General features: G+C 39.7%; 4 protein-coding genes and 1 long non-coding RNA gene across 9 annotated transcripts in view; 4 read left to right on the top strand and 1 right to left on the bottom strand.

The window, feature by feature from the left end:
- The first annotated feature begins 1,178 nt into the window (after window positions 1-1,178).
- Window positions 1,179-41,105, top strand: LOC124050583. 3 transcript variants are annotated; one of them, XR_006841656.1, is made up of 4 exons: window positions 1,179-1,304; window positions 1,832-1,975; window positions 21,797-21,859; window positions 38,055-41,105. It is a non-coding gene; the product is annotated as an uncharacterized LOC124050583 (long non-coding RNA). The 3 variants fall into 3 exon arrangements; XR_006841654.1 differs by lacking the exon at window positions 21,797-21,859; XR_006841655.1 differs by lacking the exons at window positions 21,797-21,859; window positions 38,055-41,105 and adding an exon at window positions 2,221-3,037.
- Window positions 24,391-30,083, top strand: LOC124050582. Of its 2 annotated transcripts, XM_046373276.1 has the most exons (3): window positions 24,391-25,176; window positions 25,725-28,486; window positions 28,537-30,083. In XM_046373276.1, exon 3 carries the CDS (start codon window positions 28,552-28,554, stop codon window positions 29,329-29,331), a length of 780 nt encoding a protein of 259 aa, XP_046229232.1. In that variant the 5' UTR covers window positions 24,391-25,176; window positions 25,725-28,486; window positions 28,537-28,551; the 3' UTR covers window positions 29,332-30,083. The 2 variants fall into 2 exon arrangements, with proteins under 2 accessions (XP_046229232.1, XP_046229231.1); XM_046373275.1 differs by having other exon boundaries at window positions 25,725-30,083.
- Window positions 41,106-41,205: 100 nt separating the features above from the next.
- Window positions 41,206-47,462, bottom strand: slc25a47a (solute carrier family 25 member 47a). Its single transcript, XM_046373208.1, has 6 exons — window positions 47,240-47,462; window positions 45,460-45,503; window positions 45,302-45,373; window positions 43,570-43,749; window positions 43,114-43,378; window positions 41,206-42,443 (listed from the first exon to the last, which is right to left on the bottom strand). The coding sequence occupies exons 1-6, from the start codon at window positions 47,274-47,276 to the stop codon at window positions 42,130-42,132; spliced, it is 912 nt and encodes a 303-aa protein (XP_046229164.1). The 5' UTR covers window positions 47,277-47,462; the 3' UTR covers window positions 41,206-42,129.
- A 410-nt stretch (window positions 47,463-47,872) lies between these two features.
- On the top strand, window positions 47,873-52,856 carry slc25a29 (solute carrier family 25 member 29). Its single transcript, XM_046373206.1, has 4 exons — window positions 47,873-48,336; window positions 50,415-50,458; window positions 50,758-50,841; window positions 51,241-52,856. The coding sequence occupies exons 1-4, from the start codon at window positions 48,309-48,311 to the stop codon at window positions 52,009-52,011; spliced, it is 927 nt and encodes a 308-aa protein (XP_046229162.1). The 5' UTR covers window positions 47,873-48,308; the 3' UTR covers window positions 52,012-52,856.
- Window positions 52,857-58,967: 6,111 nt separating this feature from the next.
- Window positions 58,968-59,447, top strand: part of vrtn (vertebrae development associated) — a 4,785-nt gene continuing 4,305 nt past the window's right edge. For both annotated transcript variants that reach the window (XM_046373876.1, XM_046373875.1), the window contains exon 1: window positions 58,968-59,177. The gene's annotated coding sequence lies outside the window, so the exon portion shown is untranslated. The remainder of the gene's footprint in view (window positions 59,178-59,447) is intronic.

The following is a 59,447-nucleotide window of genomic DNA, read 5'->3' as shown; positions in this document are numbered from 1 at the left end:
CGGCTGCTTTTACGCAAACATCTGCAAGTGCGAAGTTGTTTTGTTTAGTAAAGTAGTGGAAAGGGATGCCAGACGCCATCCACTTCAAATTCATAACTTAATGATATAAGGTCTGAAAATAAAGACTTTGCGCCTGAGCTTGTATAAAATGTTTTCTGTCACGTCTGACATGCATCTCGTTGTCCAAATCCAAAATCATACGTGCTTAGTTCTGAAACATAACGCATTTTTCCATTGAAACTGATGTGACTCAGATACTGATGTGCAAAGGGGCAGTCTGTGGGCACCAAAAAGCCCAGACAAATGATGACACATGGTTTTGTCTCATGAAGCCTATCATTCTTACCCTGACATGCAAACTCCAAAGTCCCACTGTAACCTGCAGACTCCTTGTCCTAACAAGACCTGACAAGATAACAAGATCATTGTGGACAGAAGTTTTGCATGTAACAACAGTAAGATAGAGGTTTGATTAGTTTAAAAATTAGTTAAACAAAATTTCAACACAGAAAGAACGTGATGATCTAATGGATCCTCAACCGATTGTCAGTCTTGTGTTGGTCTATGACCTCTGAATAGACTGATAATGTACAGTAAATATGAGTATTCTATAAGATAAGGCAGGATATGGATGTTTAAGTTTAAACATAAAGTTGCAAAATACTGACAAAAATATAAAGCTATGGTTTAATATCAGATGTAATGTCAAACTGACGATGTAGTTTGTCTTGAAGGTGATTGGAATGCTGCCAAACAACATGTTTGGTATGAGAGTAAGAAATGTCATCCATCAAGTGCAAAGAGTGTCTGTGTCTAGTCTGTAAATAGTGAAAGCGTTGCATCAACACTCAGCACTGTAATCAGGAGTTCCTGAGGTTGGTCTCTCCACGCCAGTCTGTGTAATAGCTGCTGTGATCTGGATTAGACCACTGGGGTCTTTTGGTTGTTTACACCCAGGCTAAAGGAAGAATAGAGCATATGCGCTGGCTTACGCAGAACTGCTGGCCAGTGTCGCCTTCTCGAGAATGTGATTTTCCTAGAATCATTAGGACTTCTAAGATCAGCTCGGGTACTGCCTCACGTGACCCAATGGCCCGAGAGGTCATCACAGAAATACTCCTAAACTCATTAACTGCAGCATTGTCAGCATACTAACACTCAGACATGGGTCCCTCAAATCACGTGCCTCGCACATGTTTGCAAATGCAATAGGATGAATTCATAACTTCACTTTCATTTTCTTGATCACGCTGCCACTCTTGGGTTCTTCGCTCTCCACTGTCAGACCAGTCTTGCCAAGTCACGTAAGTTTGGTCTTACATATAAATTAGACACTACTATATATTAGACTAGGTATTTAGACAGTGTCATTGTGTGTAATAGTACTATATAAATTCATCATAGCAAATAGAACAAATAAACCATACAAGATGTAAGAGGAACAAACATCCATCATGTAGGTGCACAGGTGGCACGCTCAGATGATCATATCTAAAGAACTATACGTAGCTGTTTATTTTAATTAGCGGTAATTGTAAATTTTTTATCTGGTCTGAACCTTATGGTGGGCTCTAAGCAGCACTGTATTAGAGTTTTTCTGATCATTGTTAGAACATTTTTTCCTAGAATAATATGGAAAGTCTGTTTTTCTTTATAAAAAACAAACAGACCTAAAATCCTCTTTCATTGAGTAAATACCTCTCTCTCTTCTAAACCTCCCAGACTACTTTTCACATTCTCAACTGTTGGTTTGACAAGTATGGCTTAACACTGAGCCTTGATTCTTTTTTTTTTTTTCTAAAATAAACTGCTGGAACCCTACTTTCATTAGACACAGCCTGGATCTTGGCATGGCAGTGCGGGTCATTCAAGGACAGCCCAGAATAGGAAAAACAGCCTGGACAGAGCCTGCAGCAAAGTACTAAAAGTGGCAGGGATCCAGCATACAGAGAGTCATGGAATACACACACCTCAGGTAGGATACACACACACACACACACACACACACTGCAGCACTATCTATGAGGTTGTCAGGTGACAGTCATAACACGTATATCGTGTGTGCCACCTAACGTGTTATACATGGTCCAAGGTTAGCTAAGGCTGCAATAAAAAGCACTTTTGACTATTCATTGTCAAAATACAGTCCAGTCCCTTATGTTCGTCAAGCATTTGAGTAGGTTTGTAGTTACTAAGCAACCGTCATGTATTCCCTCTCAGGCTAATCCATCCAGGCCGCTGTGGCTGCATGGAGCCTTCGATGCACACTGATACATCACCTTGGATCACCAGTGTCCTTTGTCCACAAGAGCTGATACACCACACTGCCTATCTTTAGAGATTGTGGCTTGTTTTTGTCACATCACACAGCCTGATCATTTAGCCCAGAATAATAACTAATCTGTTGTATTGATAAAGAGTCTGTGTTCAGGAAGATAGGCGAGTTTTTCACTGTGATCCTTCCTGTGGTTTATCACTCTGCCCATAAATGACACGTGCTGCCTCTTTTAACTTTTCAGCCAGAGGCACAGTCAAAATGATATGATACCATTGTGAAAATGAGAGGGTAATTTGAAATCTTACTATCCAGAAGAGATTCCCAGTAAAGCTACTAACATAATTTTGATTTGGACAGGAATTCTACTCATGTTCCATTCTTTTCCAACCCAATTCTCCAAGACAGTATTTGATGTGTTTTAAAAATGCTTGTCAGTAGGGTGGTGATGACATAGGCTCTCCTGGGACGGGTCTTCCTGGAAATGATTGTTTATTTTAAGCACTTAGAAAGTCAAAACTATTAATTTAAACAGACAGTCAACAGTTTTCACCAAAATCAAACCCCGTGTGCCATGCAGGTTTGTATTTTATGTATATAACAGGTCTGTAGAGAGTCACAGTATGGCCCACTTCTCTACAGGCTCCATCACCATGTAATGCAGATTGCAGTTTGTAGGTATATATAACTTCAAAGGTGCAACATGTAAGAATTTGCCATCTGTTGAATTCATTCCCCAAATATAAATGTGTAAATAAATGAATAAATAAATAAATGAATAAATATCACCTGACTCATTGCTAACTGCTGCTAACTGTAGCTGCCATTGGTTACTTAGTTCAGCTAGTTGTGCAGCTAGCTGGCCCCTTACCATGCCGCTCCTTTATCATACTAGACACACAGACACACTGGAAGCACATCATTTGTTTTTTCCTCAACATTTTGGAAACCACATGTAATCTGTGGGTGAGAAAAAAAGAAATGAAAAATGTCAAATTGTGGTTTTAATGCAACTCTTGTCATCACTGTGAGGCTGACAGCCAGTAGAAAGTCCAGCAACTAACTGCTCTCAGAGAGAAATAAAGAGTAAAACATAAAAACACAACATAAAACCACAACTTCAAGTTTTCATGCTACAATTTGTGACCTTTGGACAAAGCCAAGCTGACTGTGCTCCACTGTTTCTTTTTTTATGCTAATCTAATTGGCTGCTGGAGGCAGATTTATCCTGGGACAAGTGGCATGGGTGTTTTGGTCTAATTTTTGACAAGAAAGGAAATTAATGTGTTTCCCAAAATGTCCAATTATTGACTTTGCAATTGTATGAATTTTTTCTAAAAATATGCTCAAAAGAACTAAAAATAAGTTACCTGGACAAAATGAGAAATTCTCTTTGTAGTTTCCCTTCTATTGGCTTAGCCTGTAAAGTGACCTGATTCATAGGACAGTCTTGATTATTTCCACAGCTTCTTAGACTACACGAGAAACAGTAAGAGCGCAGTAATTCACACACGTCGGTTTAACACATCGGTATATTTTGGGGATTTGTCAGCTTTAGGAGCATCACTTATCTAAACAGCAGATATCTATAGTAGGAAACTATATTTCTGTGCAGTCGGGTCATATAGTTTTTTTCAAAAGTAAGTGAAGAATGGCCTCTGCATATTTTCTTAATGCAACATTATTTTGTATTGTCAGTGCACCCAGCAACAATTCGCTCACTTTTACTCTGGCACAACCTTCGACCTTATGCAGTCACTGACTTTATCTAAGCATAACTCTGCCAAACTTTTAAGCTGTATTTTCTTCTTTTTTTCCAGTTTGAGCTGCTGCTCAAAATATCTGAGGAAATCCAGCCCATCCAGTAGTATCAAAATAACTGCAGTGCTGTTATTTGTAATTTACAGTAACTAGAACAGACCATGTGAAAACCCTAACCTGTCAATTAGCAACAAATATCACGTGCTCCCAGAAACCTTTGCACTTTACACAGCTGATATGAATTTCTTTAAGCGGTGGAGCTGAGCAAAGTTTTGCATAATTTATACACCACTTTCCTGTTCCCTCATGAGTTGTTTTTGTTGCCAGTTGTTTTCGCATTCACTTTCACTGTTTTTTTTTTTTTTTTTTTTTTTTTTTTTTTTTTTTTACCAGAGATGGTATTAAGACTTGACTAAGTCTTGTTTAAGGCTAATTAGAACTAGACTACTTTGGGACTTTCCCTCCAAATAATAGTCTTAAATGCTCTTAAAACCTAAGACACCAAAGCATGGGGTTTTCCACCGACTCAGACAAGACTGCAAGGATATTATGGCATTTTTACAATAAACAGAACTTACATTGAGTCATTTCGCTTCGGGGAATTTAAATATTAAAGTTATAAAGGACGACAGGCAACAGAGGAAAGGCTGTATGGTAACTATGGACAGGGCTATGACCATGCTGATGTTAAGACCACTGGAAGTGCTGCAAGGGAGAGCAAATGGTAGACACCTCATGAGACACTCAAGGTAAAGTATGCACAGGAAGAAGGTTCTTTTTCCATGAACCGTAACAGCCATCTCAAAGGAAAACCAAAACTTAATCTTGAGTCAGTGTTGAGTAACAGTTGCTATAAATTACAAATCCCAGCTCTTTTAGGACATTATTTAGGCCTTTTGAAAAAGAAAATATAAACTTCTGAAGTGTTTTTAAAGATCTGCGTGTTCAGGGTTGAGAGCCACAGACAGGCTGGGGACTTTTGGAAGTTCTGATAAACTGTTTAATGCACTGTTGATTTTTGCCATTTTGTTGATAGTACAAAAAATTAGAATGCCGCCAACCTTACTCTTTAAGCAGTGGTTGGACCAGTCAGTAAGCCAGTTTGCATAGCCAGTAAACAGCACATGCAGGAGAAGAGTTGTTTGACTCAGCAAGACTCTGGGGAAGTTTGAGGCAAAGAAAAGCAGAGCTGTCCTTGTTCAAACCCCAGACACACCGCTGTCACTGAAGCGTATATAATCAGCGGATTTGCTCGCAGTGAAGTAAATAAAGTCAATATACAGCAATTTTACATATAAAGTTCAACTTTGGTAAACTCTGTCATGCTAATCTTTACTAGTGACTTTTATTTAACTCTCCTCAATATAAACTGCTTCAAGAATGACTGAACACAGGAGCTGACGGTACTAGGCACTAGTTCCTACAGCAGTTTGTGCAACAGTGACGAGAGTTAATCTTTAATATTCCTGTACATGTTTTTTTTTAATGACAGCATGAGTTAAAATGGAAAAGTCCATTTAGTATTTCAGTATTTCACATTAGTATTTCACCATTCGTCAAGTATAGAATGTGTGCTTTTATGTCCCAGTGACCACTGAAAGTGAAAGTATAGCTCTCTCCCCTTTCATTTAGTCTTTTGGTCTTGTTGGTCTGAAATAACTTAGCCTTGCATTGCTAAATTGGCTACTGAGAGGTGAGATTTACCTCTAAGGATGTTGATGCAGTGGTACAAATGCAGACATGTTAAGTCATTTGTCTTAACATGACACCAGCACATGAGAAAGATCCATGCACACACCTGCTTCACTGAATGATTGCTATGCTTCACATAGTTGGAAGGCAGTAATACCTGACCTACAGGTTACATTTTGTGCTGTGACTTGTAGTCTATAAGTCACAGGATGTTCATTCTGCTAAGCCCCGTGGCCTCTGTTATTATAGAGCTGTAGCCACCACATTTAATATTTAACAGGATGATTTTCTGGTTTGGAATAGCTGTCTGAAAGTAAGATGAGATTCTTCATCTGCTGCTTAATAGCCTGAGTTGCTGAAGTTCATTGCTAATAAATGGGGTCCTCAGAGTACCAGTTAGCTACCTGGAGACACATTGCTGGCAGCCCTGGGTGCAGCGAATATCTTTTATTGCTAATGTGTTAATGTTGTCAGAGCTTGTTTGTCACATGCTCATATAATATGAACAGTAAAATGCAAGGCAACATACAGACATACTGTTGAGGCTGTGTTAAACAGGCTAGTGATTACACTGATATAAAGATAAAATCAGAAAAAAACCCAAAACTGGTAATATTTTATAGGTGTTGTTCCATGCTATCACTGACAGGATGGGTCGCAGTATTGTTATAATGATGAAATTGCACCCGTCACAAAACAGTTGACAGTTGATTCAGCTGCTTAAAATGACAAAATGACCTTTTGAACATATTGTTCTTGAACTTGAACTATTTATTAATAGTCTTTTTGTACCACTTCAAAATGTCTTCATTGATCTTATCGTTGACCTACAACTGGGATATGAGTTTATGTAATATATTTTTTAACCTTTAATATCCATTACTTAAGCCCTTTCTCCTTTTGTTGTATTAATTTTTTGGTTCTGCAAAAAATTGAATTTCACTGCTAGTAAAACTGCTGTTCTCTGCTTTTAAGGGCATGTTTCAGAAACGCTGAAGTTAAAACTTTCTGAGCTTTCTTTTCTTTTTGAAGTTGGGATTGATTTCTGCAGTGCAACCATACCTACACACATACATCTATATACATACAAATATATTTCTTTCTTCTTCTTTCCTCTTTGCTTTGCTTTCAGACCATCCCCTTTGCTTTACTTATTCAGCAGTTAGCTCTCACTGTGCTTCAAAGAACATGCCGTACCTACAGTGGAACATGTTATGCTCAAGCAAAGGTCACTTAAGGTATCCTCTCTCTTTGATTGCATCAGAAAATCTTTGACTCAACTGTCATATGCATTTCTTATGATCACACTGTGTTTTGGACCCTCTTGGGGCATCCCTGACAGACTGCTGCATCTTCAGATGTTCAGAGCATTTATGAAATGAGAGGGGGAGAGCTGAATACTGAACAGCTTCAGTTACCACAACATGGAGCCAGGGGGTGTTTATGCTGCTGTTGCTATGGAGATATGCTTTTCCACTCTGTTATGTAATAAAGTTTTAAAATTCATTTATCTGAGGATGAAAGAACAGAGAGCTTCAACCCCTTGGAGAGAGAAAAGATTCAGAATGTTAACAAAAGTGTTCTCGTAAACTTTGAGGTTGTTTAGGATCCTAACACCCTTGAGGATTCTATTAACTTGCTTTCAAGTTCATTATCTCAGTATTTGCACATCTCAATTGAATTTCACTGGCTGGTTTTTCGCTGTTCATTGATGTTTCTAGAAAATATATGCAGCCATGTTCACTATCCATCCTTGGGTCATAAAAACCTGCAGCACTGCGAAAAACAATGTGCAGTACATATGATCAAAGCTAGTATATCTGATAAGGCAAGGACTAAAAATTCTGTAGCTGCAAACAAATTAGCCAGTCCTGTTCCCTTCTAGTTGGAGGATTATCCTCTCAAATATTTCACCACTGAATAAAACGTGTAAATACTCGCCATGCCTGCAGCAAAATGCATATGGGAGTTGGGACCTACATTTTTATCTTTACAGCAGAGAAGCAGACAAAAAATTAAGGGAAGCCAGAGAGAGTGAGGATGATGTCCAACAAAAGTCCCAGTAAGATTTGAGCCGGGGACGTCACAATCATGATCACAATCGTGATATGCATCTTAGCACTATGATCATCATCTTTCTTTCTAAACTTTTATTTAGATCTATTGTTCAACAGCAAAGCAGCTGGAATCATATATGTTAAATAATGTGGCTAGTGAATTAATTTAATGTAGTTTTACTGTGTAGTTCACCTTGAAAATACTGAAGCATCTTGTAGAGCATAACAATGCTTAAGTTTTTTTCATCTTGTTCATAAAGAAACAAAGCAAAGCCATTTTTTAACTATTTTGCTGAACCAATTTTGTGATTGTTTTGAAATGTGCAAATTCTGCAGGCGCATTGCTTCTTTTCTTACTTCTTTATAAGACATTCATTTCATATTCATTAGACGGAAATTACGAAATGGGAAAAGGCTTTTCATAGCAGAGCTCCACAAGACACTTATAAAGCAGTCAAATGCTCTTGTAATATCAGAGTAATGTACTCAACATGTGATTTCTGTTTTTTCTTTCCACATCGGGCTGAAAAAATGCAGGTTATCTAGTCAAACTAATGCAACCTCACTGCTGCAGTCTGAATTACTAATTAATTGTGTCAAACAGTGGGCCCTGTGTTTTCACACGTTGGCTGCTGAGTGGAAGATGTCATTCAAAAGCTGCTGAATAAAATCTGTTGCACAAGGGAAAGGGTTAAAGAGGGATTACTCAGCGGCGTTCTACGGATGTAATGGTTGATTCATGTTCCCTTTAGTGGACAACTAAAAGTGCAATGAAATTAACGTAAAGACATAAAAATATATTTAAAAAAAGGCCTAAAGATAAAAAAAAGAAAAAGATTTCTCCAGTTTCTCCATCTTTGTTTTCCTTACTACATCACTCAGGGTTTCATCCCAACTGCACAGCGAGAAATGCGTTCAACAGAGGTGGTTCTACCAGGAGAGAGCTTTTTTTTTTTTTTTTTTAGTTTTTTCTTTTTCTTTTTTTATCTAACAGCGGGGTCTCACTTTTAGAGGGAAGAGACATGAAAGTATGGATAGGAGAACTGAGGTCAAATGAGACCAATGTGTCTTCAAGGAACAGTGAACAGGATACAGGGCACTGCCCGGGAGCGTGAACCGGTGGGTGATATGCTTTTGATGATAAAATGAGTTTAGGAAAGGGAAGCAGGCGGGACAACATGACTCACAGAACAGGTTACTTGTGTGACATGGGACAAAGCTGTAACGGAACATCTTATATCTTACCTGGGGGAAAGTTCCCAACCCAGCCTGGCACCTCCGGTGATGTATTTCAAGTGCCCCTAGAGGGTGTCAAGCTCGGGATCGTGAGGACTGCACACACACATTCACTTTAAATGCATAGCAGGCATGAGGCAACACAGGAAACATGCTTGAGGTGTTGTGGTCATTTATGAGCACTGACAAAACTGACATTACACAACACCGGTGTCACATTATCACAGATAGCACTAACTGAATTGATACAAGAGAGACGAGAGGGATAGGAATAAATGGAGCACGGCTGCAATACTTGGGCAGGGCACTGTCAGCGACACAAAAGCACAAGTCATGTACTGGTAAAGATTATGAAAGAGGCATTAGTGATTAGTGGTTTGAGGAAGAGAGATACTGTAGTATCACCAGCTTCTTGGCCTTCTTGACAAGCTTGTATCTGACAAGGGCTATTTTATTATAAGATTGCAATGCTGTACAAACTGTTTACATACTTTAGTTGACTATAAAATCTGGATGAGAGCCATGGTAAGTGGGTCAAAAACAACTTTATGATACATTTTGTTTATCAGTAAACCACACATCCACAGGGGAAATTATGGCTAATTTCTGTGTAATGATGATTCATAATGCAGGTGCATGTGTGACCTGGGGTGATTATTCTAATAAATGTTATAAGCATTTATTATGTTGATTTGTTTCACTTCTTTCTATCTATCTATCTATCTATCTATCTATCTATCTATCTATCTATCTATCTATCTATCTATCTATCTATCTATCTATCTATCTATCTATCTATCTATCTATCTATCTATCTATCTATCTATCTATCTATCTATCTATCTATCTATCTATCTATCTATCTATAGTAATATGTGAGCCATGCAATATCTTATGAGCGCCTTAACAATAATAGACCTTCTCCTCTTGTGTAAATATTCACATTGTCTAGCTGTTAATATGTAACTGCAAGACAGAAAATATCACAGAACTAGGACACAAGTGGACCATCTATACAAGAAAACAAACAACAGTGACACTTAAAGCAAAAGCAAAGCCAAGAATAATTGGTTTTGTTGCTTGATACTAGTGTGGAGCTAAATACATATTATACAATCTGAAACTAGGCCAGTATAAATAGATATTGGGAGTGGCATTGTCAAAGATTTTAAGTCTCAGAGTGCAATGCAAACTGTTCCATACAGTCAAGCAAAAGTTATCCAGCACTATAGGGAAATGTGAACCAAGTGTTCTTGGAGATTATCATGCTGAATTCTTATTGTGTTAAATCCTTCCTCAAGTAATTTAAACAAATTGGATTAAGGAAAGCAAGGTAAAGATACCTCCAAGTTGGAAGGTCGCCGGTTCGATTCCCCCACTGGACAGGCAGGTAATTTGGTGTGTGGTGGAGTGATTAATGGCAAAATGTTTGCCACTTTTATTGCTTTTATACATGGAATCATAGCCAATGTAATTTGATTGTTTTTTATTGACAAAAAATTGCAAAAAAAAATCCTAAGTGAAAAGAGATTTCTACAAAGTAATGTCAATTGATTCATATATATACATATAATGTAAAATAAGTGAGTGCATAATTCACAACATTCAAGTCATTATTTAGCAGATACACCTTTGGCTGAAATCACACTCTTGAGTCTGTGGGGATAGGTCTCAATCAGGCTTGTGTATCTGGACAGTGTAATTTTATTCCATTCTCCTTTGCAAAACTGCTTAAGCCCTGTTGGCTTGCACAGGGATCAGCTGTGAATAGCTCTTTTCAAGTCCAGCCACAAATTCTCTATTGGATGAAGGTCTGCGGTTTAACTCGGCCACTCCAGAACATTCACCTTGTTGTCTTTACACCATTTCTGTGTAGCTTTCACTGTATGCTTCGGGTCATTGTCTTACTGGAAAATAAATCCTCTCCCTAGTCGTAGTTCTTTGCATCCTGAATCAGATTGTCCTCTAGGACTTCCCTATATTGCTGCTGCATTCATTTTTCCCTTACAAGCTTTCCAGGGCCATGTTCTCTGAAATTAAAGCATAGAACAAATAAGCAATTGAAGTTATAAAAGAAATCATGGAATCAGGTTATAAACCACCTTTGGCAGATATAACAATTGGACACACTTGTGGCATTCTTTCTACAGTGGAAATCACATATTCTTCAGAAAGTTCTTCCCAACTCATTGCAGACGTCCCCATAAATGTGTGGCACTTGTAGGTTGCTTTGCGTTCAGGGTGCCTCTCACTCTTTACAAGTCACCGACCCTAGATCCAGCAAAACAGCCCCAGACCATCACGCGTCCTCCTCCATGTTTGACACTTGATGTCACACACTGAGGAACCATCATTTCGCCTACTCGACGGCATACAAAAATCCTGCGTGATGAACCGAAGATTTCAAATTTTGATTCAGTCAAATCCTTTCATACATTTATATGTATGTCAGTTAGAATGTGAAACACAATGAAAAAACAGATGTTTGGATTTCAGAGAATGAGGTAGCATCTAGTTCATCTGAGGAGGTGTTTACATCAAAGACATTATATAAACAGTATGACCAACAGTGCACTGGGTTTCCCTTTTGAAACACTGCCAACCTATCAGGTTTGAAAGTGTGTCATGATATACAGCACAACCTGGAATAACTGTGTGTGTTTGTGTCTGTGTGTGTACTCACTCGCTGTGAATACAAACAACTACTAGTGTGTGCGTGTGTGTGTGAGCATGTTTGTGCCTGTGCTGTGTTTGCCTACTCTGAACATCCCCCTTGTGTTTCAAAAACACCAGCGAGTACATTTTGTGTTGATGTGTGTTATGCAACCTTTATCAACCTGTAATTCAAAGTCATCTGAAGTACCTCCTTTCACTATCTGCACAACATGTCAGCTGAGCCTTTGGTGCTGTCATGGAACTTAATGTCCTGAAAGATGACTGGAAATGCTGTCTGACAGGAAGAGTAAAAACTTATCTCAAGTTTCCCAATGTTTGAGTCATCAGTCTAACTGGGAACTGAGACAATCTGAGAAAAAACACTGAGGTAATCAGAGGCCAGGCACAGCACCAGGATTTACATTTTGGATGAGTCAAAGTCATTTTAGCTAGGCCTTTCAATTGCAGTTAATACTGTTTTAAAGGTTTCATTTTCAAATCTTTACTTGTCACAGTTTGTATTTAGATGCAGGTATAATGCTAAAATTGTAAATAAATTATACTATCCTGTCTATCATGTTTATGTTTTGCTGCGGATTGCGTAGACCAGGGTTGCTCAAACACCTCGGAGGACCAGCACTCAATGTTCGGATACAAAATAGTACTATAATCCCAAGTCACCCAGAGTCACTGTGGCAGTATGACTCTACCTGTCATGTATTTTTTAATTAAAAATTTTTTCAGGCTTGACAGTCCTGGGGTAACTTAAAATGGGCTGTTGTGATTGATCCACTCTAAGAAATGTGGTTTTCTTTTTTTTCTTCAATTTAAATATCTACATTTGTTCCTGCATATTTCATAAATGGAAATCTAGATATCTAAAATTCAGTTCTGACTAGTCAACATTAAACTATTGATACTGTAATTGTAACTAATTTCAGATATCTGAAATATAATTGTTAGTAGTAAAAATTATATGTGTACTCAGTACAATCATATTTCAGTTGTCTGTGATTCCAGATAGCCAGATATTCCAGATATCTATAATTAAATTAAAGATATCTGTAAATCAATTTTGACTAGTTGAAATGTAATCTTTACATATGAAAATCTATTTGTAATATTCCAAAATTGTTTTACAGATATCTTGAATTTACATTTTAACTAGTCAAAAATCACATTTTGACAGGTCAAAATATAATTTCCCTGTAAACTCAATCTGCAGCTCATCAGCTTATTAGTTGCTCACTATTTACTGGGTCAGTTCATGTAATTTCTGTCAGATTGTCCGATATGTTTGCCTGTCTGCGCACTCATCTGACTCCTTTGCCTGCTGCTTATTCTATTTGTTTACTTCTCTGATTGATTTCCAGATATTGACCCCAACTCAAGTGAACTGAACTTTCTTGCATTTGATCTGTCTCGTGCTTTTGGGTTTAACTTTGACTCATGCAATTCCAGTATCTTATCAGCGTGCAGCACATAAAGAACATGGTCTCAACATGCAGAACAGGCAAAACACATATCGAGATAATAACAAGGTCCAAAGCATAAAGAAAGAAAAAAATGTAACGAGGATACCTTCGCAGAGTCAGAGGTCAACACAAAGTTGAGACTAAAAGAAAGGGTGTAAAACATGAACTCTGTTAGATCAAGGACAAGTTGAACCCAATAAGGTGTTGCTGTCGACATAAACCCTTATCTGTGGAGTTTTACTGTTCAGTCTTGTGCAAGCCATTATTTCTGTACGGAAATGGACAAAATTGTACATTTCCAGTAAAGTCTGCCACATCAGCAGCCTTATTTTTGCACCAGTGCTATTTCATGAGGGTCACATTCTGCTCCCCTTTTCAGAATCAAGCCATTCATTAAAAGCATAGTTTGAGAATCTGGGAAACACACTCTGTTTCTGTTCAGAATGAAGCTGGTTAGCTTAGTTTAGAAAAAGACTCAAAACCTGCTTATACTGTGTTGTATTTGTTTAATCTGTACAAATACTGAAATGTTAAAGCAACAATTTGTAATATCCGGTTCATAAGGGGTTGGAGGGATTTAATGAATGTCTTGTTTTTTTCTGAAAGAGACAGGTTTGCTGTTTCCTCCTGTTTCCAGTCATTATGCTAAGCTAAGGTAACTGCTGGCTGTAGCTTCAAACTGGAAAAACAGATATGGTTCACCTTACTCTACAAGAGAGCGAGCATGTGTTTTACCAAAAATGTTGAACTATTCAGTGGGGACACAGAAGATGGTAGGCAGACACCTCCCTAGTTGAAACATTTATATTCTATTGTTATGAGAATTGCGAGACATTAGAGCATGAGTCAAGCGATGCTCTCTAAGAATAATGTGTGAAACATCTTGTAAGCAGCAGTGCTTTATAATAGAAGAGGTACTGTATAAGGACAAGAGCCTGACTTCTACACCAGTAACTGCTGATTCACTAGTATCTACTGGAAGTAACACATATATTTATAGAATATACATTACAATATGTTCTTGTTTCACAAGTGTCTAAGATTGTCAGAATAATGTCAGAACTCTGATCTGCCACTGAAGTTACATTGTAACATGTCTCTGCTATTTCTTGGATCTGTGCCATGAGAAATTCAGGCTTCTCTGGAGGCAAAAAGGGATCCTTATTTACTCACTCAGCTGTCTCTGATGTTAGGACAATTTGAACGATGTTAGGACATTTGAATGAGACTAACTTCCTTTTTACTGCGAAAAGATCAGATATCAAACTTTTCCAGCAATGTGCAAGATGGAGTTTTGAAAATAAGGCTGCATATGAGTCATAGCATGCATCAGACACACATTACAACACCCCCTGCCCTGGTTTCGTTGTGACGTTTATGAGAGCAGACTGTTCTGGTTCTGAAGACGTTGGACGTGTGCTTATTCACTATCACCGCTTGACCTCAGCTCACTCCATCTGCTGAGGGTGAATCTGTCACCTGCTTTGAACTTTATAGATCCCCAGAGCTCAGGCCCCGCTCAAGAACCCATCCTCCTCCACACGACAACAACTGTTAACACCCACTGTGCAATAAATCCCCTGACTGCTGAGAGATGAGACAGAATCCAAAGGGTGGCAATGGTGTAATTTGCAAGGATAAGGTAGCTGTGATATCTACTAAATGATCAAGGTCATCCACAGTGAGTCTCAATTTATTGTTGTTCAACTACTGTATCAAACTAATTAACAAGTGCATGGTTTAGGTGCATGTGTAATTCTCTCATATTATGTAATGGAGGTGGGGGAGGGGTAGTGGTGGTGGTGGTGCTTGGGGTGGGTGGGTACGTGGGGTTGTTGTGCCAGGTGGCCTGCAAATGCACCAGAAAATTACTCAGCTGCAACAACTGTGAATCCATGCAGACTCTGTAATCATTTACGAAGGGAACATGCCCTTTTCCTGTCCTCCTTTCTCGTCCCCTGTCCTCCTCTCAACTCTCTTCTCCTCCTCCTTTCCCTTTGTGTCAGGTCAAATTCTCTCTCTGTTTCTGTTCTCGTCTTGTCCTCTTCAACCCTATCATTTCTTGTCTTGGCCTCAAATCATCGTCTGTCCTTCCTCTTTGGCTTCAGCCCCAGAGATGGCTGAACTCTGCTCAGCTCTGAACGCATTAAAATTTGGTTAATGAATAAAATGGAACATGGATATTCAATGTGAAATGTTAAAACCATAAAATATTATATGTACTATATATGTATTATATGTATATTTTACATTTCACTGCCAGTGTTTCCACACGAACAACTCCCATGTAAACAACAGAGTCATTAAAATATGGAGTGGTCTGTCACAGATGAAATTGAACATTCTCTCACAAACATGTTTGAGCTTGTAGTGGTATCCCATCATTTGCTGCCTTGTATGCCCCCCCCCCCCCCCCCCCCCCCGCTGGTCTTTCCCCACTCTCACAGACCTCCAGATTTTTTGGACCCAAAAAGCACTCTTGGAGCCAGCATTGGGGGCACGACCCCAGTGTTAATTCCGTTGTTGATGGTGATGTCCTCTATTGATGTGGTTTTCAAGCAGTGTCACCACAGCCGGCAATCAATTCACCTGAACTGACCCTATAAACTACACAAACAACTGCAGTGGGAAAACGCTTAGATCTCTGGATGTAAAAATGTTTTATTGCAAATACATGACTAAAAATGATTCATTAAGACAGCACTTTCATGAATGATTTTTAGTAACATATTACAACATGTCACAGAGGAATGCATTGAGTAAAATTCTAGATCTGAGTCAAGATTTGATTGAACTGTCAACCAAAAATGTAAGACAGAGCTCATGTTTAGGACAGTCTAACATTAGTGTGTGTGTGTTTATAGTGCTGGCTGGTGAGTCGTGACTGCCCTCTGCTGGAACTGAGGAAGAGTGCGATCAATTGTGTCAATGTCACACAAAGCTAACACATATTTCTTAAGTCCCGGACTCCCCAAGATTACTGCAATGAAAATGTGTTAATATAAAACATAAACACTCAATGTCTGCCTAAATAAGGGTCTCAAGTTACTGGCATCCCAAAGAAATACTACGACAAATCGTAATATATCAAATTACGACACTGTAAAACTGGAGCAATGTTAAAAAGAAAAAACAACAACAACAAAAAACAAAAAACTGAGGTTAATATTTTAGTTTGTGCAGAAACTGGGAGGAAAGGGGAGTTAATGGGGCCCCATAAGCTTGTTTTTGCCCTGGGGTCGCCAAGCAAGTTTGTCCGGCAATGTCATTCCCATTCAGACATAATATAAACCATCATGATGTTGTGTCATCACTAATAGATGTGGAAGCATATGATTGCGCAACATCCTCTACTTCATGTAGACCGTATGAATTCACTCTTCTTGAGCTGACTATATTAATTGGCTGACCTTTACCCTATTATCTGTCTTTACATAAGTCATTCACTATAACCTACGGTTCTTTATACTGGGCATGTTGACATTGACATGACATTCATGTATTCATCTTCATGCCACCTAAATTTGACACTCAGGGAAATGTAATGATACCCAGCATAGAGCTTGGTGCTGCAATAGCTCTCTCTACAAGAGGTATACTTTCATGGGAGACCATCATGCATTACAAGTACAGTAAAGAATTTATATGTGGCTAGGTGAACATTCTTGCGCATACACCTTACCATAAAATCTCAAAATTTATATGTGGAAAGCCACACATAAATGTTTTATGGGAATTCACTGAGTACATTCAGATGGCAACTGAAGCCTTTGTTATTTTGTTCTCACTGTAAAATATTAGTTGAGAGACAAAAGGAATATGATTTTGTCTTCATCATTTGTGTACAAGAAAGAATTTGTCCACTGTAACTGTTTTCAGTTTCCAATTAATTGATGCAAGTATTAGTGGCTGTGTGGTGGACAAAATGATGTTCGTCATGAACTCCCTGCATGCACGCACACACACGCACATACACAAACACACACACACACATACAAAGAGAGAGAGAGAGAGAAAAGCCTTTCTAATACACTACTTTGTGGATCACATGTACAAGTGAGTGACACAAGTATGAAACAGTGTATGTGAAACATGTCAAATCATTCACTGATGGTGGAAGTAATGTATTTATGTGGAGCTCCAGCCACCTGCATAGTTGTGACCCCCTCTTAGTGTGTTGACTGGTAGCAACTGAGCATTAATCAGCTTTGTCAAACCGGATCATTGCATAATATTCAGAGAATTTAGACAGACTCGGCATTATTGTTTTTTTAGAATTCGGACATCAGTGCACATTAATGTCAGTTTTTAGTCCTCAAGGAAAACAAGTTTTGAACTATTGACTGACTAATTTTTATGCTTTTGTCATGTGTGTATGGTATGTGCAAGCAAGAAAGATAAACAGATTGTGGAATAAATATTATCTCAATAAACTTCCATATACTTGTTTTTACTTGTTGTTGTTTTTTAGGATATTTGTTATACCTGTTTTAAAAGCATGTTGAAGAGGAGAATTAATCTTTTTGTATTTGAATTGATTAGAGCTGGATTAAGTTGTCAGAATAGACTGACAGATTTAGGGGCCAGATTTCAGCTTGCAGGTCTTGAGTTTGACAGTTTATATATTTAATTTTGAATTTGCTTATTTAACCATGTGTTTATCTACTAAAATTTGTTATCCTAAAAGAGACTTACAAAGGATTTACAGTATAATGCGAGAATATTTAGGCAGCTACCAGATTTTTTAAACATATAAATCTGTGTGGGTGAAATGAAAATTCAATTCCAAAGGACAGTATTATTCAGGAAAAGAGATAAATATAAAGGTAGAGTTTAATAAATATCCCACCCGTTTTTGTTGTCATACCGATGTTTCTGTTCTAGCCAAAGCTGTCCAAAAACATTTGAGATACCACAGTGTGTCCTGCCTTTGTCTTGACTTTGTGCAGCACTCTTCAAAAGCCTTTCAGTTTGCTTTCTCCTCTGATGTTTATATGTGTGCAAAGCCTTTTCTCCTCTGATACTGTGCCTTCACGTTTTCTTTGATGTGAATTATTCAGTTTGACAAATCCAAATTATCAGAGGTTTCATTCTGCATACTTCAGGTAATCACTCATACCCTGGTTTAATCTTAGTATCAGAGGCTGTTTTATGAAATGAAAGCGATCCCACCATACTGGGAACAAAAGACGGTGACAATTTCAAGTCAGTAATTGATTTAGATTCACTTTTTCTTACTTTTGATAATTTATAGCTCAGTGAACAAGTTTAAAGTAAAAGTTATTGCTAACTACAGAGCATTTCAGGATGCATAGATAGATAGATAGATACATAGATAGATTAAAGATTTTGTGTGGAGAATTATTTCTTTTTGTCTGGTGATTATTCTAGTTGACGCATTATTCAGTCTTTCTCATGAGAATAGCGCTGCCTACCATACCTCTCTCTGTATCACCAGTTTGGTGCACCATTAAAATGTGAAGGCTGTGCAAAACAGAATAACGGTAATGTGCGCTAACACAACGAACACAGGCTGGTTTTATTGTCACTTGACATTTCCCTGGCTCCAGAAGATTGGTGTGTCAGAGCTGAGATAATAACTGTCTTTAAAAAAAGCTAATCTTTAAATGAAATGAACAGAAACATTATCACTGAATGATGCTTCATCATCCCTCCTCCTGCCTATTTAGCTTGGAATTTTTTTTTCTCTTATTACATGTGTTTACATGGTAATTTAGTGGAGCTCCAGTTCTCTGAAGTTTATAGGGTTCTGTGTGTTTCTTCCCTAATGAGGCTTGGGTTGGTGGTCTCCAACTGAAAAAATGTAGAAGGCCTGTTGCTGGCACAGAGCTATTTACAAAAAATGGCCCTGTATGTTCAAATGCATTCGACGAACAGGCAAATGGAGCAATGCAGCAGAGGTTGAATCAGGTCAGCGAGATGAAGGTTCATTAAGCGCGTTTAATGCAAGTGGGACTAAACCCCCCAAAACAAATTAATTTAGTCAAAGTCAATCAACATTGCTATTTGTGTTTGGCTGTGCCAAAACACGGTGATGGTGACAATTAGGAATAATAGGGCCCCTCCATTTGTTCTCATGTCCCTAAGGGATAAAACTGGAGGATACTGGGCCTGGTTTCACAGAGGTATGAGCTGAACGTGTTAAATGGAGCAGAGAAGGTTTCAGAGCATTTACTGACTGTTTGTTGACATGCAAATAAAAGCAGCATCAGTTTTATGATGTAAGTCTGCTGTGTCAAGCCTTTGTGTAACTGAAATGTCTGGTTGCATGACCCCTTTACTCTCTGGGATATCAACTCCATGGCCCTCATTGAAGGCTGGCCTTCAGTGAGGGCCATGGAAAAACAAATCACAAATATTTTCCACACTGGCAGTGAATCCACTTTTACCTCTGTGAGGTCATGTTTTCAGTGAACTGGTTAGTGTAAACTCTAAATCCAAAGGTGAGGATAATTTAGATGTCTGCCAGAGTTAAACCCATTACATAAATATGGTGATCCAAGTGACTTAAATAACAACCATCCAATCTTGAATTTGTGCTGTTAAGCAAAAACCCTAATAAATTTTTAACTAAGACTGTTAGTCAATAAACATAGTCATAGCACAAGAAGACCTAAGGTAGATTTACTTAAAGTATTAGTGAGACCTTGAACAATCACTGACACTTTTCCATCCATAATGGCATTTTATTGGAAAAACTTATAGAATATAAAATAGTCAATTATGCAACTATAATACTGTATATTATTGTAGCATGATTATTGGTGAATTAATGTGTACATTGCTTCAATATTGCAGCTGGTAACTGCAGGGCAAATATTAATTTTTTTCTAGTGATTTAAATATAGGTTATTTTACATTTTTTCATTATTCTTTTAGAATTTATTTATTGATCATTTTTTGTTATATAAATTTAAATCTGGAAGGTAACTATTGACTTAAGTTATTAAATAAATGTAGTAGGGTAAAACATACAGTATTTTCTATGGAATTGTTGTGAAGTAGACATATGAAGTAGCAGAAAGTGAAAATACTGAAGTAAAGTCCTGGTACCTACAAAGTATTTTGCATTTTTGAATGTCCAATAGCTCACCACAGATGTTTTAGTTCTGTCTTGTCTCATCAATGAATAGTAACATATATTTTATAATAGCTTTTAATTATCAAAAATCTGTTTTAGCTCATGGGCGGCACGGTGGTGCAGTGGTTAGCACTGTCGCCTCATAGCAAGAGGGTTCCAGGTTCGAATCCCGGTCTGGGACCTTCTATACCAAAAACATGCACATTAGGTTAATTGGCTACTCTACATTGCCCCTATGTGTGAGTGTGAGAGTGTGTCTTCGTCTGTCTTTGTGTGTTGGCCCTGTGATTGACTGGCGACCAGTCCAGGGTGAACCCCGCCTCTCGCCCGTAGTCAGCTGGGATAGGCTCCAGCTCCCCAGTGACCCTGACGGATAAGCGGTACAGAAAATGGATGCATATTTTAGCTCATCAAAGTCTTGTCTTACTTATGGAGAAAAGGCTGATGCTGTACAGTTTTTGTCATAGCTGTTAACAAAATTACTGCTACCTTTAAGAGTCCTGTGGAACATCCTTCAAGCCAACCAAGGGTCAGAATTTGATTTTTTTTTATGTATTTATTTATCTTTTTAATAAAAACAAATCATGTTTTCTCTACAATTTTATCTGTGCTTGATTCTGGTGATTTTGTATTCTTCCCCCTCTACATTAAATCCTCTTGACTCCGTCCATCACAGTGCACTGTTTCATCACAGGCAATTCATTTCTCACGCACAATTGCACCTTATTTGAGAAGACGGGATACTTATAAGGTCATGACATTTAACACTAGTTGTACCTTCTATTCACACACACAAAGAAGTAACTTATACCTAACCATGTCCTTTGTTGTTTTCTCTGTTTCACATCCGTGTGGGGCCAAAAATAATTACGTGGGCAAGATCAGAGAAGATTAGTTGGATTTTCCCTAACATGATTAGTTTTTGAAGCACAATTTAACCCGACACATTAGAAATAATTGAACAGGCACTGAGTCAAACAGGAAATGTACATAACACCTGGTGTGTAGTGTACCTGGCACAGTGACCAAACCACACACACACCACACACACACACACACAGCTGGCACACAGCATAAACTTCAACAGCACACCCATTATGTCTCATTATGTCTAACTAAAATGCAGATAGCTCAGCCCTGATAATCACAGCAAGAGCTGACCCGGACTGTATAATTTCATTATACAGTGAATTAAGTTATTTAATTATTGTTCACTTCCCTGTTAAATGAAAACCACAAACAAAGGCCAAAAATGTTCAGTCTGTTTCACTGCTGATGTTGTGATGTCAGTTTTCCCCGAAGTGAAAAAAGGTTTTCTACGAAGCAGGATTTGTGCTTAGTGAGGTAACTTCAGGATTAACTTTGGGATTTCAGGGTTATGAAGGAGGTTCACTTCTTACCAGGGCACATCACCATGGTAACTTATGCTGCACTTACTAATCTGTTACTGAGCAGGTTATATACGAGATAAGACATCATAATGTACAAAAGCACTGCATACTGAGCAATCAGTCTGGAAAATGACATCACCCTTCATTCATAGATCTCGTGGAGCTTAGTGAGCAAATGATTTACCAGTGACAGCGTCATGTTAAGAACTGACAAGGTAAAGTGATCCACATACAAAGCTGAAAGAGCTTTTATTCATTGCTGCATGACACTCTGAACACACAGCTCATCTTCATAATGTTCCTGTGATGTGTGTGTCTTTTTTATATTATCTTTGTGGTGATTATAAACCTATTAATTAAAGCATTCATACAGTCTGTGATTTTTTTTGCCTGCTGTCCGTCGTGAATTTGGGAACTGCATCTGTCTGGATTATTTGTTTCATTTCTTTGACTGAGTAGGTTGATTTCCAGTGGCATCCAATATTATATTACTTTTATTAGAAGAACTTGAGGCAGCTGTCATTGTGTGTAAGCAAGAACCATCGAAAACAAGTAAGCTATAAGTTGATCAAAAGCCCCATGGATAGATTAACGATGTCACTGCCTGAAGAAAATTATATTTTCATAGTTTCACTTCTTGGGTCAAACAACATTTTAAGCCTGTTTAAAAACCACCTAAGACTACATGAAAAAGCTTTCTTTGTTGTTTTTAAAATATTTTTTTCATCTATCATCTGTATCTGTTTTGAAGTTGTTTTTCACTGTTTGATGTGATAGCATGCTCTAAATCTTCACAGATTAGCTCTGCTTCGATTGTCTCCCTTACATCCTTTGCTTTCTTCTGTGAGTAGGTCAACTGCATCTCTAGGCACCAAAATGAGCAAAGGTCTGATTTTTAATCAGGGCGCCATTATGTGACAATGACAGCAATCTGAAGAGGAATGTCACCCATTAACCTTTTCAACTTACATCCTCCATATGTCCAATTCAGTGCTTCAAGAGCCGAACCATGAGAACGCCATTGTGTACTTTTGGTGGAATCAAAATTTGGCTGTCCTTCAAGTAATTAAAAAATGCTTTGTGCGAAATCATTTAATGGCTTTCAGGATCAACATTATGTTGTTGTGTTGTTTATTGCCTGCCCTCTCATAAGAATAAAAGGAGAGTCATTTTAGTTTGGGGATTACTTTGTACTATGCAGGTATAACAAGTCACAAGTTTGTGACATTGACATCATTTAATTCTTTAAAATTAGTAACAAACCAAAGGAAATAATTAGAACAAGAATCATCACGCTGCCCAGTCTAAAAAGGGTGTGTGTGTGAGGACTATTCACCATTATAAGGTTTTAAAAAAAGGCATGGGAATGTACATCCACATAATGACCTCACAAGAAACTAAACCCATGCAGCCAGTGCCAACAATGTATAATTGAGCATTGCAACGACATGGAATTTCATTGCATTGGATCTGATATACTCTGTAATTAATTGGGTCCAGACTTTTATTTTGATGTTGAGTGGAGGTCTGCTTCAAACAACAGTTTGAAGTTGCGCTGGAGGGAAACAAAAGGTTGTGGCCTCATGCGGCCTTCCAAAAGGATACAAGGCTTCTTTGTCAAGAAGCCCAATTTCCTCCTGAGCGCTGATGGAACTACGGAGTTCATCTGAGTACACTACAGCATACAGTCAGGCAAAAAACAAGGTCATAGCTGAAAGAAACCAACTTTGACAGTTTTGTCAAGGAGCCCAGTGTCCTCCTGAGCTCCGCTGGTATCACCCCCTATCCCCTCACACTTCCAGCACCCCCACCAGATCTTATCCTATCAGCATAATACTGGGCAACTTGTATCAACATAGTTTTCTCAGTATTACCCTTGACTGAACTCCACGATATTTATTGTACAGTCACCACATTAATGCACAGTACACTGTAGATGTAAACCGCAATGAATGAATGTGAGCACATTTTCAGTTCAACCTATCCACTAGAAAGACTTAATTTATTAATATTATAACAGCGCTATATTATAAACTCCAGGTGTAATGTTTGTAATGTTGCAATTTGCTATTCTATCTACAGTATACAAAATTATGATGTTCTGCGATAATATTCAAGAAATTGTACGGCCTCGAGCGTCCACATATACTTTGCTTCAGGAAAGTATTATGTCAACATAACAGGCATTTTAATCTCTAGTTAACCCAACCTGTGAAGCAACACTGCTAACAACTGAGCTGCCATGCTGGCCTCTGAACTGGTCTGTACTACACACAGAATACACAGGCTTATGCTCCTGAGTGGGAGCCCTCACTGCACATCCTAATGCTGAATGTAAACAAACAATTAATGCAATCACAAACTGGACTGTCGATGTCAGTTGCAAGATGAGGCAGATAACACAGAGCTACAAATAGATACGATAGTCCAGCACTTTCATATGCAACCTAAACTAAACTCAGTGCAAACTTTGCTGAATAAAACATGCATCTAACCAATTTCAGCCTGACTGCGACTCACTGAGCTGTCCATACTTACTTCAGAACAGTCTTCCTTTTTCCTTGACTTTGCGACATGCTACAGTCACTTACAGCAACACAAAAAGATAAGAGACATCTGATCTTCTTGTCAGTTAAGTTATTCTTTGATTGTCAGCTTAAATTTGTGGCGTTTTTGTGTGATTTTTTTTGTCTCTGCTCATTTTTCTTCAAACTTAATATATTTCATAAAAATGTCAGTAGTCTACCTCCACTATAATATGCCACAGGATAACCTAGAATTGCAGTGACTTTAAGAATTGATTAACTGCTTGTTAGAGCATCAGATCGGAATGAGTCAGGGACTGTTGCTGTGGTGCCCATCATGTTAATGATGTTGTGATTTGAGACATTGAGCTTTAGGAATGAACCGGATTCCACTCCGCTATAATTTTCATTTTCACACTTGAAAAGTTGTTTTAGAACTGAAATGACTTGACTTGATTGACATTAAGTGCCTCCAGGCTCTCACAAATGAATATTTGCAGGCTTTTCTCATTCAAGCTGAAGTTTCTGCATCTTTAGACCTTTGGACAATTGACAATGTCATATAATACTCTACTGGTGATGGAAATTTTTTCTTTTAACCTTTTTTTAAAAACATCTTATAAACTACATTTATAAGAGTAGTATAGTATCATTCATCAATCATACTACTACAATGATTGATGAATGATTAATCGAGGAAAGCACTAACATTTATTACTATCAGCCCTGAACTACATTGATAAACTGTTGCGGCTGTCTGCCTGGAGGTGTGGCTGAGTGCGTGCCGCAACGTGCGCGTAACGGGGAGCATGTGGCTCCGCGGCGCGCCTCAGCAGGTGGATGCAAACCGGACTAATCAGCAGCGCGCATCCGAACTATAAAAACGGCGCGCCGGCCATTTTGGAAACAAAAGACAACTGAGACGGCAGAAGCAGAAGAATCTCCTCACACTGTCACAAACAGATCTGAGCGCATGGGAAAAGGACTTTATCAAAGACGGGCTACCGGTAAGCGTGCTCATCATTGGACTCTGTCGAAAGTGTGAAAGCCGGTAGTACTGAATGTTATTGATAGCGTAAATTGCGCTTATGTTTCATTTTTTCGGATTACTTACCTTGCTTATTTTGAAATTAGTTTGCTAAAAAGTTTGTATTGGAGTTATTTGGATTAAGTAGACAAAGTATATAAATATTATTAGCTAAAATATGTCGAATTTTGCTTTATTAAAATGCACATTAAAGTATTTAAGTAATTCTGTTTAAAAGTAGTAAGGTTAAAACCTATAAAATCAAAATAAAATACTTGTTTTGTGTAATTTAGTTTCATGAAAGTTGGTTGGTTTTCATGGATTTAGTTAAAATCGTGATAAATGCATGACTATAACTCTGTATAAAATAAATCAAGCTAATGCACAAGGTGAATGGTTTGATTAAAGATTATGTTTCTAGAGTGTTGAACTTTATTTTCCAATGCTTAATTAAATACCTTGGTTGATTGAAAATGTTGAATTTATTTTACATTGGATTCTAAATTATTTATTTGTTTGTGACTATAGGTTTTTCACCTTCCCTACTTCCTGGGTGAAATCCTGAAGTCTGGTCAAGTCCTTCCTTTTTCAAGTGTGGGAAGCCATGATGCAATGAAGAACCGACCGTGACCAGCGACCAGCGAAGACTCCACTTGTGGCCACAACCAAGAGGTAGAGGACTCCACCTGGGGCCTGGAGGATAAAGCCTGCTGTCTGTCAGTCGAAGGGGACAAAATGGCCGAGTTGAAGTCACTTGAGGAACTGAAAGTAGAGAGGACCACAGTTAAGAGACTTTTCTCCCGTCTTGCCAATAGCATTACTAGAACCCACATGGAGATGTCTATGGAGGAGTTACAAGAGAACTTCAAGAAGCTTACAGTAGAAAGCTCAAAGGCAAATGAAGACGTGGAGGCCGCTTACATGGCAGAGTGCAAGGCAGCTACTACAGAGGAGCTGAGCGACCTACAGAAAGCCGACATAGAGAAGACAGAGAAAGAATGTGAGCAAAAGACTAAAGAAGTTACTCATGGTCCGAGAGACACTGTGGGCCATGTATGGCGAAAAAGAACTGTCCCTGGCTCTACAAGTTGCAGAGTGTGAGAATGTTCCTCCACTCAGCAGGACGCAACTCTGAAGGCATATGAGTTTATGCTGACCCACTTAGAGAAGTTCGTGCACAAGGCAAAAGAAGCGCACCACAACTGGAACCGCTGGGCTCCACCAGCCGAGCAAAAAGATTTCGACCACCGTGTAAGAGGGCTCGATGCGTACCTTCCCAGGCTGGTGTCGCGGAAGGCTTCCTTCATCAAAGCAGCAAGTGTAAAGGAGCATGCTGAACAAGAACCCATCTCAGTTCGTGGCTTAGCTCCAGTAGCAGTGATAAAGCTGAAAGCCACAGCCCTGCCAAAGTTTGATGGCAACAAACGAGACTACTACAGATGGAGAAAAGAATGGGAGGCACTGCAGAAGCAAGGTGAGCCTACCGGCTCAAAATAAGTAAAGAAATTTCAATTGCTCATTAGCCTTGACGAGAGGGTGGCCAAAGATCTTCGTTTGTCAACGTACAGCTCATTGGACGAGATATTTCGAGTTCTGGACAACCGGTTCGGGAACCAAGCCACAATTGCTCTCAAGATCATCGAAGAGCTACAAACAATTCCACCAGTCAGGAGCGGCCAGCCAAGAATAAACATAAAGCTCATCCAAACTATGGAAAAGGCCCTTTATGATTTAAGTGAACTTGGAAATGCAGACACCATAAAGAACCCACTAGTGACTAAATCCATCGAGAGCAAGCTTCCAGAAACTCTGATAAAGGACTGGCTCACCTGTACTGCAGACGAGGGAAACGCTGTTAACCACCAGAACCGTTCCGACAAGCTCATCACGTTCCTGAGATCACAAGAATCCATATATGAACAATTAGATCAACTAAGTGATGTCGTCGAACCCCCCCCCCCAGGAGAAAACCAAGTTCCTAAAGTATGCCAGAACAAAGACAACCAAGTCCAGCAGTGACACAACAGACTGCATCATCTGTGGTGACCCAAAGCACAGAAAGAGACTGTATTTCTGCTGAAGGTTTAGGACCAACCTAAAGCCATTGGAGAAGAGGACCACAGCACAACAACTCGATGCCCCGAAGTCCACAACAGCGGCTACTGCAGAAGGACCACTTACCTGTGCAGGAATGCAGAGTGCACAGACCAACACCACTATCTTCTCTGCCTAGCTGCCAAACCCCAGTCCCAAACAACACCCAAATCTAGTCCAGTGAAAGCTGAGGGCAAAAGATACACTGAAGCCCAAGAAGAGTTCTTCTCCAAACTTCCACCTGAGCTGGCACGGCAGTGTCGAAATGCCTTCTGCAACATCTTGTCCAGGGCATACATCTCCACCGCGGCTGGAAGAGGTCTTCTCGAGGAGAACGGCTTAAACGAGTACCCAGTCATCCTGATGCTCCTTGACGTCACAGCCAATGATGGACAAAGGATCGGGACCCTCATTGATCTGGCATCAGACACAAACTACATCACACATAGAGCTGCAAGCAAATTGAACCTTAGAAGTGAAGACGTGATGCTGGTGGTCCATGGCGTCGGAGGGGTGAAAGTGTCTGTTGCAACTAAACACTACCTCCTCTAGATACGTGTCAACACCCCAAGAGGAACTCTCAAGTCACATCAACTGATCTGCTATGGACTTGATGAAACAGCAGAAGTTCACAGACATGTTCCAGCCACTAAGTTACAGAAGATTTTCCCGAATGTTCCCCTCAAAGACCTCACAAGACCCAGAGAAATACAACTCCTAATCAGCCACAAAGAAGGCCAATTAGTACCCCAGAAAGTTTGTTCTGTCGCTTGGCAAGACCATTGGAGGCACGCATCCAGACCTCTTCGAGGAAGTTAGCTTAATGGCCCATATGTCAAAAACACATTTTGCAAGATCTATGAGAACTGCAGCAGTCAAGTACAGTGAACTCACCTGTAAAGATCCAGTCTCCTCTCAGCCTTCCGACCATCCCAGCATCCAGTTCTATACAGCCACTAGCAACAGAGACTTTCTGAAGTTCTGGGAGTGGGAAAGCATCAGAGTCATCTGTGAGCCAAAATGTGGAGGATGTCACTGAGGGAATTGCCAACCTGGAGGGAAAGAAATGACACTGGCCGAAGAAAGAGAAATGGAAATGGCTTGACGTATGTGAACGGAGATCACCACTGCTCTGAACCACACTGGCATGCCATGTATCCATAGACAGAAGATCCAGCATCTGTACCCAACAACAGGAGAGCAGTTGGAGCCACATTCCTCAGAACGAAAAAAACAGCTGGCAAAGGAACCAGAGTGGGGAATGGCCTATGCATCACAAGTCCACGAAATGGTTAATCACAAAGCTGCAGTGAAGCTGTCCAAAGAAGTTCTGCAGAGCTGGACCGGGCCAGTGTGGTACATAAGTCACCTGATCGCACCAAATCCGCATTCTGTCTCCACCCCAGTGAGTCTAGTAAGGAACAGCAGCCAGAGGTACAGAGGACTGAGCTTGAACAATATACTGATCAAAGGCCCTGATGTACTAAATCCAATCAGAGCAGTCCTGCTGAGAGCTGGTGTCTTTGCTGCCCTTGGTGACATCCGCAAGATGTACAACTCTGTCTGGTTGGAGGAGAGAGAGGTTCATTTCCACAGGTTCCTGTGGCGCAACACTGAAGATGCTGAAATAGAAGATTTTGTCATAACAAGAGTGAATATTGGAGACAAACCAGCTGGTTGCATAGCCCAAGTTGCCATGCGGGAGACAGCCAATTTGTCTCCATTCAGACTCAAAGAAGAGAAACGTGTCGTGGAGGAAGACGTCTATGTCGATGACATCCAGACCTCACACAACAACCTCGACCACTTGAAACTCCTCATCTCCAACATTGAGCAGATCCTTAAAGCTGGAGGATTCTTCATGAAGCTCTGGGTCTACTCCAGTCAAAGTGGGAGGAAAGAGCCAAGTGGTAGAAACACAGAGTCAAAGACAGTGATCCTGCCAAACCAGCTCACTGAAAAGGATAACAAAGCCCTCAGCCTGGGTTACACCATTGAAGGCGACAAGCTTACATGTCATGGTTGCGGTGAACTTTTCTAAGAAAAAGAAGAAAATGCACCTTGGTCAGAACTTACTGAGAGAAGAAGTAAAACACCAAACCCCAGATCCACTCACCAAAAGGAAACTATTAAGCCAAGTGTCTGGTCTCTATGATCCGCTCGGTCTCGTGGCTCCTGCAAAGCAGAAGGGAGCCATCCTGATCCTAAGAGCTTTTCAAGAAGCAAAAGTAATTTACTACAGAAGAGACACCTGGGATGCTGCCTTGTCCAAAGAGCTCAGAGAAGACGCCATAAAACTTCTCAAAGAGTATGCTGACCTGAGCCAACTCAGATTCAGCCGACCCCTGTCTCCACCAGATCCATGTGCAAGACAAAGTGGCACCTTTTCTGATGGCAGTGAGCACGCATACAGCGCCATGCTCTACCTACGCTGGAGCTGCAGCCATGGTGTCGTCGTAAGGCTGGTTGAGTCCAAGGCCAAACTGACTCCTCAACTGCGAGGGTGACCCTGTGAAGGCAGAAATGTGTGGAGCAGTCTTTGCAGCCCGACTCAAGAACTATTTCTGGAAACACTGCCGAATCAAAGTCAAGAGGTGGTATAATCTTGTCGACAGTCAAGACAGTCTTGAGCGCTGTACAGCAAGAGAGTTACGGCTACCAGACCTTTTTCCCGAGCTGAGTTGGCGAGATCCAGAACAGCAGCGACGTCCGAGATTGGTGGTGGATTCCAGGGCCGGTAAACATCGCAGATATCAGCACCAGAGGGGCCAGTTCTGATGAACTAACTGAGGAGTCTGAACTAACTGAGGAGTTTGTTGCAGTAGTCCCCCAAAGACAACTGACAGAGCAAGACCCAATCAGAATACAGAAGGCAGAGTCCAAGTCCAGAAGACCACCTGTGGTAGCAGCAGTCTAGACTCTAGTGAACGAAAGGCGCTTCAGCAATCTAAGACGGCTGGTCAGAACGATAGCGTGGACTTGGAGAGCAGGGAAAAAGTTCCTGCGTGCCAAGATTGGGGATAAAGAAAAGTAGGAGGCAGTACCTTCATCTGGTGTCATTACTTTTAACAAAAGAGAGGATGTGTTCTGAGATCTATGCCTGGCAGCACAAGAGGGAGCACACTTTCCAAATACAACAACTGATAGACTGGTTGTCTATAGAGATGGAACTACTGGTCTCCTGATGTGTGGTGGTAGGATTCAGACCTTCAGAGAGAACCACGGAGCTGTTCCCCTGCTACCTTTCCAGGCCAGGATCTCCACCCTTCTAGCCAGAACAGCACACAGTGAGGGACATGACGGAGTGGCAGGAACTTTGCTACAGATGTGAAAGAAAGCATGGGTCATCAAAGGAAAGATTATTGCCCAAAGAGTTGTTCACAAGTGTGTGTTCTGCAAAAAAGCAAAGGCAAGAACCTGTCAGCAAATGATGGGGAAACTTACCTGAAGAGAGATCGAGCCCATTTCAATTCACGTCTGTCGACCTGTTCGGACCATACCAAACCATACCAAGTACAAACTTCAGCGGGGCACAACCTGTACTGGAAGATATATACACCTATATGAGTCAACAGAACAAAGTGTCATTTGAAGAATATGCTGCCAGAAATGAGACATATTGGACATGGAGAATCCTTCCAGCCGATTTACCTCACCGGAATGCTGCAGCCAAAGCTGCTGTCAAGATCACCAAAAGAGCTCTCCAGAGTCTTGGTAGAGTAGAAGATCTCACCTTCAGTGAATTCCTGACGGTGCTCAAGCTACCTGCCAACCTAGCCAACGAGAGACCTATCGACACCAGAGTCCAGAGCCGTGAAGTCCGCATAGAGTACATCACTCCAAACACCCTGTTGCCTCATCAGGCCACACAGAGCAGAGATTTCAAGACATTTGATTACAGCACCTACCCCTTCAAAAGGCTTCAAGAAATGCAGACACAAGTTAACCATTTTTGGAAGTCCTGGAGTCAGCTTGCAGGTCCCAACCTGTTTGTCCGCAACAAGGTTGCATACTGCTAGAAGAAACGTTGCCATTGGAGATATAGTTTGGCTCTGCGATCAAAATGCACTGAGGAGGCAATTCAAGTTAGCAAGAGTTGTTGCTGTGAATCCAGATTCCAGAGGCATCATCCGGGATGTTCAGGTGAAAGTCTCTCCGACTGGATGTGTTCTGGTGAAGACTCCAAAATCTGCTGCTAAAGAGTCCATCCAGGAGAAGGATTCCCAGAGCACCATACTGCATTGGGACGTCCGGCGCCTCGTCGTCCTCATCATCCCAGCGGAAGGTCAATTAGAAGACCAGCCTGCCTGACAGGTGCGATCTTTCCACATAGTACTGCGCAAAGATTGAGTGGGAGGTGTTGTGGCTGCCTGCTTGGAGATGTGGCTGAGTGCGTGCCACAACGTGCGTGTAGCGGGGGGCATGTGGCTCCGCGGTGCGCCTCAGCAGGTGGATGCAATCCGTACTAATCAGCAGCAAGCATCTGAACAATAAAAACGGTGCATCGGCCATTTTGGAAACAAAAGAGAACTGAGATGCAGAAGCAGATGCAGAAGAATCTCCCAACACTGTCACAAACAGATGTGAATGCATGGGAAAAGGACTTTATCAAAGAGGGTCTACAAGTAAGCGTGCTCGTCATTGGACTCGAAAGTGTGAAAGCCGGTAGTACTGAATGTTATTGATAGCGTAAATTGCGCTTGTGTTTCATTTCTTCAGGTTACTTACCTTGCTTATTTTGAAATTAGTTTACTAGAAAGTTTGTGTTGGAGTTATTTGGGTTAAGTAGACAAAGTATATAAATATTATTAGTTAAAATATGGCAAATTTTGCTTTATTAAAATGCACATTAAAATATTTAAGTAGTTCTGTTTAAAAGTAGTAAGGTTAAAACCTATAGTTAAATCAACTAAAATTCTTGTTTCGTGTAATTCAGTTTCATGAAAGATGGTTGGTTTTCACGGATGTAGTTAAAATTGTGATAAATGCACTATACTCTGACTATAACTCTGTATAAAATAAATCAAGCTAATGCACAAGGTGTATGCTTTGATTAAAAATTAAGTTTCTAGAGTGCTGAACTTTAATTTCCAATGCTTAATTAAATACCTTGGTTGATTGAAAATGCTGAATTTTATTTTACATTGGATTTATTTATGTATCTAAATTATTTATTTGTTTGTGACTATAGGTTTTTCACCTTCCCTACTTCCTGTGTGCTGGTTCAAATAAAAGAAATAACAAGTGAAATCCTGAAGTTTGGTGAAGTCATTCCTTTTTCAAGTGTGGGAAGCCATGATGCTGTAAAGAAACTTGACATATACTATATATATAAGGAAGTATATGCAGGTCAAAGCAGTCACTATAGATTTTGTTCTGCCTCTAGCACTGTATAAATCTGCCAGACATTCATGCTTTCTTATTCCCAGAGTGCTATGCCTTTGGCGATACCTCCCAGCCCATATTTTGTTTGTTCAACCTGAGGCTTACTGAGACTTATTTACAGCATATTTATCGTTTTATGAGTTTGAACATTTACCTCAGCCCAGGGAATGATTAGCATCTGTCCTAATGAAAGACTGTCATATATGACATAGATCTTTCAGATTTGTAATTGTTGCCCCAGGTATTCACTGAGCTTCTGTCTCCATGTCAACAAACTGTGCTGTGTACATTTACTGTGCACTTTGTACAGTCTCGTCTATGAGGCAGACATTGCAGTACAAACCCAAGGGTTCAGTGTAGAGAAACATAAATAAGGGTTTGAGCAATAGCCTTTGTTATATGCGATACTGTGCACTGACATAATGTAACCCCTTGATGAGTTATCATTTAGCATGAAGATAATCCACTCTGACATGTTTTCCAGTGTTCTGTTCCCATGATAAAAAAAAAAAAAACAAAAAAAAAACTTTGACTGATCAGACCAATAAAAATCTGCTTAATACCAATAAAATAAGAGAAATACTAAACATGACAATATCAAATACTGGTAAAATAATACCAATTTATAATAAAATCAGTGGGAAAGTACAGTATCATAACCCAAGAAAAGATTGTCATTTTTGAAAAATTAGAAACATGAAGTCAAAAAGGATTTTATCTTTTTTTTTTTTTTTTGAAAATGTTTTCATGATACATGCAGTAGAGTTGTCTTTTCTCTTATACATGTTAGGACACAACCCAATTACCATAATAACTTTGGGACTATGTGTGTCTGCAAACCAGGGATATGTTTAAGCATAATAGTTGAAGAAATTTACATTTATTCAAATTTTAATTTACAATTTTATGTTGTGACAGCACTGTGCTGATCATAATTTGGTTAATGTCACTGAATCAATGCCAGTATTACCTGATAAAGATATAATTGCCAATATAGTCACATATAGTCATAGAACTGAACTGGTGGCCTATGTAGTTAAGTGATCCAGCCACAGGCTGTGCGTCATCCTTATCTTGTCCATCCAACTTTGAATAGTCAGTTGTCAAGTACTTGTTGGTCCATTCTTGATGCTTCAGCTTGTGTCTTACTCAGTTGTAGCTGAGTGTAAGCCTTCCTTATCTTGGCAGCATTTCTGAGCACTTTGCACTTTGTTCTTCTGCGGACTCCAGGAAGGTTGCAGTTGATTGTCACTGACGAAGCATTTAACTGTGCTACGATCCAGCTTTCACAATCAATACTTGTTGTCCACAATATGGACTCATCTAATCATGTACTGAGATAACAGGATGTGTTTTCAAAAATTGGTTTGTTAAGATTGAGATGGTTTAAAAAGAATTATTAATCAACCTTGAAAGAAAATGCTGGATAAGGTCTGTCTTAAGGGACACAATTCAACCATAAATATCTACTAGACAATGGTAAATATGTGTGCTTTGATTTCCATTTTTCCCTCTCAGAAGAATGAGTAACATCCCTCTGAAAATGTTTCTGTACTTCTGACACCTCTTAGCTGCGACACTTGCAGTTAATGATCTTTGTCTCCCCTTAATTTACTGGGAAAAATATGGAAAAAAGCAAAAACAAAACAAAAAAACATCTTTATTTGTCTATTTTCATGTTGCCAATTATGCAGAATGTTTCTGTTATTCTGCAACTTTGCAGATCTTGGTTCACGATGTAAGCCTGCAGTCTGGTGTCACTGAGTTTTGCAGAGAAGATGTAATACTTTCATCATTCTAAAAAGTCTGAGCTCATTTGCAACTACTGTGTTGCAAAGAAAGGTCGTAATTAATGGAGAAAATGTGAAATTTATGTAAAGCAAATATCTGGCTCAACATATTGTTTAAATATTTTGGATTTCCTTCCTCTTGCTCTCTTCTGCCAAAGCACTGTCAGAGTGAAGAACCTCCTGTGTGACTGACCTGGTCTGAACCCTCCATTATTGTACCAGGCTGTCAGAGGGAGCAGGTGATGCCAGTGCTGCCAACAACAAGGCTGCTGAAAGGCTTGCTCCCAGCTTTGCGTGATGGCTCCATTCATTCACTTCTCTCCTATTCTTAAATCCCATCTTTCTATATTTCTTCTGTGTTTTCAGCTCTTTTTTTGCCTCTCTTTCAGTCATGTTTGTCCGTTGCCTGCTCCTGTGTTTCTGTGTTCCCACTTTTGCTCTACTCTCTATGGCTGCTTTGGCGAAGCATCCTCCTGTCTCACTAATTTTGTTTCTTTGTGTACTCTGCAAACCCTTGCTTGGTTGAATTCAGTTCACTTTCTCAGGCCCTTCCTACTCAGTGGTCTAGTGGTGCCTGGGCACACTTTCAGTCTCATTTTTTTAAGCAGCCCTTAGTGCATAAGTATTGTCAACAAACTGTACTTAAAGGGATAATATGAAGGTACTTCTTAAAAAATAATAATACAATAATAAAAAAATATATAATACAAAATAATTCCTCTCAAACATCACTTCCACTAGAAGTATGCGGCAGTGTCTGTCTCTACAGAGACCCTGCCCTCCACTTGTATTTTCTTATTCTTTTTCTTATTATTTTGCTGTGTTTTTGACCTTTCTGGGTGACAACAGTTCTGAAGATAGCTCTTTGTTGAGTCCCATTCCCAGCTTGTCTTTCTCCAGATTAGCTTAATGGTATGTTTACAAACAGCTACAACCGACCATTGCTGTATATTATTCCTTTGACATATCAAAAGTAAAAGAGAACCTAATTGTTATGCAGAGTGACATAGCAAATAGGTTAACAGTACTTTGTGTGTTAATTTGTGGTCCAACAGATATGTATATTTTGAGTAGAATAGTGTCTACCTGAATTGTCCATAGCCTTTTTTTTTATAGAACCATCACTTACTGGCTCCCTGGCTCAGAGGCCAGTACAATATACAGATTTGGAAGAAGTGACAGAAAACTTTCCCCATCTGGCTAGTGTGGGCCTCAGTCAATGTAATGTATTACTGAACTTTCTCTCTAAAAGAGAAAGGAGGTGATGTTTTGATTTATCCAAACTTCACACTATGTCCACTTAACTCTGCTTCTGTGCCTGAGAAATTTGAATAGGTTACTGGGGACATTTGTGGTGGAAGCAATGCTTGCACCACTGTTCTTGGTGTTTACTGCCCCTTCTCGGCAGTTAGTGAAGCTCTGGAGAAGATCGGGAATTTATGGTCAACTTATGGATCCTTGGAGCTGCTTATTATGGGTGAATTTAACCTCAGCTGGTTTTCCAGCAGCTCAGACAAGCTGACAGGCATCTGTTTTGAATTAAATCCGTCTGAACTGATAGCCAAACACAGCAGACCAGTGAAATTAAGAATCATGATAAATAAGTCTTAATAGAGCTTATTCTGAGAAACAAACCACCCTCTACTGTTTTGATACTGCGTATAACCACTTTATATTGCCTTAAATTTTACAGTCAGCCGAAGAAAACAAAATTGAACATAGCTATCTATGTTATATAGCTTGTTTCATCATATCACCTTTAGACATTATTAATTAAATTGTTGAAGATGACTTACCTGCTTTAAATTGTAAAATCACTGTTAAATTTTTGGAGGTGAATTATGTGGCAGCAGTTGGAATTTAGGCCTTGTCATACTTTTTTTTTTAATTATATGTTTAATGCTGAGAACACACAAACTAATGTAATTTTTCTCAGCAGATCAGAGACTCACACTCAGGTTCAGACACAGGACGCAAGATAAAATTCAAAAGCAAAGTCTTTTGCCTCCTTGGAACCTAGGTATACACAGGTGATCAGCCCAAACAAAACAAACAGATCCAAGCCTGGAATATACAAAAATCCAAAAAGCAGAAAAGAAAGAAAATGTCAAAAATAAATACAAACTAACACTGGAAATGCTGGAAAGCAAAGAAGTCACAAGTATGACAATAGCTTATATGACTGTGGCATTTAACAGAGTTGTTTATTTATGTAGCCTATTTATTGGGCTAAACAAGCTAAGAGAGCTTGTTGAATGTGACAAACTGGCAGCTTACAGTCAGTGTAGTCAGCCAGTGCATTCTGTAGTCTAGAAAACTAACAGGCATATTCACCTGATGGTCAAGTGTTGTATATTAAAAAGACAAAAATTTAAAAAAAAAAAAAAAAAACGAGAAGAATTTTACAAGAACTCATGCCACTTCTGGAAGATCCTAATACAAAAGTAAAGTCACGAAAAGGTATTGCTTCCTGTTAACACTAGAGAGAGGGAAGATGGCATTGAAGCTTTCCACTGCCCTACACACACAGCACATGATGGCAGAAACTGAAGTGACAGGACACGTTTGTATTTCAAGATAAACCAGAAAATACAATATGCAAAGACTAACAGGATGTTACAACTAAGCCACTGTGTTACTGTTGTGGTCAAATTAAATCCATTTTCTACGGAAGATGACAGCCAAATGACTAGACTTTTCATAGTATGCAATTATTCCATCTGACCCATGATCAAGGAAAGGTAATGTGCACGTCTTGCACTCAGGAGTCTCTTGACCTCCTTTACACAGGATGGATGATGCTTCACTTACCCTGCATTATTTTGCAAACTTAATTTTACTATTCATTAGACAGATTAATGTCACAGCTAATAACTGTGACAGCAGTCTTTCCAATTGGGAAAGTTTTAATTGCTGATATTTCAAATAATACCTGCAATTGTATTAATCTGTGCATCTCTAAGTGTGTGCATGATGGCTAAGACTTCCCAGAAAAATACATCTTAATAAATGTGTTCAATGAATGTATTAGATGAATTTAATTTTTTTTTCTTTTTGCAATCAAACACTGAAATTTTTTCTGTTTAAAAACTGTTTGAAAAAAAACTGTCTTGACATTAGCAGTCTTGTATGGACGGAACAAAACCCAACCCAAAAACACATTATCAAGCACACCGTTTAAGGAAGAACTTGAATTTACCATCAACAAGGTTTATTCAGTATGTCCTTTCTCCTTCCCTTTTCCTCAGTTAGTTCCAGTTAAGCATGAAGTACAGTAGTGCCCCCACTCCTCCACCTCCACATCATCAGCACCCTTCCCTGCACATCACATTAGTCATCAGTAAGAATAAGAGTTCATTTTTTCTCTTGATTGCATCCTTTATCTCCCTCATCTGATGCAAACAGGTCTTCCTCTTCAGATTCAAATTCACTTAAATGACATTGTCATTATGGGTAGTTTGTATTTTTGCCATTTTGACAGTCATCTCTTTTTTATTTAAATACTGTCCTTTTTGTGTCCTTGTTTTGCAATAGTTGTATTTTTAATGTTTTCTGTTCAGTTCCTCCCCTTCTGTTCCTCTCCTTCCAGCATCTTCGCTGTTACTCTCATCCCTCCCACCCCTGTGTGTTCTCCGGATTGATGCCATCTGAGGTTGCAGGCCCAGGCCGCCGAAGCTGCAAATGTACCCAGCAGCACACGTCACTAATAGGGGAGTGCAGAGCTCCCAAAATAGCCCAAACAGCAATTGGTGAAAGAGGGCCCAAGTGGTAGTTACCAAGGACCAAAGGACCAATTCTGACAACAAAATGAAGCTTTCTGAACACCACGTGAACAGCCATCATTTAATGAGACACCAAACGCTAATGTTTGATTTGTCATGCATTTCAGCACTTCTTCAGACAGCCATAGAGAGTTCCTAATATTTTATTTTGGAACAATTAATTTTAATGGATTTTATTCTTTTACACATCTCGTAATAACTAGGGACTTGAGATGTGGGAAATGGATATACAACATATAACACCACACAATTGCTATACAGCTGAAAGACATGAAAGGATGTGAGTCATTTGCTAGAGGTTGTCCTACCAATCTGCTTATCATAAAGCCTCCCAACGCAATATTCACATCTATTGCATGATCTGCTTTGGCTAACCGAACTAATACTATCTTCTTGACAGTCTACTTAAATTGTATGAAGATCATCCAAAATCCTAATCCAGGTCACAAATCATTCACAATCATTGCTGAATAACAAAAACAAGTCATGTCACTTGTGAATCTGTTGTTTTGTCCCCTGGGACATGTTATATGAGAAGATACAACATTCGAGCACTGCAGATAATGTTGAGAATTAATTAAAAGTAACTGTAAACAAAGGTAACAACTCGAGCCATTTCACAACCAGCCAGCCTGTAACTTCATCTTCAGATGCTTGCATAATTATGGGGTGTTGTTGCATAAGGGGTAAAGAAACATGCAGGGTTTAATTAAAAGCAGCTAACAAAGGCAACATTCAGGAGTTTTCTTGTTTCACAGCACAGACTGCAATTCCTAGAATTTCAGCAAGTATCCCATTGTGGAAAAGCCTGGTTTATGAAGCGCTGCACTGGTTTGGAAGTGAAATAAAGGCACACAGATTGAGCAAACCTTGTACCCTTTTATGTATGGCCAAGCCTTTAACTCTTGGGGACCAGAGGCCGTGAACTACAGAACTTTCACAATTGTTCTGTTAGATCACAATAAATTAATTAGAAAATTATAAAACTCATTCAAGGGTTATTTTACAGTTAGAAAAAGTTGATTGAACTGCAGTTTGATTTGTAGATATGCAGATGCATAACAACAAACTCCAAATATGCTGACAGAAAACAGTTTTGTGTTTAGTTTGCTCTTGCAATTCAAAGGTTCTTCACAAAGATGACTTGAAAACAGATCTGCTGGGATCTCACCCAAAACGACCCCATTTCATCCTCTCCCTAAATGTGTTACTTGTAAGGTAATTAAATCATTACTGTTGGGTTCCTTGTATTAGTTCTTCACTGCACCCAGGGTGGGATAAACACGAGGCAACTGCACATGTATAACAGATGGAAACACAAACACATATTTCACGCAAAATTCATAATTGTCAGTTCACACAACAAGAAGCCAAAGAAAAAGGGAGGGAAAGAGAGAGAGAAGGAGTTATTGCAGTCACAATGTCTCTGGGCTGGCCGAGGCAGAGACTGCTCCTTCACTCAGCTTTTAAAATGTAGATTCCACTTAATATTGCATGTGGGATAATCTGATTCAGTTAATATTTTCATTAAACAATAGGTTTCTTTGTTTCTGTTACTTACAACCTGGAAGAGAATGTAAGAGGTCTCTGCTCTGCTACGTTCAAGACACTTCTGTGCAAGAGATATGACCTAGGGACATTTTGGGGAATGCCGACTCCATACAATACTTCCAAATCAAAACTCAAGCACACTTTTACATAATACATTTATTTACTGTGCAGACAATCCTTAATTTACATCACAAGTTCGTCAAAGAAATCACAAATTGCTCCTGCATGCTGCACGTCAAGTCAGACTAAACATGTTCGTCATGTCCTGGTTTTGCAAACTGGACCAGTGGAAGGATTACTATGTGATTTTATTGAATCACTGGACATACAATTTGTTCAGATTTGAAGAAGCAACAGGTTCTAATCTGATCACAACTGTGACTCTTATGCATAAGGCATTCCTTTAACACTCACCACTCACAGAGATTAGAAAGCATCCAATCTGTCATATATGTATAGATCTTTAAAATAATGGCAGACATAAGGGGCTTCTTCTTGACTTCGGAATTTAAAATCAAGTAATTCATTCTACATAGATTTTTGATTAAGGTACCTGAAAAGAATAGGATTAAGTTAATATCCAATTTGCAGCTAAAACTCAGACATATACATATATACAACATATACAACTTCCCAAATCTAGGTGGCTGCATACATTCACTGCATTTTGAGCAACTCAGCAAAGTCCTTGAACACAACTAAATCATTCATTCAGATCCTCACCCATGTTCATTAAAATTTAAAATGTGCAACTCTCACATTTTGCTAGTAGAGTATAACTACTTTATTCACTTGAATACTTAATTATGTATGTGTGTGCATCTGTGTGTCCCATGTTGCTTCGACTGGCTCTTTATCAGTATGACTGACATAATGTTTTGTACACAGTAGCACACATTTCATATTCATACATTCATTTGGTGTTGTGGACCTTTTGGCTTCCTACAAAGATGCAATTATTTAATATTAATCAATGCTAAGGTTGTAAAGGAGAGTGTTCATGCTGACAAACTGCTTTCGGTGACTGAACAGTCCAGTGTCTGCTTACTTACTTACTGGGTTAGCAGTGTTCATACAGTAATAAAACAGATTATGACAGAGATTATTACATTATTTAACACATTTGTTGAACTAACTTTATTATGGAAGGCACAATAAACATGTTCATCAAAATTATACCAATAAATGACAATAAATATCATTCACATATTTGTTTTTCCCTGTATCCATACATCCATTTTCTATACAGCTTATCCGTCAGGGTCACGGGCGGCCGCGGGGTTCACTCTGGACTGGTCGCCAGTCAGTCGCAGGGCTGACACACAAAGACAGACAACTACACACTCACACCTAGGGACAATGTAGAGTAGTCAGTTAACCTAATGTGCATGTTTTTGAGACTGTGGGAGGAAGCCGCCTGGAGAAAACCCACGCAGGCACAGAGAGAACATGCAAACTCCACACAGAAGGGATTCGAACCTGGAACTCTCTTGCTGTGAGGCAACAGTGCTAACCGCTGCACCACCGTGCTGTCCAAACTTAGTATCCCCCATTCTAAATCCAAAAGCTGCTCTTAAAATCCAGACACACATCAGTGACTGTACCTAAAATATCCATTTGCATTTTAGGAAAGAAATTAGTTGATATACAGATAATTTGCAGTGACCACTGAGTTATGACAGCAGCTACTTTTGCAGTAACAAGTGCAATTATAGAATAACATTTTCATAAGTCCAGTATATCAAGGTTTAAAATATCAACATATGATGTTTTATTTGGATTGTCCTGTTTTACCATTTTGTGACTGGTATGGAAATAAGCAGCAATAGGACTTATGATATGCATATATGCTGCATGGGCATGAATGGGTATCATCCTTTCTGCTGTAAATTGTGCACACTGCAGTTCATTGATGGGCCTTAAAAGGTCCTGAATGCAGTCAAATATTGCACTCAATATTAAGTTTTAACTGTCTAATATAACAGTCTGAAACTGCTGCTGCTAAGATTTCTTCTTCACTTGTAGACTGTTTTCTTGTCAGAAACATAGAGCAAAAGAAAAACAAAGGAAAGAGTACCAGCAGGCTAGGAACGCCATCTAGTGGTCAGAAGCTTGCTGGTCCCTCTACCAATAGTGACCATGAATGACATATTTTTCCTGAGCATATCAGTATACATTACTTGATCTAACTGAATATCGTATATGTAACAGATGGTTCCAATGGTGGTGGTGGAAACAATTATTCCTTAAAAATACTGCATAAACAAACATCAGCATTAAACAAACAAAGACCAACAGAACATGAGGCATTGTGACTTGAGGTAGTTGATACTATTCAAGCCCTAAACGAGGCGGGTCAAAACGGTCAGGTCCATCTCGGAGGAAACCGGTAAGAACCTCATATGTAACAAACACCACCATATTGACAGGGAATGCACGCAGACAGTTGATGCCTAAGCTCCTGAAGAACACTTCTACTCCCTCCACCCTCACCGTCTCAGTGATGCAGTGATAAAAGCCCTTGTATCTTTTCGTCTCCCGAGCCCCGTCCATCTGCAGACGGGCTTTGATCACATCCATGGGTGTTCCTAATGACCAAGCTACCATTCCTGCTATTCCCCCAGCAAGCATCACACCGGTCCAATCTGGAGGGAAACAGAAGACACTGATGTTCAAGGGATGCGCTGACATTTAAAATTTTAACTGGTCTTTTTAAATCTGTAGGACTTTAATATGTGTAGCATAAAGAACAAATTTTTTTAACCCTTAAGCTGCCCAGTGAGATACTCGTTGGCCTTGGAAGTCTTGCTCATTGGGAGCAATGGTTATGCTAATCTCGAGGATATGAGCTAGTTTACAGCTTATGCAACATTTTAAATTTGGAATCACTGTGATACAAAATGCAGACCGACGCTGACGAGCATCAAGAAGAGTTACGATTGAATGATTCAATAGTTGGGCATGCTATCACACATTCATCTGATATTTAATAATTATGAGCGAGACATTAATTTGAACAGCAAAAATAATGACTAACTGAAAATATGAAAACATGCATAAACATAAATTTACAGTGCTGACACATACAAAAAGAGTCAATAAGATAAGATAGGATAATCCTTTATTAGTCCCATAACTGAGAAATTGCAGTATTACAGCAGCAAACAGGATATAGAGGGTGCAAAGCATGCTAGGATAAAGGCAAGGATGTGCATTCAAAAAAAAAAAAAATAAATACACAATGCCAACTTCTCAAGCAACATAAACACAAAAAAGCCTTTTCTTGAGAGAAAATGTAGTGTTGATTTCACTCACTTGGTCTTTTCCTGTTGCTGTCTGTTAGCCATTCACAAATGGTTGTGTAAGTCAAGAAGTATGCGGCATATGATGGCCCATCTCTTAGCATAAGTGGAAGCGCTCCTCTGTAGAGTCCCAGGATCCCCTCATCTTTGATAATGCTCAGCAGACAGTGAATTGGACCATGGTACTTGGGTTTGGGCATATTGGTCCCTCGTCGCTTGGACTCTGTCTGACACTGTAGACGTACTTTCACTATGTCACCTGGAGACATAACTGATATCTGTTGGAGACAGATCAAGAGAGACTCAACAGCAGAAAAGAAGGAGTAGTAAACATTCATTTTTTTATATGTTTCAGATGAAGTTGCCCTTTAATATTTCACCTGCCTTTTACAGGCAGGTGAAATGGTGCACATTATTGAGGTACACGAATCAATAGCTTCCAGAGGTTTTGTAAAATTGCATCCATTACCTGAGCTATACCTCCTGCCATACCAGAGAGGAAGACTTCAAGTTTGGTGTTTGGACCATAACCGGCTCCTCGTGCCTGACTCAGACATTGCAGGCAATTCCTGTATGTTCCAAACACCACCGAGGAAGTCAAAGAGATTGTGGTAATGGGTAAGGACATGCCTTTGAAGAAACCGTGGACCTGATGGCACAAGCAAGAGACAAATGATAAACAAATCCACACTGATTATATGCAGTCGTGGATCAGCGGTTAGGGTGTCGGACCCGTAACCGGTGGATCGCTGGTTCGATTCCCCGTCCCGGTGTCCATGGCTGAGGTACCCTTGAGCAAGGTACCTAACCCCCACTGCTCCCCGGGCGCTGCACGCGGTCGCCCACTGCCCCGGGTTTGCTGTGTGTGTGCACGTCACTTGGGTGGGTTAAATGCAGAGCACAAATTTCGTTGGAGTGAGTTCCCTCCAATGACAAAATATGTCACTTTAATGCACAATACCCTGAATAATTTTTATCTAAGAAAGTTCTTGAAAATATGTTTGCACATGACATTATTATCTAACCAACAGTGACATAATTACTACATATGGGCTCATTTCCAACATTATTTTAGCTTAGTTGGCCTTCAAGTCACCCTGGACTGTGTCATGTTAGGACATACTAACATAATTAAGGAACTAAATAAGGCATAGGCCCTCTCTCGCCTGCAGAAGCAGGATAGTACTGCAAGAATTACGTTTTAAACTTCAAAAAAAGGGCGACCCTCCAGTCACAAGCTGCTTCTCCAACCTCTGGGCCACGGCTGCCACGGTTCTTCGACTTATGAAGTGCCTTCAACACCATCCAGCCCGGGCTTCTGCGACAGAAGCTACTGGAGATGCAACTCCTCCCTGACACAGTGTGCTGGATTACGGACTACCTGCCCAGCTGCCTGCAGTATGTCAGAGTGGATGGCTGTAGCTCTGAGGTCATGCTGTAATTCAGGTGCTCTCCAAGGAACAGACCTGGGACCATTACTCATCACACTTTACACCTTGGACTCTGGTTCCTGCCAACATCAGATGTATCAGCAGAGGCAAAGAAGAGGAGTACAGGGAACTGAGAGGAAGCTTCTCCACATGGTGCAGCAACAACCATGTGAAGCTCAACATTAGCAAGACCAAGGAACTAGTGGTGGATTATCAGAGTTCCTGTTTTCATTCAGGGACAGGAAGTGAAGAGGGTGGACTCAAACAAATACCTGACACTGATTCCCTCTAAACTCATTTTGACTCAGGTCATTCAATGTTGCTGAAAACTTTCTATCAATCTGAGGTTGCCAGTGCTCTGTTCTTTGCGGTGATGTGCTGGGATGGTGGTATAAAATCTGGAGAGGCCATCAAACTAAACAAGCTGGTGAGGAAAGCCAGTTCAGTGGTTGGTCTGGAGCTGGACAGCCTGCAGTCAGAGGTTAAGCTGAGGCTTGAGGACAAGTTCAGAGCTATTCTGGATAACCCAGCTTCACCCCCTGCATGACGAGCTGTGGCAGCTGGGAAGTTCATTCAGCCACCAACTCATATCACCCAAGAGCAGGACAACATCCCCCCATAGCCCCTTTCACTGTATACAGCAATATCCACTTTAGGACAGCACTTTACCACTGTACATATACAGTGTGTGTATATTATGATGGAATTCAGTAAAGGATTATCTTACCTTATCTTAATTAGTAGGCGAACCTAAAAACTAGTACCACTCACCCCTTCTTTTGAAAATGTTGCTACTACACACTGCCATATTCCAGTGAACTGTTTCTGGGTTTGGATCCGAACCTAGAAAGGTAATAAACATGGTATAAAAGTTATGTCCATTTGTTAAATAGCCATCTTGACTATTTCAGATGCCAGTTACTGTATACCTTCACAGTGTCCAGCGGGTAGCCCACTGCAACTCCACATGCCCCTGTGTGTTTTCAGAGAAAAAAGAGCATCAAAGACACGACAGAAGCACAGTAAAACTCAAACTGTGAACCTTTTAATAATGTGGATGTTCAAATGTGAGGAGTTGATGCTTAGCTATTTTATTTTTTAGGAAAATAAAAAAAGCACTGGTATTCAAGGCATGATTTTGTGTTGTCATGTAAGATATAACTTAATAGAAAATTAAATGATGAAACATTTAGTTTTAGTCGTGGTATGGTTCCCAGCAAACTGACATGTTTACTGCTGTCTCTGAGGTTTCCAGAAGCAGAAGAATAGAAGAATCAACTTTATTGGCAGTATATATATTTTTACATACACATACTGAATTTGACTACTTTAACCCATCCTTAGTTGAACACACACATGCAACACCCGGCAAATTACATGCAGTGAAACACACACAGGAGCAGTGGGCAGCGTCAAGCGTCCGGGGAGCATATTGGGGGGTTAAGTGCCTTGCTCAAGGGCACATCAGCCGGCTAATGAAGGGGGGGGGGCATTTTTTCGCATTAATCACTCCACCACACCCAAATTTTTCCTGCCCGTCCGGTGGGGGAATCAAACCGGTGACCCTCCGATCACAAGCCGCTTCTCCAACCTCTAGGCCACGGCTGCCCCACAGACCATTAGCAGTGTTAATATGCACAAGATGCATTTGCAGGATGAAGGTATAGCTAGCTAGCAAAAATGCAAACTGTAATAACTGCATGTCAACTTGCCATCAAACAGAAGAAGCACCGAGCACCACAGCGCCACATTTTATACTGATAAGGCATTGGGGGAGAGAATATGTAAGTATGGATCCAGTGCGTGATCAGGCCACCACTTAGACCAGCCCAGAAAATCCTGAATCTAAAATTGTGGAAAAACTGTTGGAACAGAGTAATTGCATAACTCATTTATGACATAGTTCACATTCCAACTATTTTCTGACATGTTTAATGTATTTTGAAAGAAATCTTGGAATATGCTTTACACTGCCTTTAATATCACCTTGTTGTTTCAGATGTTACTGGCTTTAGTGATTAGCCGATTAATCAATTAGTCGGCTGAAAGAAAATTAGTTTCCAACTATTTTGATAATCAATTAATGCTTCAAGTAATTACAGCTTCTTAAGCGTGAAAAGTGAAATATAACAGTGATTAATCTGTCAATCGTGAATATAATCGACAGATTAATCAAAATTAAAATTTGTCGGTGATTAAAATCGTTTAAGTTCAGTAAAATGATTGAATGAATATAACAGGTTGAGGGTAAAGATGGCAGATCAGCACATGTACTAATAAAAAATAAACAAACGCTGTATTTTAATCCTGCTGAGAAGAACTCATTTCCCTCTAAGCTTTCACTGACACCGTCTATTGTTCTCACAGTAAAATGACCACTAGCTATATGTAAATAGTTAGTCTGCTAATTGTAACCTATGTCATCCAACCTAACTTGTTCGGCTGCTTAGTCTAGAAGCAAGGTGCCAGTTTACTTTTACTACCCCTTAATTCTACAGGTTTAGATTAGCTTACATTTTACAGAGATCACGTAAAACAGGACAAGCAAATGAGTTCGACAAAACGTCAGAGTTAATCTTATCTTCACGTATGTTGTCATGCTGTAATCGCGCCCTGAACATACAGTATGGTTATTTAGCAACCACTCTAGCTAACTCACGCTTACGTTAAAAGACAATGAGGGTTAGCAAGACTAGCGTTTGCTGTTACCTGCCAGTGATCCAGATACAAAATCAGCAATATGCATCCTGTCAGATGGTGACTGCTCAGGAGATACTTGTCAGATGTAAGCCCATTCCTCTTCTTCCGTATGCTGCATATCATAACCTTGAGTGTGTTGCTGTTACATCATGTGTGACAGAGGCGTGTCTTACCAAACGTTCAGCTTTGTCTGGTCCCGACTTTACCCGAAGACAGCCGAAAGGCTCATCATCTACGTCGCTGAATGCAACAAAAATGGCACGGAGGACAATAATAAAATATATAATTTTAAAGTTTGTTATATTACGCTTTCATCTAAAATTCTACGTTTTAATCGTTTAGGGGAGCTCTTTCAATTTTATGGGACATATATGGTATAATTTATCGAAGCTGCATATTATTTAATAATAAATAATAGTTGTCAATTAACTCATCAAATACAAAGTTTCTGTGATAAAGCTGATATTCAGACTGCCTGCACTGACACATTGCTTCATAGACAGCACTCTCAAAAGCAAAACATCACACGGCACGAATGACGCATATCAATGTTGTGAACCCTTGTGGTATGCAGCCAATGAATAGCGAGGATTACGTCTGAAGCGCGGGCGTAGGCGTCATCTCTTCTTTCGGGTTGGATAGAAACTGGACGCCGGTAATACCCGCCCCTTACTAGATACTTCCTGCGACGCCAGTTTACTTGCAGAAATAAACCTCCTTGATACAAGTAGCGGGCAATGTGTCCGCACTGACTTCAAAAGCCACACCGGTTCATAGAGTTTGTGCAGGTCAACGAGAGTTTTGTAATAATTAATAGTTAGCGAGTCAAATAACCGATCAGAGGGAAGAAAAGTGTCAGCATTTGTGCATTGTTAGGTCCAGGTGACTAGCTAGCCAGCGCTAGCTAACAGATGCTAACCGAAAGTGTAAATTAGACGAGTTAGCTAGCGTTGGATTAACAGCGTGACGTTGACAATTGTTAAGAGAGATAAAAACACCGTTTCATAGATTTGTTAGGATCTTAAATTAGTGTTAGATAATCTTAAGCCCTTCCTCAAGGTGACGTACAGGAGCGGTGATGGATTTCGTTGCTGGATGTGTTGGAGGTAAGTCGGTGGCAGCTACTTTTTTCTTGTAATGTGTTTTGTGAGCTGGGTAGCCACGCTTTCCAAAGAGCCACCTTAATTTGAGACAGGACTTTTGGGAAGCTGGGATGAAATGCCGCCCTGGTACTTTGTAAAACTAGCAAACCACATACCATACCAGCATCACCTGAACTGATGTGATGCAACTCTGTCATAAGATTGCAAGTGTATTTCCGAAATTCCACCGCATGTTGGCACGCTACACCCAATACTGTCAGTTCGTTAAAAACCGGTGAAGGCATTTGATCGGTGGTAGACTTTGACATTGAGTGTAAAGTTGCTACAATTAGAAAACGATAATCTTAAGATAATTAATTTTAAACGTTACTGCCCTTTCTCAATTACTTCCCCCTTTTTTTGTGATTGCAACAGTACAAATGGTTTCGCTAAACCTGTGACCTTCAGAGACAGAATTTAAAATTAATTGAACCCTCAAGCTCTCTGGTATATCCAGTGTACAGCATATTACAGGGTTTACATGGGACACAATTGTCTGTTTCAGGGAAGGGCTTCCTCACAAAGAGTGCTCCAATTTTGGACATTTCTACCTTGTACACCCTGTTGAAAACTGAGAGCACGCACCCAAGTGCAACCCGAGTGTTCAAGCAGGGTTGGATTGTCAGATGACATGAAACCATACACACCCCTTCACAGACCAATCCCATGCTTTCTTTACTTAACAGTGACTGACATGGCAGACCATGTGGTTTCTCGTACTCTAATTCAGGGAACCATATGCAGTCTGATGGGAAGCTACTTGTTGCTATTTAAGATTGGCCAAGTTTCTGCTTAGAGCAAAACTTGGATCAAAACTTAAAATGAGGTTATGAGTGGCTTCATTTTTTTAAACCAGTGACGTCTCCATTTAAGCCTGCATCTTCAGACATTGAAAGATAGTTGGTGTGACACGGATGGGAATTTTTATTCCACCCACCAACCCTCCTCTGCTTGTTTTTACTGTACGTGTGTGACACCAGTGTGTTGAGGTCATTGACCGTTAGTCATTGTGTCACACACCTGCTTGTGTTCTTTTCCTGGCTTACAGCGGGGACTCATTGCTGATTGGCCCTTTTCACCAATGGGTCAGGTGACACAGCAGGTGCTTATGTAGGATTAGCTTGATGTGGTTTGTTTTACACTAGTGGGCCAGTAAATTCAAGTCTTTTTTTTTTTTCAATATTTTTTTTTATTATTGTTATCATCATGTATTCATCCTTAAAGTGGTGTCATCCTTTAATTGACATCTGGAATATCTGGCAGAAGGTGGAACCAGCAAAATGTTTAACATTTTTGGTTAAATTATAGAAACAATTAATCAGTTGTCAGATTACATAATTGCAATAAATTAATGAACTAATTGTTGCAGCTCTGATAAACTAAAGATGTAAAATTGACAAACCGCTATGTTTGCAGACTTATTACGGTCAGGTGCCACTGTTGTTGACTTGGTGTTGACTAACAGGTTTTCAAAAATAAGGCAGGAGAAATTTCAATACTACTTGGTACCAGCTTATTTCAGTCAGTACCTTAAGGGTATCGAGTATTGATACCCAGATCTAATAGGCGCTTCCTTCCTGTATGTGTTAACTCTTGGTCAGGCCAAGAACTATTATTAGGTTTCAGCATGGACTCAGGTGAGAAACCCAAACTGGCATCAGAACACGGGCATGTGCTGAACAAGCTGAGGTTATGTAACCTTCAGTGGTGTGCTAAAGAAAGTTTTAAAGGGTGATGGTGTCCGGTGAGCTGACTCTGGCAGTGTTACCCTGGAGGAGACGATAGCATAATCTCAAACAAAATTACACGCAGTGACCACTAGAAGACTGGTCCCATAGGCCACAAACTGGTTAAATAGGCCTGATATCACAGTATGTCCAAGTTGTTAGGGTAATGAAGGTGAAGTTTTGGACCATCTCAGAGTTATTTGTTATACAGATGCCAGATAATGATAATAATTTAATTAAACAGCCCTAATGAGGATTACTTTATATGAAATTATTATTATTATTTTTTATTCTTCTGTCCTGTCCTGTCTCCAGGAGCTGCTGGAGTCTTGGTTGGCCATCCATTTGACACAGTAAAGGTGGGCAAAGTTTTTTTTGAGGATTATAACAACTTTGTAGGCATTTAGTAAGTAATTCTCTGTTAAAAATATTTTATTTTAAAAAATGAAACTTTTTTGTAACTGCTAAATAGATATAACTGGATGTTTGCAGCATATATATTTAAAGCATCATGCGTCAAGTTTTTTCGCTGTGTTGCATTTTAGACAGATTTGAACATTGAGATTTTCATCCTCCCTTTACCTTTGTTTTGATGGGTTGAATGTCAGTAGGGAAACCTTTTGGTTTTTGAGACACTGAAGATTGTCTTCTTTTCCAGGTGAGACTGCAGGTCCAGAATGTTGATAAGCCTCTATACCGTGGGACTTTTCACTGTTTCCAGTCCATCATACGACAAGAGTCGGTATGTCAACTTATTTTCCATATAAATCTAATGCAAACATATGCAGTCAGTAATATTACAGATATATGATTAAGGTTGTGTTACACTTTGTTAGCCTAGATCTGACACTGAAAGAAGCGTTTTTTTTTAGGTGCTTTGTTGCTGTGTGTCATCTACCTGTAAAGGCTGTAAAGCTGTGAGCTGGTTGCTCAATGACATCTTTGCCATAGTTCCACTTGAAATATCTTTAGCGAGATCCAGTGTTCATGGTTGGATCTAGACAGCCGTTCCAGTTTGTTAAGTGAGAAGGACCTCATAGTGGTGCTATGTCGCTCTCAGTCTTATGACTCAACGGGGGCACCTTATTCCTGATGTGTTAACACAGCTTACCTAATGTGATGTGTCTCACTCTCTCCATAGGTATTGGGTTTGTATAAAGGCATTGGATCCCCCATGATGGGCCTTACATTCATCAACGCTATAGTATTTGGTGTTCAGGGAAACACCATGCGTCTGCTTGGTGACGACACCCCTACGAACCAATTCCTTGCAGGTGCGGCAGCAGGTGCCATCCAGTGTGTAATCTGCTGCCCCATGGAGTTGGCAAAAACCCGCATGCAGATGCAGGGTACAGGAGAGAAGAAGTCCTCCAGAAAGCTGTACAAGAATTCCCTGGACTGCTTGGCACGCATCTACAATCGGGAGGGTTTGTGGGGCATCAACAGAGGGATGGTGACCACGCTTATCCGCGAAACACCTGGCTTTGGCGTGTACTTCCTGGCCTACGATGTGCTGACGCGCAGCCTTGGTTGTGAGCCAGATGACCGCTACATGATCCCCAAACTGCTGTTTGCTGGAGGCATGGCTGGCATTGCCTCCTGGCTATCCACCTATCCTGTGGATGTGATCAAATCACGGCTGCAGGCAGATGGGGTGGGTGGAGTCAACCAGTACAGCAGCATCGCCGACTGTGTACGGCAGAGTGTAAGGAAAGAGGGCTACATGGTGTTCACGCGAGGCCTCACCTCCACGCTGCTACGAGCTTTCCCTGTGAACGCAGCTACCTTTGCTACAGTCACCCTCATCCTCATGTACGCCCGTGGGGTGGAGGAAGGATCTAAAGACTGTGAGCCGGCTCAGCCAAGCCACCACACACAGATACAGCAGCAGGCCCAGCCCTCCAGCCTGTGACAGTGTAGAGGGTCTCACCCTCCACCTGGGCACTTTACAAGAGCTTGGGAAGACAAAACATACAAAGGAATCCTTTCTTACTGTCAGAGCAGTCCTTCCCAATTTTCAGTCTGAAAATACTTGGTTTGTATTAACTGTAAAACCTGTATTCATTTGTAGCAATAAGTTTCAGAAGATGCATACTTGTAAAGGAAATGTTGTCACTCCTAATAAGATGAGAAAATTGGAGCTAGGGGATTCATGGAGGTTTTTAACAGCTGCTTTTATCTGTGGTAAAGCTCTTGTATGACACTGATGTTACAAAGGGATGGTGTGGCTGTAGAGACTGAAAATTGTCTCTTTCTCTCTTGATTACATATCTTGAAATGTGCAGAGTTTATCTGCACCTGTATATATCTTTGATTTTGATTCTTTTTTTAATATATGTTTGAGATGGTTTTTCTGCCTTATGTTACGAGATATGTGTAAGGAAGCTGAAGCACTTGTTTGTACCTGAACTATGTCCTCTGAAAAGCCAAGCAAGCAAGAAGGAAGGAATGTAGCATTTGATAAGTTTACAGAACTTATCGTTTGTGTCTGCTGTCAAACAACAACAACAACAACAACAAAAAAAAAAAACAACATTACCGCTCACTGAAGCACTGTTACTTCATACAGCACATGCATCCACTGGTCTGAAAGGCTCTTCAGGAACCAAATGTAAAGTGTGACTCAGGACTGTAGATGGCACTGTATTTTATGTCTTGTTTTGTTATCCATCTGGCATGTTGTGTTTTACTAAGTAATGTGAAATTTTTTTTATCGTTACTACTGTATTAAAGGCCGGATACAGAGGTGGAACTTGACGCTACATGTGTACAATGTACAATTTGTTGTTGTTTTTTTTCCTTTTTAAATATATTTCTCTGTAATTTTTGGTTATCAGTTATTTATATCAGTTAACAGTTAAATATATATATTTAAAGATATATTTTAAAGATGTACAAGATGTTATTGTAGGGTCGGTTAGAGTTCCCTTGGAGTTCAAAGTTTTGGAAAAAGTGAAACAAAGTGCCCAACACATATACCCAGATATTTACGCTTTCCCACAGTCATTTCTCTCCATTCATATTTAACTGCTTGTCACGCACTGATCTTCCTCTGTGGGTTTGTAGCAGTGCGAGATGGTTTCATATACATTCTCGTTAGGGAAATTTGAATGGAACTGATCCAGCAACAAGCACATACTATTGCCTCAGTAAAAAAACAAAAAACATAATGTTTTTTAAATAAAGTGTGAAGAGTTAAAGATTAACAGAGTATCCTCCAAAACACCGCTGTAGGGTGCAGTAAATTTGCTTTTGGATATTTTTTTTAAAAACAGCAAAAACATCTGCATTAAGTAGCGCTGTGGAAGATTTTGATGGTATTGTTTCAGTAAACTTATATTATAACTTATAAATATATATATTGCTGTGTACCATATACTGTATTATATCTTGATTGCAGCTTATTTATTTTTGAAGGTACAGTATTAACAAATAATTTTCGTGTATTGGTGGCGAGTGGGAGTTGTCTGCTTTCTGCATGTGTGTGGTCTGTGTCGAATGTTTTTGTCTGTATTTTATGCCTGAATGTTGAAATTCTTGCCACAAAGCAATCAAATTTTCTCCCATAGAGATGCTCATGTATCATCAGAGCTGTAAATCATCAGTACAACTGATTACTCTGAATGCTTTTTCGAATTCTGTCTGAAGTTGTGAAGTGAGCAACAAACCAAACTACTGTCATCATTCGCGTAGGAAGACTGTCTAAACTGTCTAAACTAAAATCTTGTGCGTGTTCACTCGCAAGTGTTTGGACTGAATGAAAAGCAAATTGTGTTTAAATTTAAATCTCAGTAGTTTGAATTGTTCAAAGTTGCTGGAAGAAACTTGACAATATCTCAAGTTTTGTATTCTGTTTTGGTGGTGACTGATGATGACAAAAGTGGGAAAAGTGACAAGGGATATGTGGTCAGTCTGTAGAACTGCTTATGATTAATCATTAATTCCACCTCTTCAGTGCTGTCTGTTATCTCTGACTATGAAGTAGGTTACATCTGAAACTTGATGATCACTTAGTCCAGTTGACGTGAAAGCTGCAATATGTACAGGATGTGACTGCATTAATGTGAGATTGTTTTGAAATAGTTTTACACACACACACACACACACACACACATATGTGAGTGTGTGTATATGGTACGGTACGGTTTGAGAAATTTAACTCAAAAACTGAGACATGATATTTTTGTAACATAGTTATACATAACCTATTTGTCCAGGTTTGCCACTGAGGAGCTGTACAAATAGGTAAATAAAAAAGTAAACTCAGCAGTTTGCAGTTTGTTTTTAATCCAACCCTCTATGCATGACCATTGTTCACATAATTAAAAATGATGACATTCACGGGCCTGTATAAAAAACACCAGTATTATCATCAGGTTTTATTGTTCACTCTTACACGTGGGAACAGTGCAACATGCAACAAGCTGCAGATGGACAAAGTCACTAAACGTGTGGCCAAATGAAATGTCTAAAACTGGTCCCTTTTTAGTCTCTACTGTGTCTGTACAGTAGTAGTTAAAATGTCAGCATGGTGCAAATCCAAAGTATACATAATGCCAGAACTATAGATGGGTTTATGGCAAGTATCACTGCAAAAGTATTGGGCCAGCTGACCATTACACCACCAGGGAGTTCAATGACATTGCATACTAAATACATACACAGCTTTGCAGCTATAAAGATTTTGGAGTGTTTCTGTGGGAATTTTTGCTCATTCACGCAGTAGAAAGTTTGTGAGGTCAGGCACTGAAGCACTTTCTTCAGAAACACTTTGGATAATATAGTCACATAAAGAGCAGTCTGTAGTTTTTAATGAATCTACCAAAGCACTGTTTGCTGATGGACAGTGGTAAATACAACAACATCTTAAGGTGTCATCCAGTTCATCCAGGTTAAAAGATAGAAAGTAAGACCTAATAGTTTAACCTACAGATTTGTTATTCTATCCTAGAATTTAGATGAATCTGAAAGAAATATTTCAACAACAGAGAGCTGTTTTTACTGCAACAACTCACAACAAAGTTGCAGTTGCACTCCCACACAAGACTGAACATCTATTTGTTAAAACCCTTCTTTATGCATTTATCTTTCTTATATTTAGTTCTGTAAGTTCATTACTCCTCACAGGATTCACAAAAGAGAAAACAGTCTGTTCTTATCAATGCAAACCTTCTCAAATAATCATTTAATAAATCCATAAGCTGAACTCACAGTATTCTCTATAACAGACAGCAACACAAACCTCAAATGGATTACTGAACTGAACATTTAAAATATGCAAATGGATTCTGGTGTGTCCTGCTGTTGCAATTTTATTTGATGTGTTGCTCTAATTTAGTGTTAAATTACATATTGATTTACAAATAGAACAATCAAAGTCTAAAGTTTTGCTTTATCCTGTTTTTTCATTTTCACTCTTAACTGCTTTCATTTGAATATCAGCTTTCAAAAATATCCAACTACTGATATTTATTGTGCAGTGTCTAGTCCAGACTTGCTCATATATATACACTTACAAAAATGTAAATTAATAATTCTATCAAAATGGAAAAAATGGTATTCCAGTCGATTCTAATCTTCCTGGATTATTGTTGAAAGCACTACATGAATTGAGTTTCTGTAGCTAAGTTCAGTTCAATTTTAAATTTAAAAGAATAATTTGACATTTTGCGAAACACATTTATTTACTGTCTTGCCGAGAGTACAATGAAAAGATTGCTTCCACTCTCACATATTCTCTATCCTTGAAATATGAAGCTGTAACTACAACTAGCTTAGTTTAATTTAGATAAGATGAGACTCCAGGAAGTCACTGCCTCCCAGCACTGCCCCCACAGCCAAGAAATACCTAGAGGTTAGATATGGTTGACGGACTAGTTTGAGCCAAACATGCATTATTTCACTTGTGAAAGGATTGCAATTTGCATTCCAGGTGCTAAACAGAATGCAATCGGCCTCGCTGTGGGGGTGGGATGTGTGGTTTTGACAGCTCTGGTTGCAGTATTTGTTGTGAACAGAAGAAGAACTGGTAAGTCCTTCTAAACTTCCTGGACCTACAGAAAGGGTCTGTTGAAATTGCTACAATGGAAAATGTTACATACATGTGTGCAGTCAAACATGTGTCCACACGCACACAGGACACCTTGCACAACTGTACTGTGTGTTCTCTGAGGTCATCACCTATCTGAGATGTGCTCATACCCTTCAAATTGGGTCTTCAATGGAGAGCCATGTGTCACAGACTTCCTCGGGAAATCTCAGTACTCATTATAAATGCTTATTATAATCAGTCCCTCAGATATCCAATAAACTGTATGGATCTGATCACTTAACTAAGAGTTTGAGAAAACCACAGCCATCTGCTCGGCACTGAACATGTCATTGTATATGTTGGTTAACCTACACACTTAATTGTAAAACATGAATTTGTGCTTTTGTGTCTTTATTTTAGGAAGCCACTGCCTGACGGGTCTTACATGATCAATATCAACATTGTAAATCAATTTTCAAGAACAGAAAGAACAAAATCTTTCCTGCTTTTGGCCAAGTTGAGCCAAGTTGTGAGTCCACTGAATATGCCTGTGTCCGATAAATATAGTCTGCTGTCTAAAATACAAATTGCAGCGTATCTTTTCCTTTTTTGTGACCTTCAACTATATTTGGACTGAAACTGTAGTTGGCACACTTGTACACTATTACACGGTGACATGGCAATGTGAGCATTTCCCTTTCAGTAAATTCAAGCCAGTAGTAACTCTGCACAAAACCCAATTTGGGTTTTTAAAAAAAACTGGTTAGACTTTCAACATAACTGAAACATAAATTTGTAATGTGAGTGTGTTTGAATGGTATTGTTTTGTGACATATTTTGGTTGACAGTTGACATATGATGATTTTTTTGGACACAAACCTGTTATTTTGCATCTGCAAGCATGTTTAGTTAAAGTTTGTTTGGAGCTGCATTCAGCCTTCAGCTGTTTCTACTTTCCCCTGCCGGTACACGCACAGTCACACCTGCACACCCACACTCAGCCACAGCAGGTGAGAGACTGCCGGAGCCGGCCCTATTTGCATTTTAAATGCTTGCAGCCAGCCCACTACTGTGTTCACAGTGCAGCGCAGCACAACTAATCTACACACCTAAGGTGTGTGATTGGCTACAGCAAGGAGTCTGAGGGGGTTGAAGAGATTGTGAAGACACAAACATCGACAAGAAAGGGAGAGAATAATAAAGTCAGGAAGCTGTACTGGGATTGGTTGGAGACCATATTACATATTACATGAAATGGAAACAGATATGCTAATCCAGTTCTGACTATATGTTCTTGATTTTATATTTCAAAACGCAGGTGATCAGACGCAGATGATCTTTTCATGGAATTTGTTTAAGGCATTATGGTGAATAGATAATGAAGGCAAACAGGGATGATGATGCAAGATTCAAAATACTACAAAAGACATCAAAGTACTTAAAAAGTCCCTGAACTGACACTGCTGCATATTTCACAAGGCACTTCTTCAAGGTCAGTGTCAAGAAGTTACTGAATCATCTCTATATTGAGAATGAATTGTGCAAAAGGCTGTGCTAGGGGGTGTCTCCCGGACTTCTTCAGGGATGTAAGTAAGTATTTAAAAAGTTTATTTTCAACTGAAAAGGTGTAGTATGACCTCTCTTTACATTGCACTTCTTTGATATAATTTCCCTTGACCTTCCTTCACAAAACATGCCATCATCATCATTCCATCAAGTTTACAAAATTTAACATAGCAGTAATCTCACTGCTTTCATTTCAAAACTTTCAACAGACTGTGACTTCTAAAAGATTTGAGGTCAAAGGTTGATAAGCGAAGGAGGCCCAGAAGAGAAGTTATTACTACCACACAATACTTAAGTGGGTGTCTAAATGATCACAGTTTGCGGTAGCAGAAATATAAACCAACTTGGTGAAATTGTGTCCTTTCTTTTGTAACCCCCCCCCCCCAAAAAAAAACACACACACACACTGTCTAAATAGCTGATAAGATTTAGGTGAAAGCCTTGAACCCCAGTGAACTCAGGCACCAGCTTGTCTGCCAAGTGCTTGGAGTGGACAGATCAGTGGGGGCCAAATGCTGCTCTCCCCTGGTGTGTTAGTGAGTGTGGGTAAAAAGATATAGAGCCAGGGTCTACAGTAGAGGCTGTGGGGGGATGGGGACAGTGGCTGGGATTGTTGTGCGTGTGTGGAACAAAAGGCCTTGATTACTGAAATCCTGCAAAAGGCAGGAGAGGAGGTGTTAAAAGTGATACAGTGGAGAAACGAGCAGACCTGAAGCTCTGGAGTCTCTTTCTCCTCTCATAAAACTCATGTCCACACCCTGTCTGCACATATCCACCCTAATCCACAAACTAGCCTTTAGACTGAGCAAAGAATATGCAAAATCAAATTACTGAGAAACTGTGAAAGGATGAGCAAGCTTATTGTTGTAAAGGTTGTTTTCTCTACATTTGTGCATTGGGGAAAGATTTAACAAACAACAAAAAAGAAATACATACATACATACATACATACATACATTTATTTATTTATGCTGCAAATATAACACTGAATGCATTCTGATGCCAGGAGACCTTGATAAATAACCTTGAAAGTGAACTGATGACATCACGAGCTGGCTTTGAACAATTAGAAGGAAAAGGTGCTTTTAGGTGTTGTTCAAACCTAAAAGCATCGATACCTGTTAACCCACAAGGCCGCCTCTGTGTTCTTATGGCCCCATGACACGTTGGCTTTTGTTAACACTTCACATTGAAATTGACCCTGGTTGTAGTCCAGAGGAGGGGCGGGAGGGGGTGGGGTGGAGGGGGTCTTGATGCAGGGACAAAAAAGAAGCGAATCGACAATTAACAATTTCCTGAAGGGAGGTGCTGCTTATCACTCCCAAAATCTCCTGTGCTCACCGGAGGACAGCACACTCTGGAGCTGCACGCTCACAATGGACTGAGATTCCCAGAGAGAGAGATCAACATTATCAGCCGCCAAACTCTCCGCTACAAGGCCACTTCCTTTCAGTCTCTTCTTTTAGTCTCTGGACGTCCAGGTAGGAAAAAAAAATGGTTTCCAATCAGTGTTGTTTTGCATCGCGATTAACGATGAACTGTTCGTTATTTTTATCCAGTCACGCTTTTGTATTGTGTGCACGCGAAGGGCGAAGTGTTAGGTCTTAGGAACTGAACGGACTTGAACCGATTTGAACGTAGCAAGTTCTCTTAACTGTTTGAAATGACACAAACGGGCAAATGAATCACAGATAGCCTGTAAGAGCACAGCACAAAAGGCCGCCCTGCTGTGGATAATAACTTTAGAGTTG

The sequence above is a fragment of the Scatophagus argus genome, chromosome 19, assembly GCF_020382885.2.
Source record: "Scatophagus argus isolate fScaArg1 chromosome 19, fScaArg1.pri, whole genome shotgun sequence".
Classification (NCBI taxonomy): Eukaryota; Metazoa; Chordata; class Actinopteri; family Scatophagidae; genus Scatophagus; species Scatophagus argus.
The sequence above is the reverse complement of the archived record's forward strand: the minus strand, read 5'-3'. Positions and strand labels throughout refer to the sequence as shown.

Excerpts from the sequence above, each read along its gene's own strand:
- slc25a47a (XM_046373208.1), bottom strand. The coding sequence starts at position 47,276 with ATGCATATTGCTGATTTTGTATCTGGATCACTGGCAG. Across the intron at positions 45,504-47,239 it reads TGTATCTGGATCACTGGCAG|GGGCATGTGGAGTTGCAGTG; the intron begins GTAACAGCAAAC and ends GAAAACACACAG. Across the intron at positions 45,374-45,459 it reads ACCCGCTGGACACTGTGAAG|GTTCGGATCCAAACCCAGAA; the intron begins GTATACAGTAAC and ends TTACCTTTCTAG.
- LOC124050582 (XM_046373275.1), top strand. The coding sequence starts at position 28,438 with ATGCCATGTATCCATAGACAGAAGATCCAGCATCTGTACCCAACAACA.
- slc25a29 (XM_046373206.1), top strand. The coding sequence starts at position 48,309 with ATGGATTTCGTTGCTGGATGTGTTGGAG. Across the intron at positions 48,337-50,414 it reads CGTTGCTGGATGTGTTGGAG|GAGCTGCTGGAGTCTTGGTT; the intron begins GTAAGTCGGTGG and ends TCCTGTCTCCAG. Across the intron at positions 50,842-51,240 it reads CCATCATACGACAAGAGTCG|GTATTGGGTTTGTATAAAGG; the intron begins GTATGTCAACTT and ends CTCTCTCCATAG.